We start from the raw sequence: 72,089 nt of genomic DNA on the forward strand, positions 1-72,089 counted from the left end.
AGAAATATTACACTATCAGGAATGGAACCAAGGTAGTGGGAGGAAATATCAATTTTATTTTCCTCCTCTCAGGTTTCAGTTTTCTGTAATGATATTAGCTTTCACAACTGAGATTTAATTGTCCAAACCAAGGGACCAGCATTGGCATATACTATAAACTAACCTAAACTAATTCAGATTTAATTAGTGTTCCTATAAGTTCTTCATTGTTTTTTTCAAACCCAACCCAAATTGCCAGATTACTTTATATCACTCAGAACTTGTGGGAGTGACCAGTCAATGACTGATTTAATTTGAGGCACACACCTCAAGAGGAGCCCAGGCAAGACACTGCCTGGATAACAATAAACTGAAGGATGGATAGCTCTGAGACCTAGAATAGTACCATACGTCACTGTCCCCTCGCCTCACACACACACACACACACACACACACACACACACACACACACACAAAAAAAAAACACCACCAACAAAACCCTCAATGAATTGATTTCTACTGATATTCTTCTACACTCATAGATGAGTGCTTACCCCAGTCATCTTCCTGAGACCCACAGTAAGCATTTGACTGAGAGAGACCAGTTTGGAGGTCTCTGTAGGGTCTCTTCCCTGGGACTCGGGGAACTCCGAGGAAGAGGGTGAGGAGGAACTGTGAGAGCCAGAGAGGCTGAGAACACAAGGAGAGACTAAGCAGTGATCATGGTGGCTCAAGGAGTCTAAAACCGCAATTACAAAGCCTGCAGGGATTTGTGAAAGGTTTCCTGAATATATATATGGTTGTTGGCTTTGTGTTTTGTTGGGATTCCTAACAGTGGAAGTAGGAACATCTCTGACTCTTTTGCCTGCTCTTGGGACCCTTTTCCTCCTACTGGGTTGCCTTGATGTGAGCGTTTGTGCCTAGTTTTATTATATCTTGTGTTGTGTCTGTTTAATATCCCTGAGGTGCCTCTTCTTTTGGGGAACAGGGACAGGGAGTGCATTTTGGAGAACTATGGGAGGGGAAGCTACATTCATAATTTATTGTTTAAGAGATGAATATATAAAATTAAAAAATATTAAAATGAAATATCTTTATCATCATTTTATACAGTGCCATTCACAGTATATCTTTAAATATGAGGATATTTTTAAGTATCTTTAAATATAAGGATACTGCTTTTGGACATCCAGTATTCCACAAAGAAATGTTCCCCTTCCTATTTTTTCCCATAAGGTTATGTAATAAAGCCCAGTTACAATTCAGGAATGGCAGTTAAGCATGTATTTACTCTTCAACTGGAAGCAAGGATACCCAGAAACCAGATGGAAATATTCTTCTGTAGGAATGATGGGTCTTGTCATAGATAACTGACTAACTGATAAAGCTATGCAATTTTGTCTTCTATTTATCTGACATTGATTCACAATGTTTTATATATATATAATATATATATGATTATTTGCTCAAATCAGTTGTTACTTCTATATTCCTACATTTATTTGAATACTTAATACTTGCACTTCTTTTATGTGTATCTTAATTTTATAAAATAATACAATGAAATCGCTTTGCCTTTCTAAAGGTAGGTTTCTCTTTAAATATATTACTTTTTATCATTTAAATTCCCAACATAGTACTTCAGTTTGCTTATTGGAAAGAGGCTATTTATGAATATTTTCCTTATGACCTTTTAGGACAAACATGTAATAAAATTAAATGACGTCATGTTATGACTGGTAGATGGGCTATGGCCTCAACATTTGGTAGCACAGAGTGAAGTGCATTTCTCAACTTTCTGGCAGTGTTCATTATATCTTGGACGATTTCTCTTGCATTTCATATCAGAACTCTGTTACAGGAAGTGAAAAACAATATATGTGTATGATTAATATATTTCAGTTAGAAGAGAGCTAAGCATAAAGCTTCATGCTATACCAATTAGAGAAAACAGCATTTTTGATGAAGGAAGTAGAGTGAAATTCAATATTATGAAACGCAAATTTTGTGAAATAACAAGAATCCTCTGTCAATACTGCTAATTTTCTGATTAAGCAAATATTGTGTTTGCCTTTTAGAAATAGCTATTTCATCATACTCATATTTCTTCATATACATAGAAGTTTTTGTTTCTTTTAATAAATCATCAAGGTAAAGATGTTCTGGTAAATTACATGTAAGTGGCACATAAAATTTACTATTGAAATCTTATTGTAAAGATACTCAAGTTACAATGTTAAAGCAAAATGAAAACACATGAACTACCTCAAACAGTAGGTAATGATGAACTCCATGTTCAATGTATTTCTTCATGGTCCACGCCATATAGTCACAAACAACAAATCAAGCAAGATCCACTGCAAGGGTTTGTTTGTGGCACTTAAAAATAATAGTGAATTTAAATAAATGGGTTATAACTTTGTAGAAACATAAGTGTAGCTCTTCACAATTGTTGGCTTCAGGCAGAAGGGTAGGAATAAACTTAGTTATACTTAAGGGGATGGCCACTGCGAGTTTGACCATGCTCCAGTGAGAATATAAGAAACAAAATTGGATTTGGTGTATTCTTTTTCTTTCTGGTGTATGTCGTGGAGCACAAGGGTTGAAGGGCAGACCCGAGAGTGCGTGTGATTGGAGTGAATTCTATGAAATTCTAAAATAATCATTAAAAACATTATGTTTGAAAAAATTATGTGGAGAAAATATATACTGGAAAAAATACACTCACAAACAATTGTGCAAATAAATAGAGAGGTATGAGAGTATGTGTTTGTTTTTTGTTTCGTTTTGTTTTTAGAGACAGGGTGTCTCTGTAACTTTGGAGTCTGTCCTGGAGCTAGCTCTTGTAGATCAGGCTGGCCTCAAACTCCCGACTGCTGGTATTAAAGGTGTGCGTCACCACCACCCAGCTCTGTATTTGTTTTGTGTTTTGTTTTGTTTTTTAACAAAAAAGTACATTGGCTTCACTTCAGTTGAACTATACCATGATATATACTCTGACTCAGAGATAGTGTGATTTCCTCCTTCTGGATTCCTTGTAGCCAATACCAATAAAAATTGTTTTCTAGCAACCAAAGTGTCATAAGCATGTTTCTTTAAATGAAATTTTAGGAGTATCTGGAATATCCAGTAGAGACAAGTTACGAGAAAAATTGTCATGGTAGGACTCTTTGGTGAACATCTCCCCACAGAAATATTACTATGAACATCTGCACATGGAAACACCTGCCAAGAGCTAAGGGAACTGTAGCATGGCAGCTGATCACAACACGTCAATAAGGAAAGACGCCATATAAATGGTAGGGAAAGCAGCCTTATATTACCTATCGCATAGACAAGTGTCAGACAGAGCAGGTGGGGAAGAGCTATTTTCCAGTCAGAGGAAGGAGAGGGAAATGAACACTAGATTCTGCCTTGAATGACAACTCCTGAGTTAACTCAAAAAATAAACAACATAGAGACAAAAAAAAAAAAAAAAAAAAAAAAAAACAAGGAACTAGCCAAGCTATTATGAAACTAAACTCTCAGAAGAAACTCACAGCTTAAGTCTCTGGCCCCACAGGGATGTCAAAGTTCACTTTGCAAATCCAAGACTTCGGAGTTCAGCTCCAGGTTGTGCTACCGCATAGCTAACAACAGTAGCATCTCCAAGTACCCTGCACTGGGCTGCTTGCAATTTCCTAGGTCTGAATGCTTCCCCAGCACCCAGATGACCACCGAAATCCTAATTATCAGGTTTCTTCCAGCTGACCTCACTTTTAAGTTTTCCCCTTTGTACACAAACCTAAGGCCCACCTAGCACCAGGCCAGGACCAATTGTTCCCTTTTTTTGGCTTGACTCCAAGCTATATAGACCAACATTTCAGACCTGCTTTATCCACAACCCACCTACAGACAGTGTCAGGCAGAATGTCTGGATAAGCTGAAAAACTTAGTTTCTAATAAATTGAATTAGTACTTGTTTATTCAAATATACAAACGAGATAAAATGAAAAGATATGATATGTAATACCAACTATAAAATACAAAAATCTTAAGCAGGTAATTCCAAAGAAGTGGAAATACACAAAGTGAATGATAGAGATTTTTTTAAAAAGTAAAACCACATGATTTAGTGAAGCCACATATGTTGACTGAGGTTTTCTGTCCCACTTGGTCCTGCAGTCGTTAAGTCTCAATTAATCACACAGGTCTACATTAGCTATAAACTGATTTGCCCAGTAGCTCAGGCTTCTTATTAGCTAATTCTTATAACTTATATAGCCATAATTCTTGTCTGAGTTAGCCACGTGAGTTGGTACCTTTTCCATTGAGGCAGTGACATCTTGCTTACTCTGTGTTTGGATCACAACTGCAGATTGCAGAATCCTCTTCCCAGAATTCTCCTGTTTTCACTGCTCCACTTCTACTTCCTGCACCATCTTACTTACTTACTGCCTGGCTACCTACCAATAAGCATTTTATTAAACAAGTACAAGAAAAAATGATTACAGGGTAAAACCATTAACCCACAGCACAAATAAATGTCAAGAGTATATGGAAACAAGTAATTCAATTAAATTGGAAAAATAATCACTTACCAAATGAAAAAAAACTATCAGTTATTAGAAAATGTAATAAAGAAACTTTGTAGCTGTAAGTATTATGAAAAAAATAGAAACTTAAAAAGATATCATCAACAGAGTAGACCAACCAAAAAGGTTCTGTGAATGCAAATCCAGATTATTTAAATACACAGTCAAAGGAGATAAATAATAAAAAGAAATCTAGAAACTCAGAGAATTTATCAGACAACATTCAAAGACTAGGTGCTTGACATTACTGGAGTATAAGGAAAAGAGAACAATTCAAGTGTTCATAGACGTAGTCAGCTTAGCAACGTCATAGCAAGATAAGAACACGGAAACCACAGGACAAAAATCATATCAGTATCAGAAAGCATAAAAAATATGAGCTCTAACTATCAAAAAACTCAGAGAAATAGAGCCACAAAACAATAGTTTTCCTAGGCAAAGGCTTAGCAAGTCAATCATCAACAGGCTTATATTATGAGAAATGCTGAAAGAACTTCCTCAAGCTCAAAAAAAATCGCAAAGCAACATTAGAAAATGATACTAAGTAGTAAGTAATACAAAATGTATGAAAATACAAAACACAGAAAAACTACATAGTTAATACTAGTAATAGTAGTCAAATACTTCATTTTTTTTCTGTTTTTAATTTTTGTACCAAAAACGGCATACATTTAACGTTGACATTTCTTCTTACCTGTGTGCATCAGACCAATAAAGTACTCTGCATTAGAATTTAATACTTCAAAGGTGTAAATACTGAACATCTGCTGTAGGAAGATTAAAAGATAAAACTTGAAAGATAAAAGATTTTTTATTTTAAAAAGACAAAACTGGTAAAATAATAATAGCCTCAGTTTGTTTGCCTATGAATACATAAGGGAAGTACACAAGGAATGCAAATTATGACATTATTATTTAAATTATGGAAGGAATCAAAGTGCGAAATATTAGTGTGATCAAAGATAAATCACCACCTTCAAGAATATTATAACTATAATTGTGATGTGTTGTTGGGAACGGTGAGTCCCCAGATCCTGAATTTCTTGTAATCCCCTGATCTGAGTGCCTACAGCTGCTCTGAGCAGGAGACCTTCAGGAGTTCCTGATGGCAGGAGAGTGGTTTCTGGTGGGTTTGGCTGAGGCGTGGCTATCTCTATATAATCGGCCCCTGAACACATTAAAGGGGGCATTCTTGGGAAATTCAAGGATGACCTATGTCTCTGTCTTTCTGTCTCTGTGTGTGTGTCTGTGTATTTTAACCTCCTATCCCTTGCCTGAATCTCGCGAACTGGGTCCCAGCGCACCGAACGCAGACATGGGGGCTCGGTGCGCGAAAATGTGTAAGCTTCATGATAGCCAGAGACCAAGACTATAGTGGATAACGATTTGAGAAGTAAGACATCAACGCAAATCACAACAGAAAACTTACCAAAGAAAGATAGCAAATGAAGGAAAAAGAAATAAAGGATTTGCTTAGGACAGGCAGACATGGTAAAATGAGACTACTATATTATTTACTATATTATTGTAAAGCAAGTAAGTCATCAAATAGATGTAACAAGTATAAATGTAAGTATGCCAGCATTTAAGCATTTGAATACATAAACTTAATACGATGTACATTAAATTGCAAATGCCTCTATACTTAACCCCAGTCTCCAGAGAATTTGGGAGGAAACTAACATGTATGTTCTCACAACTGCTAGGCTGCTAAAGTGTCCCATATGTTTTATGTTGGTGCTTTATCTGTAAAACAGGTATTTCACAGGTTGCTAAGTGAAAGGTACACTCCTGATGCAGAATCTAAGGATTAACAAACCTGAACAGGACCACACTCTTGGCAAAACTCTTTCCTGCACTTAATTTTCTTTAGGTTGAAAGTCATGATACAGAGGAGTTAGAAGTAAAGAATATATATATATATATATATATATATATATATATATATATGAAGGAAATTATGAATAGCCAAGACATTCTTGATAGTCCATTACCCTTTGGCTATCTGACATATGGAAATTTACTTATACACTTACTTGTGGAAGGTGCATTACTGTAATTTATTTTTAATGTTTATTTTCCTACATACTCAACTGAACTGATAATTATAACCAAAATTTATAGCACATGAAGATAACAAGGTTTCTTCTCAAACATTCCATTACATATATTAGATTATTTCAAATATTTTCTAAAGAACAAGATTCTAATACATGTTGTATAGGATACTTGTCAATGTTTTGAAAAAAATTTTCACTCCCATTCATGGGTGCAACCTTTATCTTTTAGAAATAATGGGTCCAGTTAGTCTCAATCATTCCTAGTAGCACAAGGTCTTCTTGGGTCTAGGACAGAGGAGGTTAAAAGGCATCACTTCAAAACAAATAAAAATAAAACAAAACAGCAACAAAATAGTAGTATTTCAGGGGTGAAGGGTGTTTTTCCAGGTTTGGTCTCAGGCAGAGAAAATACATGTGTGTATTTTAGGAAAATTAGATTTGTGGAACCTATTTTTCCTTTTCCAAGAACATGATGACTCATAGATGTTCCCAGTACATGAGGTGTGGGATTTTCTGTTATGTAAAACAATTGGAATACAGTGGAATTATAAAGAGGGAGATCTATTATTTATATATGGTTTGTAGTCACAAAACACCTGCTGCATTTTGATGATCTGTGTTACAGTATTGAAAAAGGGTTAGGTCATTAAGAAAACCTTTGGTCAAAGACACATTCACCCCAATAAAGGGATGGCTACTCTCACAGTGCTGGGTCAGTTATCACTGTTAAAAATTCAAGTGATTTAGGAAATTATGAGACTGTTGCAAAGCAAACTCGTATCACATGTCCTTATTTTATCACTGACACCTGTTTTCCCTTCTGCTTTCCACAATCCAGCCTTCGTTACATGAAACTTCCTGATCTTGGATTTAGCCTCTACCACAAGCCAAAATAAACCTCATTCCCCCGCTAATTTTTTCCAGTCTCAAGAATTCTGGCATAAGAATGTAATGCAGTCCAAGACAGAAAGAAAGATAGGAAAAACTAATTAGAACTTTCAAAGTAAACCAGACACACTTTCATGACAGGAAAGTTAAGAAACAGAGTCTGAACAAGAAAGACGTCTCAAGTCTTTAAAAAGTAGCTACCGTTTTAGAAGAGGGGAACCAGATTGAACCTAGAGCTCCCTTCAAACTCCAGTTAACCCCAGGGAAGTGGTGGGTGAAGTGAAGTCCCTGGCCTCCTACCAGGATTCTCAATGTAGAGTTTCATTTCCATATGAAAGGATTTTTATAACAACCTTTGTGATCTGACTTCAAGTTTTGGGTGAACACAGTCTTTATGTCATTCTTAATATTAGCTGACATGTTCTTGATGTAACTAGCAGCTGCCGCAGTAGCAGAAACCTTGGATGAACTGTAAGTGATCTTTTGGGGATTTTTTTACTCCAGAAGTTATAACTAACACAGCAACTTTAAGCTTGGAGAGATCTTGATTTCTGAATAGCCCTTTCTTCAGAAAACTCTAGAACAAAATAAAGCCAGGAACAACCTTAGTCTCACACAGAGGTATCACCTAAGCTTAATTGCAGGTTGTAGAGGCTTTTGAGACCAAAGAAGGATAAAGCAAGTTTTCAATCTTGAACAGTATCATAATTAATAGCTATCTTTATCCTGACCTGTGGACCAAGCATTGAAACAATGTTCTAGGGTCATTGAGGTGATTGATTAGGTATTTACACTACTCGTCTGCTAATAGATATTTGATGTAGAGTATGTACATAGGCAACATGCAATAGCGAAGTGAGTCTATGTTTGCTTTTTTGAGACCTCTAAAATTTTTCCCTGATAATAAATTTGGACATTTTTAACAAAATATTCTAAACACCAGTATAGTTAGACAGTGTGTTTTCCTTAACTGTGATTTTGACAGTGTGCAAGATTTTTCTTCAGCGATCCAGTTCAAGATCTCTGACATACACATTTCAAAAAAATTCCGTGGAAACTTCACTGTATTTATTTCCCTTTCATAAACTGAAAGCTTCCTAAATCAAGAATAAGTTGTGGTAAAGGCTTTTATTCAAAGCCAAACGGGTTTGTTTTGTTTTGATTTCTTACTTGTGTGGAGAATTGGGTTCTTACTAAGCAACACACAGAGGGGATTAATGACTGCTCAGTGTTCCACAAAAGCCATCAAAGTGACCAGAAATCAAGAAACAAAAGAAACGATGCAAAGGAAACAGCCAAGGATAATACATGCTTAGACCAATGAGGCTAAAAGTCAGAGCCAGAAAAACAGATGAGTATGCAGAGGGAGAAACAAATGAGCAATAATACAAAGCATGGTTGCCACGGATGCATGCCTGGTATAATGTGGTCCAGCTGTATATTCTGAAGATATGACAAAAGAAGAATATTACACAAAACTTCAAAACAGCCTCTGAATGATTGCTGGACCCATAGAGTTCAGAATAGATCCACTAGCATCATTATTATCACCCATAACAAACACTTATGGCATACTGAAAGCTGTGATAGTCATGATTTTAAAGTGTACTTGTCTCTACCTCACTGAACAACAAAAAAAAATGTGATTCAGTCTAGCAAACCTTAATGAATTGCATACAAATTTAAAATAATTAGCTGGAAGTTCAGAACATCCCCTAACTCAAATGGAAACAACGACAAAACTCAGAATTCACCAGGGGTGTTTATATTTATTTGAAACCATGTTGGGAAAATTCTGGAAAAGGGTCTTTTCTCCACATTTATGAATATACACCTTGAACAACCCTTGGTAAAGGAATAAAGTGATTTCAAAATCACAAAATAATACGCAGTAATGACAAAAATAAGAGCTTCCTCTTCCCAATTACAAGTATTGTGTTTGGAAGAGTTTAACTTGATGTCTAGTAATCTTGAAACTATAACAGTAATGATAGCTTTGTTTAAGGGAAGTATACTTGTTATTGTTTCCCAAATACCAAGTCTCATATCATATAAATTGCTCATATTTTATTATTTAATATTGACAACAGACTTTTTATTTCTATGTAGAATTTTTAAATCTTCATTTCACCAAAGAAAAAGAATAGCATCAAATTATTTGCACAGGGGAACACAAAAATGAATTCTGCAGCCAGATGGCCTCTGATCGTCAATGGCATATTTAGCCCCCAGCACACTGTTATATCTTACATTAATTAGTGTGTGTCATTCAAGCTTTTGTTTACGATTTTCTTTACTATTGAACCTGGAAAATGTAAAGAAACATTTTTAATACCTTCATAATACTGTGCCCTGGGTTCATTGGTTCATCTGAAGTCAGACAACTTGGCTTTACCTGCACAAGTTAACTTGTTAGAAATTCTCCATCACATCATTTAAAACTTTCCACCCCATTCCTTGTACTATTAGTCTCCCAGTAAATTTAATCACATCCTCTTAATCAACTAAGGTCTTCAGGCCATTCAGTCTGATTTTCTGGGAAAGATGGGCTTCTGAAATTACTTTCCTACAGATTGAAAAATTTACTTTTTATAGATCTTGCAATTAACATCTGTACATGAGCATCATTGTTCCATGTTCATTTTATTTTTATTGCTTTAGTATCTCAAAGGGGAAAAGAGATGGAAATATGGTACAAAGCTTGGGAGAAGCATTTGGAGAGTGACTTCAATCACTGCTGTGCACCAGAAATTTCTTTCAAAAGTTTAATGTGATAGCATCAGAGAGAGGGTGCAGGTGAAGTGATTACCCCATTTGGGATTATCTGTGAAGAACCAGAAACTATTTTGTAGCATCCTCTTATTCTCTATTCTTTAATGGCAAAATTCTTGTTTATCAAGAACTTCTTGGTGAGCAGCTGCAAACAATTTGCTTTTATTGATTTTACGGCTGTATCTGAGTGACTACTGGGTTCTTACTGCTTGTTCCAGGCACGCCTCCCCTCTTGCGGCACTTCCATCTACTGAGCAGGAAGTCATTCAGCATGTCTGTCATGTCAGTTTAAAAAAAAAAAAATAGCGGGCATTCAAACTTTCGATACTAAGAAACCTCTTACATTCCATTTACAAAACATCTAAGACAGAATAGAACGTTAACATTAAGAAGTGTTTTGTTTTTAGAAGTCTTAGCTGGGGTTATCCTTGTAGATTCTTGGGAGATTCCCGTGTATTAGGTTTTACCTGTTCTTAACATGTCCAGCCTATCTAGTAGTCTCCTTTCTCTACTCCCATTCTCCATCTCCCCCAACCTGATCACTCAGTCTCATCCCTACCCACCCACAATTCACTAAGGAAATCTGAGCAATAGCAGATATGTAGCCTGAACTGGCCATCTCCTATGATCAGGCAAGACTTATTTATTTATTTGCTCTTTTTGCTTTTCGAGACAGGGTTTCTCTGCAGCTTTGGAGCCTGTCCTGTTCTTGTAAACCAGGCTGGCTTTGAACTCACAGAGATCTGCCAGTCTCTGCCTCCCCAGTGCTGGGATTAAAGGCTTGTGCCACCACCACCTGGACCAGGCAAGACTTAAAGTGGAGACAGTGGGAAAGTAACCCAGCCCCAACATTGGACTTACAGTCTGTCTTGCTTATGGATGTTCTGTGGTAAGGATTGCCCAGAAACTGAAGGAGTGGCCAACCAATGAGTACTCTATCCTAAAACTCATGCCAGGTGAGGAAGTCCATTCCAGACACTAACCTCATAAAGCTTTTAGGCCTTCACAGCAACTGAACCAAGAACCAGGGAACCTGCAAGAAACTAATATAGGCACTCAGCATATATGCTATAGTGTGTAGCTTGGTCCTGTTATGGGACTTTTAATAGTGGGAGCAGGAGCTGTCTCCAACTCTTTTACTGGCTTTTGGGCCCCTATTCCCCATACAAAGTCACCTCACCCAGCCTCAATACATGAAGCCATGCTTAGGCCTACTGCAGCTTGATATGCAATGCTTTGATATTCATGGAAGACCTGCCATTTCCAGAACAGAAGCAAAGTAAGGAATGTAAGAGTGGATTGCGAGATGGAGTGGTAACAGAGGAGGTAGGAAGAAGGTACTGGGAACGTAAGAGGGACAGGCAACTGAGTAGGTTGTAAAACAGACAAACAAACAAATAATAAAGTATTTTATTTAAATAAAAAAGACTCAAATTGTTTCTAAAAAAAGAGACGATAGACTAAAATGGACTATAATATCATATGGGTATTGTTTAGAAATTGATTGACAAAAAATTAAAAAAATTATTCAGGGAAATTTGAACATTGAATAAACATTTAACAATGTTAAGAAATGATATTCTATGGTCAAACTACCAAAAGCAATCTACAGATTCGATGAAATCCTCATCAAATTCCCAACAAAATTCTTTGCATACTTTGGAAGAACAATCCTCAACTTCGTATGGAAAAAAAAAAAAAAAAAAAACAGGAAAGCTAAAACAATCCTACACAATAAAAGCATGTCCAGAGGTATCACTTTCCCTGATTTCAAGTTCTACAGAACTATAGTAATAAAATCCACATGGAGTTGGCATAAAAACAGACATACTCATCAATTGAATCAAACCGAACACCCAGACATAAATCCACACACATACGGGCAACTGATTTTAACAAAGAAGCCAGAAAAAAAGATTCAATGAAAAAAAAAGACAGCATTTTGAATAAATGATGCTGGTCTAACTGGATGTCAGAGTGTAGAGGATTGAAAATAGATTCATATCTATCACCCTGCATAAAAAAGAAGCCCAAGTGGACCAAATACCTCAATATAAAATCAGATACACTGAACCTGATGAAAGAGAAATTTGCTAATAGCCTTGAACTTATTGGTACAGGAGACTTCCTGAATAGACCACCAATAGTACAGGAACAAAGATGAACAACTGATAAATGGGAACCACAAGAAACAGAAAGCTTCTGTAAGGCACAGGACACTGTCAATAGGACAGGAAAATGACAACTTCCACAGTGGCAGAAGATATCCACCAACTCTGCATCTGACAGGGGGTTACTATCAAAATGTATGAAGCATTCAAACAACTAGATATCAACAAACCAAAAAACCCACTTAAAAAATGGGGCAAGATCTCAACAGAGAATTCTCAACCAAAAAATCACAAATGACTAAGAAACACTTAAGGAAATGTTCAGCATCCTTAGCCACCAGAGAAATTCAAATTAAAATGACTTTGAGATTCTGTCTTATATCTGTAAGAATGAGCCAGATGAAAAACCCAAGTGAAAGTTCATTACTGATGAGAACATGGAGCTGATGAGGTAGATAGATCCTCCATTGCTGGTGTGTTAGCAAACTTGAACAGCCACTTTGAAAATCGGTATGATGCTTTCTCAGAAAATTGGGAATTGATTTACTTCATATCTAGCCATATCACACTTGGGCATATACTCAAGAACATCCATCCTACAGCAAGGACACTTGCTCAAATATGTTCATAACAGCTTTTTTCATAATTACCAGAAACTAGAAACAACCTAGATGCCCCTCAAGCATATAATAGATAAAGAAAATGTGCTATATCTATATAATAAAGTATTATTCAGCTGTTAAAAGCAATGGCACCATTAAACTTGCAGGCAAATGGAAAAACTAAGAAAAAAAAACATCTTGAGTGATGTAACCCAGACACAAAAAGACATACATGGTATATATTCACTTATAAGTGCATATTAACTATGAAGTAAAATATAATTTTGTAAGGTCCATAGAAACAGAGTGACTAAGCAAAAAGCAGGGCTTAAGGTGAGGAAACAGGAGTCTGCTGGAATGGAGAAATAGAAGATACTTCATGGGTTGACTGAGGGTTGATGGGGTTAGGAAGGGAAGAGATCAGGTGAGAGTTAAGAGAAGGAGAAAGTATTGAGAGAAAGTACTGGAATTGGGAGACAACTTGAGAAGGAGCTGGAAAACTAGTACAATGGACTCTCCATGAAATCTATGTGAATAACACTTGTAAAGTCTCCTAGTAACAGAGGACACAGAGCCTGAACTGGCCATCTTCTGTAGTCAGACAAGGCCTCAAGTGGAGCAAATGGGACACCAAACAAGTAAAAAAAACCTCCAACCTACAGTTTGTCCTGTCTGCAGATTTTTCTTGGACCAGAACTCAGCAAAATCATCAACACAGGGGAATGTCTTCTTCCAACAACTCATAGGAGTTCATGCAGAGTCCTATAGGCAAACTTTAGACAAAGTTCAAGGAGTCCTGTAAAAGAGGGGAGGTAGAATCAGAGAAACTAGATGGGTCAGAGACATCATAAGAACATGGCCCACAGTATCACATAACAATAACTCATTGGGTTTCACAGATATCAGTTAGCCTGTACAGGCCTGTAAGTAGTTAAAATGTAATTGGCACCCCAATAATCTCATAGGGAGTGGCGCTATTAGGAGGTGTGGCTTTATTGGTACGGGTATGGCCTTAACAGAGGAAGTCTATCATTGTGGGGCCAAGCTTTGATGTTTCCTATACATAGAATACTGCTTGGTGTCTCAATTGAATTTCTGTTCCTTGCAATATATAAGACTCTGAGCTATTTCTCCAGTACCATGCCTATCTGCATGCCACCATGCTACCCATCATGATGATAATGAACTAAACCCCTGAAACTGTAAGGGAGCCATCACATTTAAATATTTTCTTTATGAGAACTTCATACCAGGATTGGGGTATAGCTATGCTAGTCCTAAACATATTTTTGTTTGGAGTAATATGGATTTGGGACTGTGAAATAAAAACAAAACAAAGCAAAATACAGTTGAACACTAATTACTGCTTAATGGAATATCCTAGTAGGACCATGGAAGACAGTGATTCTCAGTGTGATTTGGTGAGCTGTGAAGATTAAGAGATTTCATAGATGAATGATAGTATGAGGCTTAGAGATTGGCCTTGTGATATTTTGATGAAGAAGGTGGTAGATTTTTGCCCTTGTCTGAGCAGTCTGCCTGAGGCTAAAATGGAAAGCTTTATATTAATTACATTGGCAGAGGAAATCTCAAAACAGCCGAGTATAGACACTGTTGTCTCGGTTATTAGTGGTAATTCTAATGAAAATTTATAATGCAAATAAGCAAGCTGAGCAAGGTAAATTACAAAATGTAAATTTTGAGCAGAAAAAGAGGACCAGGAAGTGGAATGGAGCGAAGTACTGTGTTTAAGGAAATAAATGGATTGAAATAATGAATAAAGGAAGTGGTGACCTTAGAGCAATATTCTACCTACCTAAGTTTCCAACTTGTGAAAAGGAAATATAGAAAAGTTTAGAGCAGGTTGCAGTGGGACACATCTTTAGTCCCAGCACTGGGAAGGTGGATCCTGGAAGATTTCTCGGTTTGTGGTCAACCTGGTCTACTTTCAGGACAACCAAGCTTTGTCAGTAAAGGACAGATAGTTAGTGAAGATGTAATTGAATAAGTGGGCCTTATTCCAGTCAGAGTAATCAGCAGAACTTGATAGGTTTAGCCATGTGGTTCTGGCTTTAGTGTTAATGGCAGAAGATATGGGTTATGGAATTTGAATCCATGCCTAAAGAAAGTCAGTGAGGCCAGACATTTAAAGGGTATCCCTGAATTAAGGCCTTATAAGAAAGGCCATTTCATGAAGCTGTGAAATTGAAACCTGGATTGTCTTGGAGTCCATAAGACTTTAGAGAAGCAAGAGTCTTTGGATACCTGGATACCTTGGATACCAAAGAGAACTGGAAACAGGGAGTGAAGCCATCACAAAAGAAAGAAGTGTGTTGCAGTAAACAAAGTTGAATGGAGTTGGAGATCTAAAGAGTATTTTGACATGGAGATGCAGAGTTTGGAGTCTGGTCAGCTGGTTTTCACTTTTGGTTTGGTCCAGTGTTTCCTTGATAGGCTCCTTTCACTGCATTTGGAAATGGTAATGTTTACCTGTATATGCTACAAGTATGTAATCTAGTTTTTTGTTTGTTTGTTTGTTTAAGTTTATTTCATAGGTGATTACCAGTTAGGAGACCACTTGAATCTCAGAAGAGTTCCTGAACTTTGGACTTTAAAACATTGTTGAAGCTCTGATACTACTAGGTCTTGTGTGATGTTTTAGTCTTTTGGCTTGTTGAGGGACCAGCCTCCCAACTCCCAAATAAATCACTAATGGAGGCTTATTCTTAGTTATGAATGCCTGTCATTTGTTTGGCTTGTTTCTTGCCAGCTTTTTGTAACTTAAATTATCCCAACTTCCTCTTGCCTCTGGGCTTTTTTTTTCTTTCTATTTTTCTATACCTTTCTCTACTTTTTTTTCTCTGTGGCTTGTTGTGGAGCTAGGTGTTTGTTTTCTTGTTTCTCTTTTCCCTTCTCTCTCTTTTTTGTACTCTCTGCTTGCTAGCCCCACCTATCCTTACTCCTGTCTTGTTACTGGCCATTTAACTCTTTATTAGATCATCAGGTGTTGTAGATAGGCAAAGAATCACAGCTTCACTTAGTTAAACAAATGCAGCATAAGCAAAAGATACATTACTTAAAATAATATTCCCTAACAATGGGGACTTTTGAAGTTGGACTAAATGCATTTTGCATTATGATATTGTTGCAAGTTTTTTGGGAGCTAATGAGTGAAATGTGGTACTTTGTACATCACTGGCTTCCATAATCTCATAAAGAGTAGCACTATTTGAAGGTGTGGCTTTTTTGGAGTGGGTATGGCCTTGTTGGAGGAAGTGTTTCACTGTGGAGTGGACTTTGAGGTGTCTTATGTTCAAGATACTGCCCAGTGTCTAAATCAACTTCCTGTTGCCTGCAGGATGTAGGACTTTCAGCTGCTGTTTCAGTACCACATCTGCCTGCTTGCTGCCTGCTACCCATTATGATGTCATTGCACTGAACCTCTGTAACTATAAGGAAGCCACCCCAATTACATGTTTTCTTTATGAGTTGCTGTAGTAATGCTGTCTTTTCACAGCAAGAGAGACCCCTAAATATGACAGGGTCTGACCTGGGTTGTCTAGATAGATGTTGTGACTAATTAGCTTGTGTTCTTGTGAGTTTCCTACCAGAGGAGTTGGGGGCTGTCTATGACGATTTTTCGCCTACTCATGAGATCCTTTTCCCCCTACTAGTTTCTCTTGTCCATCCCTGATGTGATGATATGTGCCTGGTCTTATTATAGCTTGTGATGCCATATTTGGTTGATGTTCCTAAGAGCTCTGCTCTTTTCTGAATAAGGGCATAGGGGGATTGGCTTTAGGGGAGAGGAGAGATGGAGTAGAGAAACTGGAAAAAAGGAAAGGAAGGAAAACTGATGCAATATACAAGAGAATATTTTTTAAGGGATGCTATTTTATCTAAAAGAATAGTAGTAAAGCCGGGCGGTGGTGGCGCATGCCTTTAATCCCAGCACTCGGGAGGCAGAGGCAGGCGGATCTCTGTGAGTTCGAGGCCAGCCTGGTCTACCAGAGCTAGTTCCAGGACAGGCTCTAAAAAAAAAAAAAAAAAAAAAAAAAAAAAAAAAAAAAAAAAGATGCAGAGAAACCCTGTCTCGAAAAACCTAAAAAAAAAAAAAAAGAATAGTAGTAAGAATGTAATATTTTTAAAAGATCCTCATTGTAAAGACATAAATGTTGAAATATTTCTGATTTACGTGATAAGAGGATAGAAATTGGTTTTATGGAAACTTCTTGAAGAGATAAAGACAGCAGTCCTTTAAAAAATTGCAAAATCATTTTTTAACAATATTGTCTCTGCTGAAACTGGAGTATATGAGAAATCATTAAACAAGAAATGGGCCACTGGGATTGGATAATTTAGGGAAGGTTAGATACTAAAATATGAATAAAATGGAGGTGGAAATAGAATATTGGGAGAAGAAAGGTTCAAGAATTAGGGGTGGTGGTTATCAAAACAGTTCAAGAATGGAGTCATGTGAGATTTCTGAGTGCTTAGGAATAAATTTCAAGAAAAAGGGATGAGGGTCATGTGACCTCAGTTTCTTCAAAAATCACAGAATTGTTCTTGTTATGTGTGTTTGTGTCCACCAAAGTTGTAGCAAATAAGAAGGAGTATACTTCAGCTGTTGTTATTTATATGTCTCCATGAAAAATTAGATTTTGCCATGTGTGGTTTTCCTTGTGATTTTTATACAGTTTAAACTCAAAGGAGCTTTATTCATGTGATTTTTCTTAGCCATCAGAGTGTAAACTGCCTTGATCTCTGAATAAAGTTGGCTACTGCATGAGTCTTTAGTCTACCTCTTTTTTAGGTCCTACTCTCCCAGGTTCATACTGCCAACTAGAGCAGTAAAGGATTGTGAATGGGACTGAAGGGTGTCAAAGGGCCTAAACAAAATAGGTGTACAAAAAGCTATTTGGAAGTCTATAATCTTACAACCCAAGGAATATATTTAATTAGAAAAGATAATAAACAGCCACAATGACAGGTGTGGTTGATAATTGGGGATAAAGGTTTAGTCGGGATAGGAGACTACAGGATAGAGGTGGTTTAGACAAATCTAAGATTATATGAAATAGCCTTATGAAAGTACACTTATTTGTAGAATATTCATCACAGGACAAATGCCCATCAAGATAAACTCTCAATTCTGAAAATTATGCCCCAAATACAAGTACACCCACATTTGTAAAAGAAACATTGCTGAAGTTTAAATCACACATGAGACTCCATACACTAATCGTGGAAGACTTCAACATCTCAGTCTCACTGATGGGCAGGTCTGCCAGGCAAGAACTTAACCAAAAAATAAGGCAACCAGCAGACGTTATGACTCAAATGGACTTAACAGACATCTATAGAACATGCCAAATACAAAAGAATATACCTTCTTCTCAGCACCTCATCAAGCCTATCTTAAATGAGGTAACCCAGATCTAGAAAGACAAACTTGATATGTACTCACTTTTAAGTAAATATTAGATGCAAAGCAAAGGATAACCAGGCTACCATCCACTACCCCAGAGAAGTTAGGTAAAAAGGAAGACCCTAAGAGAGATGCATGACTCATTCTGGAAAGGTGAAATAGATGAGATCTTCTGGGTAAACTGAGGTGGTGGGGGGGGTAGAGGGAAGGGACTGGGGAATGGGAATGTGAGGAACGGTTGAGTTGGGGGAGGGATGGACAGGGAGAGCAATGAAAGATTTATCTTGATAGAGGGGCCCATTATGGGGTTAGTGAGTAACCTGTTGCCAGGAAACCTCCCAGGAATTGAGAAGGATAACCCGTACTAAGACTCCCAGCAACAGTGGAGACAGTGTTTAACTGGCCTTCTCCTGTAATCAGGTTGGTGACTACCGTAATTGTCATCAAAGAACCTTCATCGTTTAACTTATGGGATCAGAAACAGAGATCCACTGCCAAAACAATGTTCCAAGTTCCTGGAGTCCAGTCAAAGAAAGGGAAGAGGGATTATGGGAGAAAGGGGTGACAAGACCATAAGGTGAAGCCCACAGATAGATTGTGGGAGCTCAAGGACTCTAGATTGACAGCTAGGGAGCCTTCAAGGGACCAACCTTGGCCCTCTGCATGCAGCTAACAGTTATGAAGCATCGTTTGTTTGTGGTACCCCTGGCAGTAGGACCAGGATTTGTCCCTGGTGCTTGATCTGGTCTTTGGAACCCATTCCTTACAGTATAAAGCCTTACTCAACCTTGATGCAGGTGGGAGGAGCTTTTTCCTGTGTCAATTTGAGGTACCAGGCTTTGTTGACTCCCAATGCAGAGGCCTTATCCTTTCTGAGGAGTGGATGGGGAGATAGAAAGGAGGTGCATGACAGAGAAAACAGGATCAGAGGAGGGAGGAGAGACTGTTGTTGGTATGTAAAATACATAAAAAGTTAACAAAATCAGAATTCCCTAATGCTGACCAGATTCACAGTCCCATCCTCCCAAAGTTGCATAACCAGTTGGAACTTCCGAAGAAACAAAGACTGCCTGGGCTGCCAGGAAGAGAGGCCTGAAAGATGCAAGAGACCAAACAAGCTTCCTGGAAGACATTCCAGAAGAGGGGCAGCTGCCAGGAACTCATGCACAAAGCCAGGTTTTGAGGTTCAGAAGTCATCACTCCAGGTGGCGTGAACTTCCAGCTGCTTTTGTGCTTAAACAACCCTCATCCTAACTTCTAGAAGCAACCTCAGCAGTTACTGCTTCCTCTAAAAAAAAAAGAATATATATCCATATATATATTTTATATATTTTATATGTACACATACATACTTACATACATACATACACACTAGGGAAATTCTAAGGAATCCACAAAGATGACCCCCGGCTAAGACTCTAAGCAATTTTGGAAAGGGTTTGTGAACTGACCTTCCCCGGTAATCTGATTGATGACTAACCTCATTGTCATCATAGAACCTTCATCCAGTAACTGATGGAGGCAGATGCACAGATCCACAGCTAAGCCCTGTGCTGAGCTCCTGGAGTCTTGTCAAAGAGAAGGAAGAGTGATAATATGGGCCTGTCAAGATGATTCTAGTTGACAATTTTTGTCTGTTTTTCTTCCTTCCTTCCTCCTTCCCTGCCTCTTTTCCTCCCTCCCTCCCTTCTTTCGTTTTTGGTCCTTCCTTCCTTTCTTTTGATTTTTTTTTTTTTTTTGAGAAATAGTTTCTTTCTGTAGCCGTTACTGTCCTAGAACTAGCTCTGTAACCAAGGCTGGCCTCAAACTCAGAAATCTGCCTTCTTCTGCATCCTAAATGCTGAGATTAAAGGCGCGTACTATGGCTTAGTTGACAAGTTCTTAGCAGAAATAACATATGACATTAATTATTAAAGTCACTTAATGTTAAAAAATATACTTTTATTCTACATGAAGCAACAAATTACCGTGTGCCTCAGTTTCCTACTCTGAAAAAGACAGAGTGAGACTTGTAATGAGTTCACGCATAATGGTGTTTTGTGGAAATCATCGACTCCTTTGTCTTTTTCAGGCTTTCTGTAGAAGTGACATCATTTAGTATTTTATTCTTGTCAGTAAGATTCACATATTGTGCAACTGATGCCCATGTCTCTGTTTTCATTTATGTTTCTGTTCAGATATCCCTTTGTCAGAAAGTATTTGTCTTGCCTATCATCTCAAAAGGAACACATATTTTCTCTGAGTCCTCATGTTGCTTTAGTTATCATTGTCTCTGTTTATTTTCAAGTACTTTTTGTGGAAACGAAACTGTATGGAGAAAGTTTCATAGACCAGAAAAGCATTTTTTTTATGACTGTTGTCATTAAGAAGGAGAAACTGTATTCCTCTGAATTGAATTCTGTTGAAACTTTGAAACAAGAAGAAGGAGTTATCCCATGCTGGGGTTAAAATGGGGACTTGCCTCCTGATGTTTATTCATTAGTTTTACTTCAATTGCAATCATTTTTTTAAATATTTTCATGGCAAGGGATGACTTTCTTTTTCTGAGCAAGGAAGCCTATTGATGAGGTGGGAGCTTCAAGGTTAGGGTTCTATCCCTACAGATAAACTGGGAGGTCAGGCTGTTCTCGCCTTGGTGTGCACATTTCATATGTTCCTCTCTATTCCCGGAAAAAGGACATGCCTTGGCTGTGAAATTGCAAGATGTTTAAAAAATGTTTGAGTTTCAAAAGGGCAGGAAGGTAATTTAAAACTGCAAATTTTATAAAGTAAATGGCTGAAGAAAAAGGAGGTCAGAAGTCTGGAGTCAGGGAGAAATCTATGTGACTTTCATCAAATTGAGAGGAAGTTCTTGATCAAAATTCATATTCCACAATCAGATAGAGGAATCTTCAACTATGCTCACTTATTGAAAACATTAACTATGTCAACCCAACTGATTTTTTCTATTCATAACCATCAACAAAATAGAAAAATTTCTCAGAATTCACATCTATCTAACTGCTTAGTAGATGCTTAAGTCACATGGTTTTTAAAAGTAAGTAAAACAAGAAGACTTCATATATTCATAATATTTCTTATATCCTGCAAAGGGTGTTATTTTTACTTTTATTATATTTATTTTAGCATTAATATTTATAATAATGTTTTCTACAATATATCACAGGTATTTATGATATATCACAGAGTCATTGGCCAGGCGCTGCTACTCTTGTGTTGTCTCCTTTCTGCAAAAAATTTCAAATATCAAATATCCTCTTAAAATCTTATTGTCAAACTCTTGTGACACTAAAGCTGAAAAGAATTCTAGAGAACCCCCTCTATTTGTGAAGTATTTGAAATAGAATCCCAACTGATGGTGAGAAAGGACACTTTTGGCTTCTCTTAAGAAATTCATAGCTGGGGCTGGAGAGATGGCTCAGTGGTTAAGAGCATTGCCTGCTCTTCCAAAGGTCCTGAGTTCAATTCCCAGCAACCACATGGTGGCTCACAACCATCTGTAATGAGGTCTGGTGCCCTCTTCTGGCCTGCAGACATACACACAGACAGAATATTGTACACATAATAAGTAAATAAATATTTTTTAAAAAAGAAATCCATAGCTATTTTATATTATATCTGAGGTAAATTTTACCTAAAACCAATCCTTGCTACAAGATATGATTCATATTTTATCTTGGTACTTCTGTCATTTCTCAAATTGTCCTTAATCCCTTTGGATTATAGGTTTTATAGTTTTATTCACATTGAGGTAATTGCTTACTCTAAGAAACTATTTTATCACTATTTAAAAGTATGTATTTCTTCATTTTTATAAAAATTTTTATTTCAATATTGTAACTGCTATATGTTTGGAAGTTTTATTTTCCTATCCTTTAGAAAATGAAGGTTTAAATAATTTTGGTATCATATTGATAAAAGAAGTAAATGCATTGACTATTTCTATAAAACACGTGATTTAATAGGAGAAAATGCTAATCAGTTATGTGATATATGAAATAAGAACTAGAAAACGTTTTGTACATAGTAAAGGTTTCTCTGTGGGAAGTATGATTTGCTATGAAAAAAAGAACACATGGAAGTGTGAAAAAACACGGATGGAAATAATAAGAATTTTTAATTTCCATAAACAACGATAATCATTGTCTTGTTGTAAACCTGTTTGTGACTATCTTAAAGTAAGAATTTAGATTCAGCAAGACTTAATAATACCATGACAAATTTAAGAAAAGTAAAAACACATAATGTTAAGTATGGTATGGATCTAAAACTGACCTCTAACAATTTGGTTCAGTTGCTTTGTATAGCTGTCAGTCACTAGCTACAAGGTTATAAGTAGCTAAGATAGCCAAGAATTCAAAAACCCTGTTACAGTTACTAAGAGTTGATAATGGAATTAGCACACACCTAACTATTGCCAATGGTTCATGGACACAAGACAGGATTTTAATAGTGTCTCCCTTTGAAAAGCATCATTTTAACCATTTATCAACTATATTATTTTCCACAGCTTATGCAACGTGTTTTGTAAGACACCTCGAAAAAAATTCCTATCATTTAGACAACCTGACATTTACCTTCCCAAATATTAGTTGAAAGCACACACATAATATTCGAGACCTGAAACCTACTTAGAGAAAACCTAGAGATATAACTGATAAGATTTGGCAATATCTGGGTCTATATGATAGTCTTAGACTGGGGCAGGGAGTACCAGCCTAGAGAATGTGACTTACACATTTTCCACATCAGAGTCCTACACATCAATAATCCACTGTGAACATCATATGTGACTAACTTATGAATGAGATCAGAACTTACATTGAAGTGAGAATTTATTTTCTAAATATTTTGATCTTACAAATTCTTTTTTTTTCAAAAATGTATAAATAGATGTGTGTCTGTTCTGAAATGTGTGTGTTCAGGTACCACTGCCTCAAGACCAGAATAGTTTGTTAGATGCTATAGAGCTAGTATTACAGTCAGTTGTGGGTCACCTGACACATATGTTTGTAGCAAACTGTGTCCTCTGGCACCTGACATTCATGTTCTTAACCACTAAGGCATCTAGTTTCTGAGGTCAAAATCTTAAAAGAGTTGTAGTCTGAGTCAGTTGAAGTAGTCACAGTGGTTCTTCTAGAATGATCAGGTAACCATACTGGGTGTGCTTAATCAAGGTTATTGGTACAACAAAATAAGCCAGTTTATGTTATATAATGGAGGATAAAGTTCACATACATGGGCAAAAATATAAAATTGCCATTGCTGAAAATTCCTAGTAAATAAGAGCCAATGTGAGTGGTAGTATATTAAGTAGACCACAGGAGTAGGTACTTGACTTAGAGCCATGAGAAATGAAGCAGGGCTGACAAAGCCACCACGCTATCATTTCCAATATAGACTTGTGAGGTCTGTCTTCGCTTTCCTTAAAAGGTTTTTAGTACCTTACCCATAGTACAAAATTAAATGTTGTCAACAATCAACAGTTATCTGATTAATGCTAGTGTTGGAAGAAATTACTGGTCCCAGGTAGCCTTTGGTCAAATGTCCAGTCTCAAGTAATAGAAAGTAGATAAATATAACTTTTTCACAAATATTTCTCATTCTATAGCATGTCTACAAATACTGACATTTTTTGTCTCTGTACTATAAAAAGAGGAAGAAACCATCATCAATATATCCTGGGTGGAAAGAGATAGGTAAGGTATGACTATGATGATGGTGTCCTAATCAAACAAAGCTAAAGCGAGGTAATCTGATTGCTAATACTGAAACAAACAAACAAAAAAAGAGAAAAACCATACTCAGAAATAAAAGAAGCAGTAGACAACACTCCATTTGTTAAAAGTCAACAGGCAAGTTCAAATCAAAGAAATGCGAAAAAGGAGATAGAGCCCAGTAGTTAAGGGCACCAGTTGCCAAGAGTAATAATCTGATTTCAATCCCAGTGCCACAAACCCTAGAACTAGTCATCTCCTGGAAGCTTCCTCTGATCGCTAGATATGGGTTATGGCATACACATTCCCATACATACATATATCCCACAAAAATGCACATATACATATATGCACACTAATTAATTAATTAGATTAAATTAAAAAAAGAGTTGCTTGCAGTAAACATATGATCTTACAAAAGGCACAATCTGCTCATACATAACATATGGACATTGATACTCAGAAAATATACTAGTAGTCTGTACTGGAACTTACTCTGTAGATGAGGCTGGCCTTGAACTCACAGAGATCCACCTGCTTCTGCCTTGCCACCACTGCTTGGCTAGTTCTCACTTTTCTAATGATGCATTAACTTCCTCTTTCTCTTCCTTTTCTTCTTCCTTTTCTTCTTCTTCTTCTTCTTCTTCTTCTTCTTCTTCTTCTTCTTCTTCTTCTTCTTCTTCTTCTTCTTCTTCTTCTTCTTCTTCTTCTTCTTCTTCTTCTTCTTCTTCTTCTTCTTTTCTTTGAGACAGGGTTTCTCTGTATAGCTTTGGCACCTATCCAGGAACTTGCTCTGTAGACCAGGTTGGGTTGAACTCACAGAGATCCACCTGCCTCTGCCTCCCAAGTGCTGGGATTAAAGGCCTGTGCCTCCAGTGTCTGGCTAGTTCTCACTTTTCTAATGATGCAATAATGATTCAAATGATACATTTTTAATGACTTAATAATGAATGGGTGTGGTGATTTGAATGAGAAAGGCCACTATAGATTTGTGTATATCTGAATGTTTCATGTCCAGTTGTTGGAACTTTTTGAGAAAGGAGGTGTGTCACTGGGGTAGACTTTGAGATTTCAAAATCTAGCACCATTCCCAGTGTTACTGTCCCTGCCTCCTGCTTGTTTGTGGATCTGGACATAAGCTCTCAGCTACTGACCCAGTGCCATGCCTGGCCTGCCCATATGCCTGATGATATGCTCCCCACAGTGATGGCTATGGACTAATCCTCTGAAACTGTAAACATCCCAAGACTCATCCCTCTACAATGTGCCTTTGTTATTGTATCTCTACACAACAATAGAAAGGTAGCTAAGACAATGACTAACCTATGTCCAATTACTAATTTATATAACCTTTATATAACCTTATCCAATTTCTGTTCATTAAAATGTGAGAAATTATTCTTAATGTTGCTAAAATTTAATTAGTCATAATAGTAAAAGATAGGTGACAAATAATTAGATGAACGTAACATTATATGATCATACTCGATCATAAAACTTGTAGCTATTTCTCCTGAGAAATATGTTCATGCAGTTATATATTTTGAATAACTTTTAAGGTTTTTATTTATGTATTTATGTATTTTAATCTTTTTAGCCATTATATACTGCTATAAAAGTTATTAGCTCTTTTTATTGCTTTATCTTCATTCCTGTTTTTCAACAGAATTTTTTTAAATTTATTCTTCTCTCATATATGCATTGGACCACAGTATCCTTTCCTCATTTCCTCCCAGTCCCCCCACCCACATCCCCTCTTAGCCAGATCCACTCTCCCTTTCCCTTCAGAATAGGGCAGGCTTCTTAGGGATATAAACCAATCAGGCAAATGAAGTTATAATACAACATGAAACATCCCCTCCTATTAAGGCAACCTAGTAGGAGGAAAAGGATACCAAAAGCAGGCAAAAGTGTAAGACACAATCCCCACTCATTTAGCAGTTCCACAACACCATAGGCTACACAACCATAACATATACAGAACCCATACAGGCTCCCTGGTTGTCAGTGCAGTCTAGGTGAGCCCTTATGAGTCCTGCTTAGTTGATTGTATGGCCTATTTTCTTGTGATGTCCTTTAGCCCTCTGGCTGCTACAATCCTTCCTTTCTCTTTTCCACAAAATACTCCAACCTCCCCTAATGTTTGACTGTGGGTCTATGCATCTGCTCCCATCAGCTGCTGGATGAAGCCTCTCTGATGATGATTATGCTACGCTCTGTTCTACAAGTAGAGCAGAGCATCATTAAGAATCAGATCATTAGCCTGGCGGTGGTGGCACACGCCTTTAATCCCAGCACTAGGGAGGCAGAGGCAGGCGGATCTCTGTGAGTTCGAGGCCAGCTAGTTCCAGGACAGGCTTTTAAAAAGCTACAGAGAAACCCTGTCTCGAAAAACCAAAAAAAAAAAAAAAAAAAGAATCAGATCATTGGCTTTTTTTCAGTCATGTATGTTTAGATCATAGGTCTCTGGGTTATCCAGACTCTGTATCCTGCTTATCCAAGAAGTATCAGGCACAGACTCGCTCTTGAGGCATGGGTCTGAAGTTGGACCAGTCATTGGTTGACCACTCCAATAGATTTTTGTCAGTTTTACCCCAGCACGTCTTGCAGGTAGGACACAGTGTAAGTTGAAGGTTTTGTGGCTGTGTTGGTGTCCCAGTCTCTCCACTGGAAGACTTGCCTGGTTACAGAAGATGGGTACTTTAGGCTCCCTATCTCCCATTACTATTCATCCTCACTGAAGTCAGCCTCTTTGCTTCCTGGGAGATTCCATTGAACTAGGTTTCTACTTAGTCCTGAATTTTCCTCCAATTCCACTTCTCTCTTGTGTTACTCTGTCCCTCCACCTCCTACATAATCTGCCCTATCCCAACCTACCCATCCCATGTCCACCCAGGACTTCTGAGAGAGATCCAAGCTTCACCCCTTGAGCCTCCCTTGTTATTTAGCCTCACTGGCTCTGTAGGTTGTAGCATGATGAACCTTTACTTTACAGCTAATGTATATTTATAAGAGAGTACATACCATGTTTGTCTTTCGGTGTCTACATTACCTCATTCAGGATGATATTTTTTCAAACTATCATCGTATGTAATCTGCTTTTTTATTTTGATTTTATAAGTTATTACAGTTAAGAGATTGTAGCAATCTCAAAAAGGACTGAATTTTGGAGTTGTAAATAAATTTGGGACTCTTACAGACTATGGGAATTTTTTAAGTTGGACTGTATGCATTTTGCATTATGATATTTTTATAAGCTTATGGGGACAGAGATTGGAATGGGGTAGTTTGAATATAATTGGCCCTAGTGAGAATGTAATAAACTCATAGGGAGTGACAGTATTAGCAGGTGTCACATTGTTGGAGTATTATGGTTTTGTTGGAGGACATGTGTCAGTGGGCGAGTGGACTTTGAGGTTTTATATATACACAAGCCATACTCAGTACTTCGGTCCACTTTCTCTTGCCTGCAAGATGTAGGACTCTCAGCTAAAAATCCGTGACAATATCATGCAAGTGAGAAGGGAAGAAAATAGTCATTCTATTATTGTTAATGGGAATGGAAATGTGTAGTAGAAGACTGTTCATTCATTTCCCAACGGCTCAGACTCAAATAATCACACAGAAACTGTATTAATTCCAACTCTTACATTTTAAATTAACCCATTTCTATTAATCTGTGTATAACCATAAAGCTGTGTCTTACCTGTAAAGGCTCTGGGCATCTGTCTCCTTTGGCAGCTACATGGCATCTTTTTGACTTTGCCTACTTTCTCTCTATATCTCTGTTCAGATTTCCTGCCTGACTCCATCTACTAAGCTATTGGTTGAAACAGCTTTATTCATCAATAAATAAAAGCAACACATATACAGAAGGACATCCCTTATCAGAAATGAGTCAATAATCTTGAAGAGCAACATAGGTAACAAACATGCCCATGCACAGCTTCCACCCTTTTTTCCTTTTTTAGTTACTAAGTACTAACCTAATACCTGGCTAATTAATGCATATTTCTCAGTCACTTGCTGTCGCAGTTGATGTATTAATTTACATATGCTTACATGGGTTTTATGTATTCATATCTAAAATTATATTCTTATATAATTTTAAGTCCTGTGTTTAGCTTTCTTATTTCTGTTTTGGAAAAATAATAATGTAGTATTTCTCTGACCTATTTAATAATTCTATGTTTTTAAAACCTAATTGTTACTGAAAGAGCATTCTTATTTTTACCAAACAAAATCAGAGGCAGATAATGAGATACAAATACAGAATGTATACATGTGATCTTCAAAAGCTACTTTAAGCTATTAGAGGCTATCTAAAACAGAAGTCATAAGCCTATATTTTTTATAGGAAGAGTCTGTGTAACAATAAAATTTTACATCTACATCTGTGAAATGAAACTGGTCGTCTCTGAGAATGAAAGTTAAGAAGCTAATGTAGAAGTGGATCATGTGTTGAGTTATGAAAAATATCAGTTTTTAATTGTATGTCATGTTTTCCATATACTTCATCATTGTTACAATGAAGAGATACAATAAATAAAAAGAACAATGAACAAGTCCGAGCTGAAATTAAATAATGGAAGACATACCACAATTTAAAATTTGAGACTATTCTATTTGGTTGAGAACATTAAAACCTTCTCCATAGCTTTAAATATTCCTTTTCCATCTTTTGATCTTCATGGAAATACAGTGTTTTGAACCAAGAGATTTTGGCTTTGAAGCTCCACATGCAGTATACATATGAGAGATTTGTTGAAGCTATATGAACTCTGCAAAAATTATTTAATTCCTACCCTCACTGTATCCTCTTTAGTTATCTAAAATTTTAAAGAACTATATACATGAAACGAGATGAATTGAACTGTGTAAGGTTCTTAACAGCCTGTGAAATTTTGTACAATTCACTGTGGTTCTTGGGTAGGAAACTTTTTGACTCACATGACAATCCCTTTGATTTCCTATTCACATTTTTCTCTTTGTCTACGTGGTTCTCGGGAGTACAGATGGTTTAGCCTTGTAGCTGTGTTCCATCAACTCACAAAAATCACAGCCTCTAATCAAAATGGTTTCCCTTCCTATATATATGAAGAAGGAAAGTTAAAAGCACACATCTAGCAACAAAAAAAAAAAAAACAATTATAGGTTGCATGATGTATCAAACAACTTCCTTATTTTCACACAAAAATCAAACATGCTTTATCTTGCTTATAATGCCATTCTCAACAATTTATCATTTTAAAATAATGTATGTTATTTTACTTTTCTCAAAAATTTCTGTTTAGAACTTTGCATACAGGTGTATGTCTGTTATTTAGAAACTGATTCCACAATATGTAACTATGTTTTGACAGGATACTTTAACTTTGGAAAAGTAGTAAAGGCACAGCTTAGCAGAGTTAGATAAAATAAGTCATACAGCTCAGAATTTTATTTTTAAAATTTCATATCATTACACTTTTTAAAACTAAATATATGTCTTAGCTTTTAGTTTTACAATAAATGAGATAACAACCTTTAGCAAATGATTCCACATACACAAGTGTATGATAGAATTCTGCATATGGAAGGACAGTGATTTATATATTTACTTATTTTATCGGAAACAGATCGTCTCTTATAAACATGCCAACTACAGATTCCTTACCTTTACTCTTCGCAGCTCCACCCCAGCTCTACTCTCCTCCAGATCCAGTTCCCTGCCATTGGAAAGATCAGACCAATGGCCCCACAAACTGCCCAAGCCACACAACTGTCACCTACATTCAGAGGGACTAGTTCAGGCCTATGCAGGTTCCCCAGTGTAGCACAAGTTCTGATATGTCTTAATAATAAAGTCCCAGAGTCAGATATAGTGGAAAATGCTGAGAGATCAGAGAGCTGAAGGAACAAAACCATGGTCACCTTAGCTCTCAACTCTCCAGCCAGAAAGAGACTGAGATTTTGTTTCCTCCCATTATATCACTTCTTATCTCCACCCAGTCGTATCACTTCCACTGTCCGTAGAGACTTCCAGACTTCTATTGTTAGCTAGTGGTTAGCTCTGCCCTCTGATCTTCAGGTAAGCTTTATTTGTAAAAACAAGATATCACCATATTTCCTCTTTTTGTTTAAACAGTTAAAAAAGGAAGGTTATAACTAATATAAGAAGAACTATATACAATAACTACAATAACTATGTACAATATATATAGGCAATGAATACATCAACAATGTCTAGTCCATTAACAATTGAAAAATTCAGAGAAAACACTTCATATCTATCGTGTCTTGATGAGTCCGAAAGATTGTACCTAATTCACTTTCTATTCTAACTTGCATTGCCAAAACTATATTTTAATGTCTCTCAACTTTATACACTTTATACTTGTTTAGTGAATTTCTTTTCTGAATCTGGTAATTAGAAAAACTATCGCTTATTGCTAGAAATATGAAGTCTTCAACTTCATCAGAGACCTGAGAAGGAAACAGTATTACCCGAGTAAGCAGGAAGTGCAAGCAAGTGACTTCCAAAAAATGTGAGAAATGACAGAAACAGCTGGCTGCCTGGACAGTCACCCAAAGTTCCTCTGAAGCACTGGAGCATCCATCTTCGGCCTAAAGGCTGAGCATATCTGAAAGACTTTTTTTGTGAATCTGGATATTCTGAGGGGATGTTCTACCTTGTCTTAGCAACGTTTTTCAGTTCTTTCTTTTGTGTCCTGCCTGTCCAGTTTGTACAGCACACTGTCAGCAATTGAGGCAAGAACACTTTCTTATCAAGTGGTTAAACTTCATTACAAAGAAAGTAAACTCCCTGGGAGTTTCTTTTATGCCCATCATCTTCTTTGAAGAAGATTGGTACTGCCAGGAGCAGATAGTTCTCATTGTCATTAGAAAAAGAGATTAAACTTTGGTTTTATAACATGTTAAATGTCATATTCTGTAACTCTGAAGTGTTTTAATATGACCCGTCTATCTATAATATATCTTGGTTTGACGTTGGAAACATACCTAATATGACTACAAGTTCAAATGTAGGTGACTCTTTGCTCACCTGCCTTCCTTCTTATCTTAAATAGTTGGTAATAATAACTTCTAAGGGTTAGAAGTTTGCATGACATTGTCAAATGAACTCTACAGATACAATAGGTTGAACAAGAATTTAATGTATGTACAGCATGTTCTAACAAAATTAGTCTCAAATTTGTATCAATATATAAAATCTCTATACAATATACAAAAATCCAATCAAATGTAAATTACTTAAAGCTAGTAGTTACTTTTATTTTTATTTTTATTTATTTATTTTTTTTTTTTTTTGGTTTTTTGAGACAGGGTTTCCCTGTAGTTTCTAGAGCCTGTCCTGGAACTAGCTCTTGTAGACCAGGCTGGTCTCGAACTCACAGAGATCCGCCTGCCTCTGCCTCCCGAGTGCTGGGATTAAAGGCGTGCGCCACCACCGCCCGGCTAGTAGTTACTTTTAAAAAGTAGATTCAATAATCTACTTTTTTATATTATCATAATTATAACCCCCTTTTTTTCTTTTCAGAGTAGATTCAATAATCTACCCTTTTATCCTAACATATATTTCTTTTCAAAACTAGAATCCTGAATCTAATCTCCTTTGTTTAGCTTTTTCCAGAACATTACCAAGAACAACTTTTAAACAGTTCCCCTAAACAATGACAAATGTCCATGACCCAGTGAATGAACAAAACCCACCATGAATGTGGGAGTCATGTTCTTAAATGTACTTCCTGCTGTCTGGAGGTGATGGCATCTTTAAGGAATCCTGAAAAGAAAAATGTGGGTTAATTGTCACGTCCTAGAAGAGGTATCATTTTATTATCAGTCTCTACTTATGGGAAAGTGCAGGGCTCATTTTAAGTCCTGGCTAGAGTTGTCTATTGGATATAGTGTTGATAGTTTTTTTTTTTTTCATTCTCTATGCTTTTACTTTGTACTATTGACGGAGTCCTTTGATTTACAAAAGCTTTAAAGTTTCATGGTGTTCCATATATTAATTGTTGATGTTAGTGTCTGCACTATAGGTGTTCTGTTCAGAAACTTGTCTCCTGTGCCAACACATTCAAGGGTATTTTCCATTTTCTTTTCTATGAGGTTCAGTGTGTCTAGTTATATGTTGAGGACAGCAATTTATAAAATATAGAAATGATTTAAATGCTCACATTTTACTGTGTTGTTTCCACTGATAGCTTTAAGAAGATACTTTAGCAAGACCTGAAGACCATAAGCTGAGCTAAGACCGTGATTGACACTGAGGGCTGAGTATTCCCGTAAGAATAATGTGGAGTGGACAGAGGTTTAGAAAAGTATTTCAAAAGGGATTTTAGCAGGCTTGAGAAATCTTGAGCTTTAGAGACATCTATTTATATCCTACAGAATACCCAACAACAGTCCCCAAATTCTGCCTACTCCTAATGCTGTCAATTTGTGAATATGACAAAAAGGATTTAGCAATTCTAAATTCAAAGTGGACTATTAGCCTGGATTATTTTAGTCAACCCAATCCAATAACACTGAATCTTTCAAAATTAAATTTCCTCTGTCTTGAGTGAATGACAATGGCTGCAGAAGATATAGGCAAGCAATAAACTGACAAATCGGTGAGTATAGGACTGAGAAGGAGTTACTTGTCATTTCTAGCTCTGAGATATAAAAGGCCATGTGTATCACATAGTGTGTGAAGCAACCCTATCTCCCAGGAAGTTAAGGTACAAGAGGCTTCCTGTAGTATCGCGAATGACACTGAGAATATGTTCTGAGCCTCCACGAAGTGCATGGAGAGAGCAGATACCTTGATTATAATTTTGTGCCCCTTAGAGACCTAGGAAGCTTCACTGTGTCCAGATTCCTGGCCTACAGAAACTGGACACAGAAAATTGGTGTTATTTTAAATTACCAAATTTGTGGCTTTTGTTACAGAAACTCTGAAATACTAAAACAATCATCTGACATAGATTTTTCTCATCCCTGGATACTAAAGTAATAAGAGATTTAGCAGGAAGTTTGGAGGGTATAGAGAAAAGGAAGGACAAGTAACATAATCTAAATGTGGAAGATGAAACCTGTATACAGTTTGAATGGCTATGGATTGCGCATCCTCGTTCTCATGCTCATGGTATTGTATACATCTTCATGAACTCAAATATTACAGAGCACGGTCACACAAACTCAAATTTCTAAGGGTCAGGTAGAGAAATTTACATTCAAAAAGCAAAGCCTTGTTTTCCTTCTAGTATGAATTCAGTCTTCTTCCAAATCACATTTCAAGGAATGATTTCTAAGTATTTATGCTCTCAGAATTGCCTGGTATTCCTTTATGTTACCCAGTGTCTATGTCTTTCATCTCTATGTATGTATGCAGCTGTTATTATCAAACAAGAAATAGAGACAAAGACAGAGACAGACATAAAGAGAGATAGAGATGAGAGAGACATAGATATCAGAGAAACAATGCATAACACTGGAGGATGTCAATTGTAGGAAATTTTACAGGTGAAGTATGTTGAACTACTGTTTAGTTTCATAATTACAGCAGGGTGGAGACTTGGAGATTATCCAATAACAAAAGCAGGCAAACTGCTGTAGAAAGAGATTAGCTGTGCTTGCTGACATGGTTGGAGCTCCTTCAGATTCATTGCCTGCTCTGAGTCCTGTGGAGGAATCTTAAAAATTTCTACCTCTTCCCCTCCCCCTACTTCCCTTCCCTCCCCCTACTCCCCCTCCCTCTTCTTCTCCAGTCCAAAGAGCCATCAGGGTTCCCTACCCTATGGGAAGTCCAAGGTCCTCCCCCTTCCACCCAGTTCCAGGAAGGTGAGCATTCAAACAGACTAGGCTCCCACAGAGCCCGTCCATGCAATAGAATCAAAACCCATCGCCACTGTCCTTGGCTTCTCAGTCAGCCTCCACCAATAGCCACATTCAGAGAGTCTGGTTTGATCACATGCTCCATCAGTCCCAGTCCAACTGGCCTTGGTAAAAAGGTCAAGTAACATATAAAGGGAAACCTATCAGAATTACACCTGACATCTCCTGTGAAGGAAATTTGCATATGAGAAAAAGCTCTGCTAGTAATACAGAGCTTTCATTTAAAAATTTACTCTACTGAAGTTGTAAGATTTTTTTAACTTCTTTTTTTTTCCAGGTCAGAGATCCCCTGCTTTCACTTCTATGCTTCTTGAGCATACTTAATATTTATTCTTCATACTTATGTTCCTACTAAGTACCAATGAGTATTTGTTCTTGTTCTGTTATTAAATTCTAATGTGAGTGTTACATTAGTTACTTTGAAGCCAGGTAAAGACTCACCTGGAATAGAGGCTTGGAAACATGATCTGGAAGGCTCTGACTTCTCTACAGAATTTGACCTAATTATTTTAAACACAGGCAATGAGTCTGCAGGATTCTGAGTGTGATTGTATACATGTGTAAAATATAGTAGAAAATGTATTTTCATTTGTATTTAATTAATCTATATAGCCCTTTTCATTTGTGCTTTGTTCTCTGTGTCGATAGAAATCAATTTATTATTACTTCCTAACTTATTTCTTTTATCTAAGTCAGACTTATTGGAAATAAGAAATGATGTTACTTCTCACCATTCTATCCAGTCTATACTTCAATTATATGGGCAGGCACTCACTGCTCTTATCCTTTCAGGACATTGTATATGCCATGCCGTAGGGAAATAGAATAATTTCTTTAAACGTATCAACAAGGATACAAAGGTTTTCACTACATTCTTTTGCAAGGACCTACATATGTGTTTGTATTCTGAATATTCTCCATATTTTGAGTATGGATAAGAAGTTATTTTTTCTTTTACATCTCTAAAATCAAGAACTTTCTGCATACACAAGCTATAAATGTTAAAATAAGTATGAAATTTCATAGATTGGATTGTACTCATTCTTAAAACATCAGTTAATGCTCATATTATAAATTCAAAGACTTACAGAACATCAATGGGTTGTACAAAACCAAACTAAAAAGCATAATTTTTGCTTCCTATAACTTATCTAAAGGTGTGAAATTAGGAAATAATAAGTAGATAAAAACATAGTAATTTATAAGCCCTTTTATGCAAGAAACAAAACTATATTCATAAATTCATAATGTGAAATGAATATAAATTTCTTCACATTTGTAATTTCCTCTTTATCTGAAACTTAACTTTCTTTGAGAGGGAAATAAGATGTTACTTCACATAATTTACTCTTGTGTTCCACTAAGATGTTTACATTTTTAATGATACATTACATTTTTAATGATAAAATCCTATTTTTGCATAGTACTTCACTAGGTAGCCCTAATAGAGATTTCAGTTTTTAGTGTCTGCGTACTACTTTGTAAATAAATGGTACTGAGTGTCAATATTAAATTTGTAAGTAATCATAACACCCTTTGTGTAAAAAACCATTTTATTTGGGTATACTTAGGTAATTTCATCATTTCTAACAGCATAATGAGAGTCAACTCCATTTTAGGAGTCCCATTATCTTAAAGTTTGCCTTTTTCTTCCTGCAACTTCATATTTTTACTTGATCACATCTTCAGTATTTAGTATTTTAGATGTCTACATGAAGTTAGACATGAGATAATACCCTGCTAGAATGGTAAAATTTTATTAGAATTGTAAATTCTTTATTTTTATTTCAGTGTAAAACTGCACATCACTGTAAATGTCCTTTTGATCCACTAATTAATATAGAGATTTATGCTTATGTAGGTATCATAGTATTTCATACCTACATTTTTGTATTTGAAAAATTATCATCAAAATAATTAAGCAATAGACATGTTTTATATGCTGCTTCTCTGAAAAGTGTAGTCTGCTGGTTCTAATTGGGTGAATTTATAAAGCGCCACAGTCTGTAAATTCAATTGTTCTAGTCTTGCTTTTTAAAATTATAAAGACTGTCATTATTCACAGACATGATTTCTTTAAGCTTAGTATTCTTTCCTTCTCTTTTGTCAGTTCAAATAATTTAAAATTTCAACCTATCCTTTGTCATTTCACACACACACACACACACACACACACACACACGATTTAGAAAAAAAGTTCTGAAGTGTATAGAGTCTTTTTTTGCATCCCTTGTCTCTTGTGAATGAAGTTCTGAAAGTGCACCACTGGGCATATAAAATTCTAAATGAGATTTGCTGTGTTGTACTTTATAGAAGTAGAAAGTCATTTCTCATTTCAGAAAAAAACATGAGACTTAATCAATGTGATTAAAATAGTCCTCAGTTCAATGCACAAATATTTATATCGCAAATATATCTACTGAGAATCGAGAACAAGAGATACAATTTCTAATACTTCACAGAAAGTTTGAAGCCTACATTCAGAAGATACACAATGATGGAAGATAGTCAAGCTCTGCCTTGACTTTGTAGCCCAGAGCAGTAGCCATGGGCACCTAAACAAGGAATATGTGATGAAGAGTTGGGAAAGACAAAAATACATAGTAATGTGTTTGCTATGAAGAGAAGCAGAACTGGAGATATGATGTGGGTGTCAGATAAGAGAGAGGGCTGAGACTGACATACTGTGATTGCCCAGTAGGGTCAATGAGAAGTCATTCAACAGCCTGGAGCTCAAGCAAACACAGACTCAACTCGTGAACCTGATCATCCATTCTTCCCCACTTATCATAGCAATAGAAAACATAATAGGATACTCCAAAACTTCATGTCCTCTTTTATTTTATTTATTTACTTTTAATAACTCATGAAGTCCCATCTGTGCTACCCATATACTCCTGATTGTGGGGCCATCCACTAGCATGTAGTTGAGTTATCAGGAGTCATCCTCAAAATAAAGTAGAATCTCCCTGTCGTAGCAACCGTCAATTATTAATTTGCCTCAGCTACCTTTTGATGTGATTATTTATATTGTTCTATTATTAAATAAAACTTGGGAGTCGGATATCAGAGTTAAAAACATGATAGATAAGAGAATGGGCAGAGGTGTGATCAGTGATCAATCTCTCCTCTCTCTCCTTCCTCTATCCAAAAAGGCCCATGAATCTTTCTAAACTCCCCCCTATTACTTTCTGTGTCTCTCTATATGTTCTGGGAACTCCAAAACCTCTATGGCTAATTCTGGTCAGCTTGTAGCTAGCGCTGTCCTCTGAATCAGGATAAACTTTATTGACATTCTTAAGAGTGTGTCACAGTATGATCAAAATATCCCACAACAACCTTCCTTCTCCGTGCTGGGATTTTGTCTGGCTTAATCTTCAATAGGTGTGCTACATCCTGTTATAGCATAAGCAGTAAGTGATGTGGGGCTTGGGAGGGCAGAATAAAGGAAGGAATATAGAGGTGGATAGCTAAAACTACAGCCCTTTGAAAGAAGTCAGATGGAAATTTACTATTGCAGAAACTTCCTAAATTTTATGCATATGTACAAATATTTTGAATGGAGTTACACTCTGATTTTATTGGCATCCATTGCAGATAGAAAGAAAATCAAATAAAAAGCCGGGTCCAGGAGTGGGTTACATATTTTCCAGTTGTCAATCAGTAATGGCCCATTGACTCAAAAACAGTACAAATGATTGCCTTTGATTTTGGTTACTCTCTACAACTTGGTGTTAAGATCCTATTGCTGATGTCATCATGTACTTAATTCATAGAATGTGGCGAAATGAAGCTGGTAACAACTGGGAAGTTCCATTTCTCCTGACTAAGGTGTTATGCATGTTACTAGAGGAGAAATGTAATCATAATTCTTACACAACTGTAAACGCTGAGAGTTACAATAACAACTTGCCTAGAAAGAAATGCCTCACTGGTGAAAAATGGCTGAAATGTTATGGGGTAACCAATCAATTTCTAATTGTGTTTAGGCCACCTCCATAAGGCAGAATCCATATATTTTATAGTTATCAGTGCCAAGACTTTCTGGTGAGAGAGGTCCTAGGTCCTAGGGAGGAACCTAAATATTGATATTCTAATAAGTGAGCATAACATTAAAGGAACTTCTCAATTTTATACCATATGTCAGTGTACCTCTCAACCCTCATCAGAGAAACTTCTTTTTGTAGTAGATTAAGATTAACACAAAAGCTGACAACTGGTCAACATAAAGGACCAAAGACTGTGGAATGCTAAGTCCTAAGAGGTCATTCAATTCAAGCCCTCCTGCCCAGGCTCGGAGATCATTGTTGAAAAGAAGAAAGACGTCAGAAAAGATTGTAGGAAACAGAGCTGATGACAACCGCATCCAAACTGCTTTCTTTTTGTTTATTTGTTTTTGACACAACAGGGTAGTTGTTCATATGAAATTTTTCTTGGAGTTTTTTTGTTTTGTTTTGTTTCCTTCTGTTTTCATTGCAAGAACAATTTTGTATGTGTGTGTGCGTGTGTGTCCAAAAAGAAAAGTATATAGTGGAGAGAAGATTCCTCTTGATATCAAGTTGTTCCTTCTAAAAACAGAGCTGGTGACAAAGCAGAGACAATGTGGACTTTGAATTAAGTTTGCTCTGAGTGTTTGGCATATTCTTTTGCTGATTTAGAAACCATGTAGCAACTAATTAAAGACGTGTGCAAAACATGGCCCAAAGACAAATTGCCCATCTCAGGTGGCACACAGCTTGCTTAGACCGTATTATTAGGAAAGAGAAACCCAAGAGAAATAGAGACCAAGGGTGAACTACTCAGTAGTCTTGTCATGCACCCTCAGCCACACATTCATTAGAACACCAGAGTTTTTAAAGCTGAGCACGTAGATTGCTACTTGCTGAAAGATATTGGTTGGTGAATGAGAATTGTTGCAGCCCCTTACTGAACTGGTTTAAACAATGAAAGGCTTGACTGGGCTAAAGACCTATTGCAGATAAAGCAGAAGTTGGTAGATTTGGCTGCATACCCTAGATCATTTGTATCTTTTTCAGTTTACAGTCTCAGAGCTTTTGAAATAATTTCTGCTCATATTTCTTAAGGCTGCTGATTCTCCAGAGAAGATAGGATGACTTCTGTGACTGGAAACGACTGTGCAATGCTTTCTGCAATATTTAAGGCAAATTTATGTTTAGTGTGTTAATTGTGAAATATTTTTGTTATTTTTAATCTCTCAAACTCCTATAGTAAAAGGTAATAACATCTTAGCAACGGCGTGCCAATATTTTCTCGTTTGTTTCCTGTAACTCTGGATTGCTTAAAATTAGGGAATAAAAAAGAGCTTTCTTTCTACGATTCAAAAGGTTTTCCAGCTTGCAGCAGACCTCGGGCTTTTCATTTCACTGCTCTGGTTCCTTTTTAGATTTTCAGATAAGAAAAATGTTGAAATCATATTAAGTACATAAAGTTATCATGTACACTTTATTTTACATACACTGATCTCAATGCACACAATTGAGATGATGCAATCTTTGTATTGCTAATCTCTAACTGAATAAGCCATTCAACTAACTGTTATTGTGTATGAACTGAGAATGTTATTCAAATATTTAATAGTCGATGGGGCAAAGAAATCTCAGCGGTTATCTACACTTGAGCTTTGCTTGGAGGCTGGCAAGGGACAAAATATAATGCACAAACAATAAACAGTGTATCTTCCTTGGTGTGTTTGAATTCTCCCTTTCAGATGAAGACAGGAGCAAGATAATTACTTAAGTACTTCTTAAAGAACAACTATAGTAAAAATCAATAAGTTTGCAATTTCATTTAATCTCTTATTAAACTTAGAATACATATAATATTTGAAAACATTAATAACATTAATACAGTGATTGTGAAGGGATAAAGGTTTTGCTGTAGGAGATTTAGACTAACACCTACAATCTGAGTTCTAGTACCTTCCCTGCCATCTTCCCATCATGAGACCATATATAATTTATCCAATATGGATTTTGTAATTTTTTTACTGAACATGAAACAATACAGGTATAAATGTTGAACTTTTCAAAATATTAATCCTTTTTCAGTACCTGAAAATAAATTACTTCCATAAAAGGAAAAATGAAAAATCAGTTTTTTATTGAAGAATGAGACACAAGCCATGCATAAATATTAACATAGGAGAAATAACTTTTTCAGTCTTTGAAATTGCCTAGAAACCTGTGGAACCTGTGCATTGAGCAAAAACAAATGCCGGGGAATTGTGTCTGGATGCACTGAGAAATCAGATGTTACCAGTCTAGATGGCAGCACGAACCTGGGAGAGAGGAGTTTAAAAATTAAGGGAACTAAAATCTTATGCAATAGCCAAGTTTATTCAGAGGATCAGATATTTTATATTCTGAGGGCAATCTGAGTGTTAGGGAATGTCATTATGGACAAAATTCACTTGCGTTTAGGTTGAATACAGTTACAAGGACAAAGAATGCTTGGAGACATCATTCTGAATAAAAGTGGGTAATGTGATGTGTAATCTAAAGTAATCCCACCTCTGTTTACCACATCTGGGATGGGCATGAAAGTACATTCCAAGAACATCCCTTACAAGATTTTTGTCCTGTTACTTGGAGTTTTCTCACAAGCTCTTAGAAATCGCCACACATCTTCATTCACCAGTTGTGTTCTGACAGTCAAACAGTTGCAGATGCCAGAAAGTCCACAAAAACAACCACTAAAATATCAGAAGCCCACTCTGGATTACAAATTTTGCAGGGCTGAGATTTAACAGACCACAATAGCTGTGCATGTGTTCAGGAAATAAAATGAATGGGGAGGGGGCAACTAATGTTTCTGACGTGGTTTCAGTGATAAACACTAGGTAGAATCCTGAGCACAGAATCAGAATTTCTACCAAAATTTCATGCCATTTCTTAAAATTAGTGGTGTGTATGTGTGTGTGTGTGGTGTGTGTGTGTGTGTGTGTGTGTGTGTGTGATATTTGTGTGTGGATTTCTGAGAATACCAGAAGAAGGTATTTGAGTCTCTGGAGATAAATACAGGTCTTTATGTGCCACATAACATGAGTGCTAGGGATGGAACTTGGGTCTTCTGGAAAAGCAGCAAACACTCCTAACTTCAATTTAAAAAAAATTATTTACCTTGGAATCTAGGGAATGATAGTTCCTGGTTGTCATAGTCAATTGGGATCATGACAAAGTGGGTGTTGGGTAAGAATATAGGGTGTCTTTAACCTAATTCTCTTAAAGTAACCAATGTGAGTCTGTAAATAATACCTTAATAAAATATGAAGGCAGCATTTGGGTAACACTTTATGTCTGTGTTACAAAAGAAATCTTTGAATTAGGGAACATGGTGGGCACTATTGTATGTCATCCCTCTCAATGATGCGAAAAAAACCACAGCAGTTCCAGAAATACCCAACCCTTTGCAGGATTAGCACTAAACTGCTTCCAGTACACACCACTATATACAAAATATAGAAACCTTTAAAAAAAAACCTTACAATGAGAAAAATGTTTAATGCTAAGAACATTTTCAATATTTAGAACACAGGTTCAATGATGCATGGTGAATTCTCTATGTGGAAGAAGAGTACAGAATAAAAATGCAAGTACTCAAGCAAAGTATGGCATAAAAATAAAGGAGAATATGCAAATCCCCAAATTTGAAATAGTAAACCCATAATAGAAAGTAGAGGGAAAATATTAGATTGAAAAATGAATTGAATGAAGGAGAAAAGAAAACGCCATGCAGCAATACAGTAAGAGAATTGAAAGATAGACATCAAGGACAATATGAAATCACACTCATGCATACAAAGACTCAAGGAGGGTGTGAAAGAAAGGGATGTGCCTTGGCTGTAACCTATAGAAGCTGTCCAATAGCAATGCAACAGAATGTGTTACTGGAAATATAACCGGGCTGGATGGTACATGTCAAAGTCATCATAATATTCCAAGAACCTAAAAATGAAAGAATATGATAATTACACTCAAAATGCTCTCATAAATTTATTGAAATTTAAGAACAAGTTGTTGAGAGCCAGGCGGTGGTGGCGCACGCCTTTAATCCCAGCACTCAGGAGGCAGAGGCAGGCGGATCTCTGTGAGTTTGAGACCAGCCTGGTCTACAAGAGCTAGCTCCAGGACAGGTTCTAAAGCTGCAGAGAAATCCTGTCTCGAAAAAAACAAAAACAAAAACAAAAGAACAAGTTGTTGAATCTTATGACAGCACAACAAAGATCAGTCTTTATCTTTTCTTATTTTAGATGTTCTGGTGTTTCTGTGTGTGTGTGAATATGTGTGGTGACATTTTGTTTGTGCTTTAACACATAAAGCTTGCCCAATGATCAGAGTGCGGGGCTCACCACTAGCTATCCATAGACACCAGGTGATAGTGGTGCGGGCCTTTAATCCTGGCACGAAGAAGGCAGAGGCAGATGGACCTCTGGGAGGTCAAGGCCATCCTGTTGAGTTTGAGGCCATCCTGGGCCACACGAGGCTGAAGAGGTATAAAAGAGAAACATACCCAAGCAGTGATGGCTCATACCATTAATCCCAGAACTCGGGGGGGGGGGGGTGGAGATGGAAGGTGATATGGCTGGGTGGAGAGAGGAATATCAAGTGGGAGGAGACAGGAGCTCAGAATTCAGTTTGAGGTTTTATGGATACAGCATTCAGTCTGAGGATTTGTAAAGATAGTGTACCCCTTTTTGGTCTGAGGATTTTGTAGACGTAAGCTACAAAGAAGCTGCTATGCTTCTCTTATCTTTCAGTTTCACCCCCTAATATCTGACTGTGGGTTTTTATTTTAAGATCAATTAGAATTCTTACCACAAGTGTGCCCAAGCGTACAGGTGACTGTGAAGGCCAGAAGAGGGAGTCAGATGCACTGGGACTAGAAGTAGAGAAGATTCTGAGCCATAGGATTTGGGTGTTAGGAATCAGTTTAGTGATATCTGCAAGAGCAATAAGGGCTCCTAACCACTGAGTCATCTCCAGCCCTCCTTTACCACTCCAATATTAGATTTTTGATGGCACTCACAACATCAATGTATTTCCTACTCTTTATTCCATTGTACTTCCAACTTACACATGACTACATCATTGCCTACGAAACAGCCTCCTGTGTAACCAGGTGTCCTAGATGACTAAGTTCTGTCAGTGGCTTTGAAGGATATATGACTTTCCAAGTCTTCATATTTCAGAACATGCAGATTCTGCTAAGACTCATGTCTGTTCCAGTTTCCTTAGACTTCATGGCAGAAATGATCGACACTCAGAACACACCACTGCAGAAGGAATTACAGTATGTCAATGAGATAGATAAATAAAATAGTGAACTTGGGCCTAGGAAGCCCAGGCATCTGCACTATCCTGTTTCCATGAAGTAATCAGACTCCTATGGCAAATGCAAGTAAAGTTCTCTGACATATAAGCTTTGTTTGCAGGCTGTTAGTTATATTAGTACAATCTAAAAAAAAAAAGACAGTATTCTACAGGACGACTTTCATTTTACTAAAAACAAGGCTGTGATGCGTGGACATGCAAGAAGATTTCTTTCTGTTGTTTGGAAATTTTAGGCTATTAATTTTCAGTTCACATTATAGGAAAAGGTTGTGACAATCTATATTGACATTCTCTGTGTGGGTTAATACTGGTATCATTAAAGCTTAATTTCTTGTGACCCAACACAGATCAAAGATAACTTCTCCTTTATGTTCAATAAGACTTTTTACATTTTCTTTATTCAGCCCATTGCTAAGCCAATGCCTCCCTTAAATCTTAGAATTACTCAAAGATAGGAAATAGAACTAAAGTTGAAAGGGTTGGAAAAGAAAACTGCAGTTGATTTTCCTTTGGGAATTAAAGAAAGAAAATAACCATTTTAATTGCATGGTACTTTTCATCTTTAACCTGACTTTCAATAATTAAACCTCTAATTACATTAATTAAAAGAATACGTTCATATTAATGATATTGAGGGAGACTATTAAGAGAATTTTCTTTTGAATTTTTGCTTTGACTTCACATGTGACTTACTCTCCAGTCTGTTCAAATTGCTTTCTCATGCGATGCTCTGATTACGCCGAATTCACTCCGCTTCAGATGAAGGCAAGCTGAAAGCCCATTTGAAGCTTTTATCTTCCGACCCTCTGTCCACCCCCTCACCCTTTTGTTGCTTTGACATACAGTCAATTGGACAATCACTTCTTTGCAAATACCCTGCTGATAAGACAGAATTTAACCCTGTTTTATTTTGTTTACATGAATATTTTCCACAAGATTGTTGAGAGTCCTTTGCAGACCAATTTACCAGTGACTGCGGTAAAGAGGATTGTGGAGCAGGCTCTGATGAGGGCACCTCGTTCCTCTGCCAGCTTGGGGAACTCCGGACCCGCTTTCCCTTGGCCGGTGTAGCTCTCTGAGTAGGAGCACAGCAGGTTCCCTGCCATTTGCTCATGCCCAAACTGTCATGACAGAGGCAATTAATGTGGTAATGAGAGTTTGGCATTCAAGGCATTATTTCCTGCAGGGCTTGTCAAATTTTTCAGAGAACATTAGGAGCAGACACAAATCTGCTTTCTCCCTTCCCATTCCCAAACACTTGCACCTTGAAAGTCTTGTAGGTTAGTTGCATCCAAGGGAAACAGACTGATAAAGCAGGGGCAGAAAGGAAGACTGGAGAATCCCCACCTTGAAGGCCAGCTGATAACAGCTACAGTGATTGGGGTGGGGGCAAAACCCAACCCAAACCAAAACAACGGAAACAAGTTCAGCATGTGCCTAATGGGTTATGCATTGGCATTTATGTTTCTTTAACACAGAATTAACCACTTGTGTCCCACCAGGGACTGGCATCCATTTTGAGTTTCAGAAGGTCTCACCTCTTTTCTAACACTGCACTCGCCTTGGGAAATAGTGCAGAGGCTTGTGGATCTATCTGGACCTTAAATTCTGCTGCAAGACACAAATGTGTAAGTAGAGAATGAGTATCTAACTGAACTTGATTTGGTATGTGGAAGTGTTTAACTTAAATTATGAGGTGAGAAAAAGCTATGAAAAGTTCTCTCACCTGATAGTTCCTGAAGAAAAACTGCAAAGTAAGCGCTGTCCTTTAACACAGTCTCGCTGCACTCTTAAACAGCGTCTTTGTGAAAGGAACACTGCAGACAAGTTGTACCTCTTGTCCCCAAGAGCCTGCGACCTAATGGTTTAACATTTTTTCCTTTTTTTCCTCCTTTTTTTTTTATTAAAAATTTCCATCTCCTCCCCTTCTCATCCTTCCCTCCCCTCCCCTCCACCCATACTCCCACTCCCTCCCTCTCCAGGCCAAAGAGCCATCAGGGTTCCCTACACTATGTTAAGTCCAAGGTCCTCCCAACTCCCCCCAGGTCCAGGAAGGTGAGCAACCAAACTGACAAGGCTCACACAGAGCCCGTCCATGCCGCAGAATCAAAGCCTATCGCCATTGTCCTTGGCTTCTCAGTCCTCCTCCACCATCAGCCACATTCAGAGAGTCCGGTTTGATTGCATGTTCCATCAGTCCCATTCCAACTGGTCTTGGTGGTCTCCTGTTAGTTCTGTCCCACCGTCTCAGTGGGTGAACGCACCCCTCTTTCTCATGTTCTCCCTCCTTCTGCTCCTCATCAGGACCTTGGGAGCTCAGTCCGGTGCACCAATGTGTGGCTCTGTCTCTATCTCCTTCCATCGCCAGGTGAAGGTTCTATGATGATATGCAAGATATTCATCAGTATGGCTATACGATCTGGCCTTTTCCAGCTCCCTCTCCTCAGCTGCCCAAGGAAGTAGCTGGGGGCATCTCCCTGGATACCTGGGAACCCCTCTAGAGTAACGTCTCTTGACAACCCTAAAATGGCTCCCTTAATTAAGATATATGCTTCCCTATTCCCATATCCACCTTTCCTTTATCCCAACCATCCCATTCCCCCAAGCTCTCTTTCCCCATCCTCCCCTTCACACTTTTCTCTCCCCATCTCCCCTTGCCCCCATCCCACCCTACCCCCAAGTTCCCAATTTTTGCCCGGCAATCTTGTCTACTTCCAATATCCAGGAGGATAACTATGAATAGACAATTGTTTGAAAGTGTTATCGCCATATAAATGACGCCCCGTGGATGCTGGAATAGCAATATCCACACTCCTGGCACACTTTGTGGGTGTGGCAGTTTAATACCTTTTTAACCTTTTGATTTTCTCTCATGGATGTTTCGCCTATATGTATGTCTGTGCATCATGTGAATGCAGTGTCCCCAAAGGGCAGAAGTTATTAAGTATTCTGGGACTGTAGTTACAGATAGGTTTTAGTTGTCACATGGATGTTGGGAATTAAATCAAGAACCTCTGGGAAACAATTGCTCCTACCTGCTGAGCCATCTTACGAGCCCCGCTGATGTAGTGCTTTTGCAGTGGTTCACAATTGTGAAGCAATGGCTGTGAAGATGGTCAAAGAGTGTTTAAGTTGACATCATTTTAGTAGATTTGTAACCTAAGAAAAAAGATATACTGCAACTGTCCAGCATCTCCCGGTGTACCCATTGACGTAACGTTGCTTTCTTTTATCCTACTTTACAATATCAACACCTATGGACTGTTGACAAGTCTTCTGTTTTCATCGTGCTCACTAGACCATAGTATCTTAATAAAATACCCACACCAAATGCAATACTCCATGTAAAGATAAATATTTCTACCGTGTTCACAGAAAGAAAGGATTGCTGTGATGCTGAGAGAGAGCACCTAAACGGTGAAAAGACAGAATGCAATATAACAATATTCATACTGCTTTAGATTTGCAGATGCGTGGGCATCACAAAGAGAGAGTTTGAAGGGAATTAAAAGAGACACAACTCATGAGACCCTCAAAAGGCACACAGCACCTGCTACCACATTCTATTATTAGAAACCCACGAGTGAGATTCCCATAGTTAATGAGAGGAATAAGCACCACATGATAGAGCAAGTGTCAAATAACTAATTGACATGTTTTAAATCTACCGCAGGTTAAGCTTAAATTACGTTCAATTAGTTCTAATATTAATAATCCCAGTATCGTATACAATGGAATCTGTAATTTTCAGCTGCTAAATATTTTCCAGGCATACTGAGTTTTTCATATTTAACACAGTTTCTGAAAGAGTTACCTCTGTTATCCTATGCTTAAAGATGAATACTGAGTTCTAGAGCTTTTACTTTGTGCTGCGGTCTTACCACCAACAGGAACCAGCTATATCTACCAGGATGCTTGTTCCCTAAAAGACTCCCTTCAGCAACTCCGTTTACCTTGAATGCTTGTGTGATATTAATGCTTGGGACCAAGTATCTCCCTTTCTTTTTTTTTTTAAGGGTCATTTTATGTCTTGTTGACTTACAAAACAAACAAGTTAAATAAAAGTGCTATTATAGATGTGAGAGATGTGTCACTTCTGTACACAAATTCATGGCATGTTCTTAGAGAAACACTGAGTAGTAAAGGAAATTAACATGTAAAACCACTATTAATTTACATTGACACAAAGTAAAACTGAAAATAAGGAGGTATTTATAGTTGAGAGGTAACACCTAGAAAAACTGCTGAGTGGTTTTCTCTTAATGGGAACATTGTGAAGCATTGCATGACAGATGACAGTATTGTCCAGTATTATCACCTCTTCTTCAGCAGGAATTATTAAAAGAGCCTATGAGACAAGTTGCTTAAATCATCGCTAACGTTCATGTAAACATCTACCGTGGTACAACCAGATACAATACACTGTAGAACTGTGACAAACAAGTTGAGGCATAGAGTGTATTAAAACTGGCCATTAATATATTCCACATAGTAATAATATGAGAGACAAGATATAGCAAACATTCTCAGAGGTTTCGGTTACTATATATGTAAAAATTGTCTCATGCCGTTTCAATTACTCATACGCTAATAAAGGATAATAAAGACAGTCACATCTGTAACCAATTTCTAAGTATTATTAATGTATAGATTTTGTTATTTTAACTTTATTTAATTCAGATAGTGAAGTTTTAAATCTAGCAATAGGCAATTTTTCACCTATGGTAATTACACTTGGCAACACCACATACATACAGAAACATACAATATAGTAGAGAAACATTACATATTTTAGTTTCCATTACTGTTATTGTACAAAATACTCTGATTTACAGAAGGCTTATTTATTTTAAAATTCCAAGTTAAAGTCTAACACTGCAAGAAAGTCAAGTTGGGCCGGGCGGTGGTGGCACACGCCTTTAATCCCAGCACTCGGGAGGCAGAGGCAGCGGATCTCTGTGAGTTCGAGACCAGCCTGGTCTACAAGAGCTAGTTCCAGGACAGGCTCCAAAGCCACAGAGAAACCCTGTCTCAAAAAAAACCAAAAAAAAAAAAAAAAAAAAAAGAAAGTCAAGTTGACCTGAAGTAATAATTCATCCACAGTTGAGAGCTGAATGAATGAATGAGTGAACAGTCACGCTCAGTTTGCTCTCTCCCATCTCATACAGTTCATGATCCCTGGCCAGAGGACAGTGCCATCCACAGTCTTTCCCAGCTCATCTGAAATAATACAGATGATCCTCCACAGCCTTGCCCACAGATCACATGGCAGAGATAATCCTACATTAATACTCTCTTCCCCAAAGATTCTAGACCTTCATCAAGTTGACAATTAAAACTCTCCATCACACCACACCCTATATTTTAACCCCTGGAAATTTAAAGTTAAAATTCAAAGGAATTACTCACGCCCATCTTAAATGTACTAAACGAATTTGAGGAGATGAATGAAATCATATTCATGTTGGTTTCATTTGGTATTAACATCATTGTAATTCCCAAATATTTTAGTCTTTAAAGATGTTCACATTCTCTCTTAAATATAAAAAGTTACTCATTGATATTTATTTATTTATTTATTTATTTATTTATTTATTTATTTATTTATTTATTTTGGTTTTTCAAGACAGGGTTTCTCTGCAGCTTTTTTAGAGCCTGTCCTGGACCTAGCTCTTGTAGACCAGGCTGGCCTCGAACTCACAGAGATCCGCCTGCCTCTGCCTCCCGAGTGCTGGGATTAAAGGCGTGCGCCACCACCGCCCGGCACTCATTGATATTTAAAGACAGAGCGTGACGATCTAGCTATTAAAACATGAGTTCGTCTGCTAGTATAAATGAGGAATTTTACTTAAGTCCCCAATATATAAATTTGGTTTATGTTCCTTGGCTCCTCAGCCTGTGCCACATTTAGGACAAATCTCTAAATCACTTAGCAGTTCTATTTCATATCTAAAGATTGGAATATTTGGAATTGTATTTCCAATGTACTTTTCTCTGCAATGGCTTATACATGATATGCATGATTATCTTTGAATCATGGGTGATGAAGGAACATTATTACTTTGCAAATTGGGAAATGAGATGTAGTGTATAGGGCCAATCATACAGCTACTTAATGAAACTTTTCTCCCATGTTATATAACTATTACAGCTGAAATATGTCTACTTACTTACATTCTGGATTTCTCTTCATAAAATCATTTTCATTAAATAAAATAGGAAATACAAAAGTAGCAATTTACTCTAAAATCACTCCTACACAAACTTTTCCTATTCTAAAGGAAAGTAGTGTTTTGTTTTACTCCTGACTAATACCACTTCTAATAAGACATGCAAGTTTATATCCATCATGTGTCCTTATTTAATCACAAATAAGATAAAAGTGAACTTTGTCTTTTAGTGAGAGCAAGGTTAGACGAAGAAAACAGGTTCTAAAATTACATGCCAAAAATACCCAATAAAAACCTTATTAGTGAATAACCATTAAAATAAAATTTTGTAACTGTTGAGCTCCTTCAAAATCCAAAGCTAAAATAAACTGTTTCAATCTGCTTTTTATAATGTTTGTACACAGGCTTATTACCAAAAAAAATATTTTTGAAAGCATGACTGCCCATTAAAAACTCTTTCTGATTCATAAGCCTGCTTGTTTTAACTAAGGTGTGCTTGTTTTAACTAAGGTGTGCCAAAGCCCAATCCTCTCTTTCTAAGGTTGCCTCTGTGTCCTAAGCTGCCATCAGTTTTCTCTTAAAATAGCATCCTGAATTGTTACTCTAAAGTCCTTAGTTGGTTCAATACCAGGTATCCAGTTTGACAGTCATGATGTAGAAACGAGCTCAGATATTCCCCTTTGTAAAAATCTCTCTCATGCCTTTCAACTTTGCATAAAGGTACAGAAATATACCTCCCTGCAAAAGTCCTTTACCGTTCTTCAGACACACTATGTTTTAACAATAAGGGCTTTTTTTTTTCTTTCTTGATAAGCCTTGCTTTTTTAATACCTTTGGAACTTCTAAACTATGAGCTTTTTTTTTTTCACCCTAAACCCTGAGACCTTAGAATGCTAAGTGTGTCTCTATTGTATCATCCCACATGGAAAGTGCGCAGCCTTCTTCCGTCATTAAAAACCACTCTCCACTTTACCAACTAATTTCTTTCTCCTTCTGCAAGACGGATTTTGAACTGTTAAAATTTGGAAAAATATCCGAACAGTTTGGATCTTGATGAGTGTTTGACAAATTATTCTAAATATATATATATATATATATATATATATATATATATGATAAATGTTAATAATAGAGGCCATATTAAAAATGCGTAGTTTCAATAAAAGTTTCAAAATGTAAAGCAAGATAATCCTGATTGGGGCAAATAGCCAGCAAAACTTAATATGCTCTAGGAATAGCTGAGATGTTGATCAGATTGGACAAATAATCTGAATAATTTGGATCTCCAGTGCTGGCCGGTTATTTAAAACCATGGAGAGATGGTGCTGACTGGTCATCTAGGACCAGGTGATGTGGCCGAGGTTGGATATGAACAGTGACAGTGTATCTGACTACTTTTCATTGTGCATCCTCTCTAAATACAGCTTTGCTGCAAAGGTTGGCTTTGGCAAGCACTGTCAAGCATAGTATTGCTTCACCCTACTCACACTTTTGAGCATTCCCTGGGTCTGAGCGAGCATGTTACTTAAGAGGAGACATTTGATTTTTCTGTCTTTTTTTTCCGTTAGATATGGATGAATTCTTCTGATCCTCTTTCAGCTCCTCCACATCTCAGCAAGCAATCTCCACTTGACTTTCTGGTTGTTCTCTCCTTTTCCTGGTGCATACAGTTCTGAGCACTAACAAACAATAAACAGTAGTAATAACAATAAGTATCAAGATGAGGACTGATGCTGAATGCTTAATAACTGTCAAATAAACATTATAAAATGGGTGACATTATTGTCCCAGCTTGATAGGACAAACTGCTCTTGTTTTGTTTATGAATTTTCTTTTAAAATTATATCCTACCATAATCTCAATTTTGCCTAAATATAAATAACTCATGTTTTCTGTCAGCTTTAGGCTAAGTAACAAACCGCTATTTTGAAAGCACATATTTAATGCTGCAAAGCAATATCTTCCAGTTTTCTCCTTTAAGCAAATACATCCTCCACTTGTCTAGTAATCTTGAAAATTGTACCCTAGTCCATTATATTTTTCATCCATTACATTCCTGCATCCTTCTGAATTTGTTCCCTTGTATCCATCTTGTTTAACATAGCAAATATTTTCATCATCTATATCACCTAATTCTCCGCTCTCCTACATTTCGCAGTTTCTACTCCATCAGGTTTCTGCGTGATAGCCAAAGAGATGTTTAATGCACATCATTGTGCCATTTTTCTAGTTTAGAAATCATACAAATCATACATATTCATTTTTTCCAATAAAGGTGCTTACTTAACACAGTCCCAAAGGCTCTGTGGATGTTGTTCTTGCTTCATCTCAAGCAGTTTTCTGACTCTCTTCTCACCCACACTGGCCTCCTTTATATTTAGTGTGCTTTTTCCTAGCCAAAGAAACTACCTTCATACAGCTTTTACTCTTGGGGTCATTTTCCTTGCTCTTTTCTAATATTACAATTGTCATTTGATTCTATTCCATTATTATTTGTATATATGATTGCAATAGCTACAATTAGTATATTTACATGATTTAAAAACATGCCAAAGACTTCTACCCATGATCTTGTATTACCACTACCCTTTGGTTCAGTTATGACAGAATTAATACTCTCATTTTCTGAGTCTATGTTGCAAGAAAATCCAGAAATAGTCACTCTTATGTTATTAGGGCAGCCATTCTCCACACAAGAGTCCCTACTATTATGTGATTACCAATATGAACATGCAGTGTGGCAACGTGGAAGGTTAAGTGGACAAAAGACAAGTTCTTGACAAGAGAATTTAAGCTGTGTGCCTGTCATCCAGTCAAACCTGACAGATACATCAGTGAGGTAATTTGACAAGCACTTCTTCCTGTTGCATATGAGTTTCCTTTGCTGGTGCTATTTGGAACACAGTCTCTTCCAAGCATACCCTAAAGTGTATTGTGTATAGAACTTTATTGTAAATAAATATTTGTTATTGAAAGAAAGTAAGGTTAATATTGTTTTCTATACAATACCATGCTCACTACTCCTAGAGACTGTAGTACTGAAATCTTGTTGTAATCTGGTAGATCACATGTTTTTGTGCATGCTTTAAAGGATATCCTTTACATATTTAGTCTCTCAGAATTTCTACTCAGGAAAAAGAAAATTGCAAATTCTTAAAACAAAAAAATAGTTCTTAGAAAATACAAGGAAGTGCAAAACTAAACAAAAATACAAAAATAAAACAAATAACTTGGCAATGTATCTCTAAACTACTATATCCTTGCATTTTATATATTATTACATACACTTCCAATACATATTAATTATGATAGAGTTTTAGTGTGCTTTCTCAGTTAACTTTGTCTTTGGCACAGGCTATAAATCATAAAGAATACTAGTAAGCCTGACTGTAATCCCAAAATGGAAACATTTAATAAAGGTATTATGGTTGTTTGAATGAGAACACCTCCCATTAGTTAATATATTTCGATGTTTGATTTGCAGTTGCTAGATCTGTTTGAAGAGATTAAAAGGCCTTGTAGGATGAGGAATATCACTGTGGGTAGGCTTTAAGGTTTCAAAAGCCAGTGCTAGGCCCACTAGCACTCTCTGTCTCCTTGTTTCTGACTTTGACTCTCTCTACCCAGTTAAAGTTTAATAGCCTTGGTCATAATGTCTCTTCATGGCAATAAAACAATAATTAAGATCACTAAATATAAATTATTCCTAGCAAGGAATTACTTTTTTCCCAGGCAGATGGAATGGTCTTCAGATCCATAGTCTTCAGCTTCATTAACTCTTCTTATCTGAGCACATTCGGGAAATGTTGGGCTTAGTAACTTATTAGCCAACAAGGAAAACTAACAATATTACCCTCTTTTTAGTGCTGTTTATATAATTTTTTAAAAAAATACACGACTGACAAATTCAAGATTAACACATTGTCTTGGTTGCTATTCATTGTCAACCTAAAACAGTTTTGAATTTCAAAGAAAAAAGTCTCCGGGAGCTGTAGATTAGACTGCTTGAGGTTGGAAGACCTACCTAAATGTGGGTGGCATCATTCAAGAGGCTGAAGTCCTGTACTGAATACAAAGGAGAATCAAACTGGGCACCAGCACTCACCTCTGCCAGCTTCCTGATGGTAGATACAATGTACCATGCTGTGTCTTTCTCCTGTAGCCACTCTCACCCTTGCCTACCCTCGGAACTGCAAACCCCAGCAAACCTTTATTTTCCTTAGTTGATTTGACCAGATATGTTGTTGCAGAAAGAAGATTAACTAAAACACACATGAATATAAATATCCAGCTGTTATTAACTAACTGCTTTCCATTTTGCAGGTAGGAAAATGAAGAAACCTCAAGAAGAGTTTTCCTGTATAAGGTGTTTTATTCTACTTCCCCCTCAGTTCTGCATTTGAAATCATAGAGACCGCTGTACAACAAGTTCAAAAGTAGTCAGTTACAAGAGGAACTCTAGTATAGTTTCTATTTTTCATATCTTTCTGGCTTTAAAAATTGTTTCAAATTAAACATACCAATAATATTATAAACTAAGAATAATCACCATCATAAAAATGCATCAAGAAACTTAAAAAGTAGTAAAAATCTAAGAAGGAATGCTACAGTACATTAATTTAATTTATTTAAAAAGAAACTTAAAAAGTAATGCATAGCTATTACATGTTATATTGGCCATAATTCTTCTCATACTTCAAGAATATTCAATAAGCAACTTGAATGTAGTTTTTGCTTGTGATTTAGGGACATAGCCCATCAAGCCGGAGAAGGCACAGAAGTGTTTGTGACTGTAGCACCTTCCATTTACCTGAACCAGGAAACAGAAAGATGGAGCGTAAGCAGGGCCAGGCTCTAATCCCCAAGATCTTCTGTCTAATAATTCACTTCCTTCTGATAGCCCCTGGCAACTAATAGTCACACAACCACTCAAATATGTGGCACACTCTGGGACCACATGTTCAAGCAAAAGAGTTTATGGGAGACTCTTCATAATAAAAACAACCAACCAACCAACCAACCAAACAAACAAACAAACAAAAACTCCCAAATTTTTCACATCTATCATCTTTGTGGTCATCTCACAACACAAAAGGCGTCTAGTCCAACTTCAAAAGTTTTCATTTTATTTATCAGACAAATATTATTGAAAATTCTAAAGCCCTCTTTGGGACTTAAAATAATCTCTTAACTGTTGAGTCCTGTGAAATAAAAAAAAGTTACTTCCTTTATAGAATGACATAAATAGTATACTTCCATCCCAAAACGGAGGGCAAATCAAGGGAAGACTGGCTTAAGCAAGACTGAAGTTCCCTAGATCAAGCATTAAACCACGCAGCTCTGTGTCCAACACTGGGGCATTCATGGGCTTGAAAACTGACCCCCGTAGACCTAGTTCACAGACCTACTTTATACAAAGATTCCCTCTTGAGAAGGTTCCAATCAGGACCTCTGCTTTTGGATAATGTTTTTGTACAGTGTAAAGATTTGCCACTCATTTAGTTTAATAAAAGAACTTATTGGCCAGTAGCCCGGTAGTAAGGATAAGAGAATTTTGGGAAGATGAAAGGAAGAGAATCAGTCACAAGCAAGACACAAAGGAAGCAAGATGAAAATGCCTTAGTGAGAAAAGTTACCAAGCCACGTGGCTAAACATTGATAAGAATTTGGGGTTAATTTAAGTTGTAAGAGTTAGTTAATAACAAGCCTGAGCTAATAGGCCAAACAGTTTATAATTAATATAAGCCTCTTTGTGCCTCTTTGAGACTGAACAGCTAGAGAACCGGCTGGGACAGAAACTTCCATCTACAGACCTCCAGGACCTCCTTTGAAGTTATTCAACGTTTTTTTTTTTTTTTTTAAATTCCCACCTTACTGAGTTTTCTATTACAATTTAGATTTATTCCTTACAGTTTTATCCTTCGCTCATTCTGAAGTCCCATGCAGGGAATGACCCTGCTACATTTTGTTCCTCGTCTTTGTGGCTTGCTGAAACTTGCTCAATCAACCCTGAACACTCATTATTTTGCAGTCAGACTCATTCAAATACTCCAGACATAGCCAGAGGCTGTGAGATGGGAGAAGCTAGAAGGGCACAGAGATGAGCCCGCACCAAAGCAGTTCACAGCAGATGTGAAGAACCTGTACCCGTCATCATCTCATTATACCAGGAACTGGGATAAACTGGTGGATGAGATCAAAGAGGAAGAGAAGAACGAGAAGCTGGAGGGCGATGCAGCTTTAAACAAGTTGTTTCAGCAGATCTATTCAGATGGTTCTGATGAAGTGAAACGCGCCATGAACAAATCATTTATGGAGTCTGGTGGTACATTCTTGAGCACCAACTGGTCTGATGTAGGTAAAAGAAAAGTTGAAATCAACCCCCCGATGATATGGAATGGAAACAATACTAAATAAATGAGTTTGCTATCACAGCAAAAAAAAAAAAAAAAAAAAAAAAAAAAAAAAAAGTGGTAGAAGCATCCAGGTACCTTAGAACAGTGAACTTTGATGTAGAGCGAAAGCACAGGATGTGCCTTCTGGCTCTTGGTCTTACTCCCGCAGATTTCTTATGGATATTTCCTCCTGTTTATTACTTGAGCAACATTCTTGTCTTTGGGTTTTCTTTTCTTCTCTCGCTAAATGGGGGAATGACTATTACCCTTCTTTGAGGCTGAGGCAATACTTAAGGAGATGAGTACATAAAATGTGCCATCAAGTAGACTCTTGTTAAATGTCAGTTTTTCAGAGTGACACAGATGTCACACATGGGCTTGATGTATCATTTCTTTTCTTTTTTTAAATTGTTTTGATTGAGCCATATATTTTTCTTTGCTCCCCTCCCCTTCTACCCTCTCCTATGGTCCCCTTGCTTCCAATTTACTCAGGAGATCTTGTCTTTTGCTACTTTCCATGTAGATTAGATCCATGAATGTCTCTATTTGGGTCACCTTTGTTGTCTAACCTTACTTTTCTAAGCATGTTGGTATTACTAAAATTCTACATAATCACTAAACATTGCTAATATTAAGTATTTTATATGGAATCATTTTTGCAATATAAATATTTAGACATCAGGAAAGAGTATCAAGTTAATAAATTGACTTTTTTACTTTTTTTAGGCTGAAAATGATTTCCTAACCTCTGTATTGTGCATAAGAATCCAATTTAAAGAATTATAAATAGTCTTTGAACCATGATGAGTGGATAATTAGACATTCACGTTTTATAAGACAGAGCAGAAATGGTTTTGCATAAGGAAATTAAACAATCACGTTATCTTTGAGAAGGACAGCAGGTTGTTTTTAAAAGGACTGTTGTCATTCTCAGTTACACTTGCACCAATTCACAAAAGAACCTCCTGATATTAAGAAACAAAAATCTAAAATGGGACTTATTTTCACAACTGTACCAACAAACACATGCACGACTGGTCAATTACAATGCAAGAATATTTGTATATCTCAATCAGTAGTTTAAATACCCTGCCATTACCCATTTTAATTAGCCCTTTCCTTCTTTATTGTCTTGTGTCTGTTTCTTTGACTAAAATAAGGAAATAAAGTTCCCTGCTTTTCTTGAAACAACTGAAATGCAAAATGATGTGCCCTGAACTGTTAAATAAAATCTTGATTTCCTTTGCCATTTATTTACCAAAGCAGGGATGTGATGAACTTTATTTATCAATGTTTCTGTCTATTTGGGCTGATCTAGCAAGATATACTAAATTGAAAAGCTTTGAAGGAACATAAATTTGCTTTTCACTGTTCTAGGGGCTGTGAGTTCAAATTCATTACATCACTCTGAGCAGATTCTGGTAATATCTATTTTCTCTTAGACAGATGGTGTCCACTTAGTGTGATTTTACATGGTAGAAACAATCCAAACCCCTGTGGATTTCTTTTATTGAAGCCCTGGTTGTGTTGCTCAGGGAGCATTGCTTCATGTTCTAATCACTTCATAAAGCCCTCAAGAATTAGTGTAGTATTTGGCCAGGCATTAGGGTCTGGCATGTGAGTCTATTAGGAAGAGAGGGCTACATTCATAATACAGAAGTTAGAAATTAGAAGAAAAAAGGTTAAGATATTATCCATGCAATTCACTAACATGAAAGATCACATCAAATACCTGGGAGTCAGCAGTTCATTTTGACAGTTTAAAATCTTAAACCAACCACCCCTGGGCCGTGGCATTTAGGAGGCACGTTCAGTGGACATTATAAGCTCCTTTCAGGTGGCCCACTGCTATAGATGACAGACATCAAGTATTTATTATAAATGGAATTCACTTGAATAAAATATGCCGTAGCCTCTTCAAGAGTAATTTCACATAGAAAATGTACTTTATAAAACAAAAACAGATGTTGCCCTTGGGGCCTGTCACACATTGCTATATTCTTATTCATTATATAACCAGTATTTCATATTGCTATCCTTAACCAATATTTTAGTGTGATAAACAGTTAACCTTTCACATGGAGTTTCTAGAAAAATCTTTAAAACATGAATTTATTTTGCAGAAAAAATGTGATTCATAAAAATTAAGTTCAAGTTGTGATCTGATTCTTTTTATTTTCATTTTTATAACGTTTATTAAATTTTTCTTTGACAACTTCATACATGCATATAATACATTATGATGACTCTCACTCCCATGGTCTTTTATCTCCCTCCCACTCCTGCCAACTCTCAAGTTTCCCTTCAATTCCTTTGTCTTATTTTATATCCTTTTACCCTACCCCATTTATATATTTGAATTTAACCAGATCCTTCCATAATCTTAGATTTGGAGCCATCCATTTTTGTCTAGTTGGCATATTACTGAGTACAAAACTAAAGAAAATAACCACTGCTCCTAAGGAATCTGCCAATAGTAATAGTTCAACAACAAAGGGTAAGTTGAAGGCTCTCCTTCAACCATTACTAAATGTTGACCAAATCAGTGTGTGTAGGCCAAGTACAGTTAGCCACAAACACCACGGGTGCATAACAAAGTATGAAAAAAAGGTATGAAAACCTACAACTTCGTGAATCATTTAAGAGTATACAAGTGCAAAATCAAGAGTTGAAAAGACGATATCAAGTATGACTGAACCATACCTCTCTTAAAAGTTACAAGCTAATAGACAAATTTAAAAATACATTGAAAACTTAAATACACATATTTACAAGGAGGACAAATAAATGATCAAAGGGTGTATGAAAAGATCCTTGATGCCACTGATATAAGAAGAGAAGATGAAAAACAGCGAGAACACTTCACAACAATAGTGCAAAAAAATGTGTGTTACAAAGTCGGAAGTTCCTATAATGTTACTAAGACGCAAAACAGTTCAGCTAATACGAAAAAAGGAAATTTCTTAAAATAAATAAATCAATAAATGTGAACATAGTATTAAATCATGTAATTCTGTTGAGTGATTATGTAGAAGAAACTGAATGCAACCCCAGGGATATGTCAGTGTTTCTTCTGCCAGAGCCAAGGGAAATGATTCCTGTAGATGGACAAAAACCTACTCCACAAGTTTCTAGGAAATTGTTGGCTTTTATCTAATCAGATAATTCTTCTACAATCCATTTTGAGCTCACTTCTATATGTATATACTTCCAGAGTCATAAGAGTACCCAAACTATTTCACTATGAAAACCAGATCCCTTAAGTTGAATCTCTATTATCATGCCTCCTTTACACACACACACACACACACACACACACACACACACACACACACACACACACACACACACCATAATTTGAAAAGAAAACTCTATCCTGTGGTACTCCCTTGTCCTGAACTCTCTTAGTTTTCTCCTAATTGAAAGAGAAAATCACAGAAAATGCTTGGGGCCTCTGAAAATCTTCACTCAGGAGGCCTGCTACTTTCCATCATTGAATTCTGCTCAGTTGTTTTGTTTTAAATTGAGTGTTGTGACTAATTAGCCAATTTTGCCCACCTTATTGCAATTCTTGTAATAAGAGGCCAAGGATTTGGAAACACCCATCCCAGACACTGCCCACCTGTAATAATCAGGAAGCCTCTGGGTATGCTTATCTTTTCCATGGTTTTAGCTGAGAGAAAAAGGAAAGAATATTTTTGGCAAGCATGAATAAAGGCACTTGCTTACCTTTCTTGTCAGCTAACAAAAAGAAAACATAAGCTATGGAAGAGTTGTAGCCGTTTCTACCAGTGCACACTCTTTCGTGTCTATCTGTTTCAGCACAAATCATTATCAAAGCCAGGAGGAAAAGTACCTGATGCATGCAACATCAGAAAGTCTTCCCCAGGAAAAGAGGAAATATTAGATTGAACTTTTCCCTGCATGCCAGTTGTCTGGCATTTAGTATTTTGAGGTAGCAAAGCTACTTAATGTGAGAACTTTACATTTTTTGTTTGCTTCTCTGTGTGTTTTCAGTTATCTTTCCACAGACAGCACCAAGGAAGAAACATACAGTCAGCCTAAGTATGTTTTATATAAAGATTTCTTAAAGTTCCTTCTTAAATAGTATGTGGAAAGATAATGTTCATCTGCAAGATTGGAAGAAAGTTCTCAGCAAGACTTTCACCATGTTGGTACTCTGATCTCATATTTCATACTCTCCATATTTGTCAGAAATGAAAACAAGTTAATACGATATATATATATATATATATATATATCCATTTTGTCTGTATAATATAATGTTACTTGTATGTATGTTTTCAGGGATAACCATTAGGTATTGGGTAACCAATTGCTGTGCTCTTCCCTGGGGAAGACTATATCTCTATCAGCATTTCTTAGTAGGCAAAAATTCTTTGCTGAGCCTTCATAGTCTTTCCCTCTCACATGTAACAGTTAAGAGAGAGAGAGAGAGAGAGAGAGAGAGAGAGAGGGGATGATGAATTTGAAAGAGACTAAGAGCCGGGCGGCGGTGGCGCACGCCTTTAATCCCAGCACTCGGGAGGCAGAGGCAGGCGGATCTCTGTGAGTTTGAGACCAGCCTGGTCTACAAGAGCTAGTTCCAGGACATGCTCCAAAGCTGCAGAGAAACCCTGTCTCGAAAAACCAAAAAAAAAAAAAAAAAAAAAAAAAGAGAGAGAGACCAAGGAGGGATATGCGGGAGAGTTTGGAAGGAAGGGAAAATGATATAATTATATTATAATCTCAAAAATAGAAATAATTTTAACAGGAAAAGAGAAATATCTGTCTCACCGAGCCATTCTGCCCGTGAAGTGACAACGCATCAAAGCTTGAAGTGACGTGGAAGAGATAAGGGAACTACCCTGAAAATGGACATTTTTGTGCTTGAAGTGACGTGGAAGAGATAAGGGAACTACCCTGAAAATGGACATTTTTGTCTCCTTACATAACTATCACCATCATTTAAAAATGGATATATCAGAATTAATCAAGTTTGTACTTCTAAAATGTTAAATGCCCAAAACTTCTAACTTTTCATTAGATATAAAATATTAAGGTTGTAAGATGGTTCAGCAGTAGAGTCCCTGGCCATTTAGCTTGACCACCTGGGTTAGAACCAACTCCTAAAAATTATGTTTGATCCTCCTTCACACCTGCACTCACAAACACACATAAACAAACACACATGCGCAAACCACAACCAAAACCAACAACAAAATAATGGGAATTGTCTTAGCATGGGCTTTATTGCTGAGAAGAGACACCATAACCATTAAAACTCTAGTGAGTAAAATGTTTAATTGGGGTGGCTTTGTTAACCGTTTCGGAGGTTCAGTCCTTTATCACCGTGACAGGGAGCATGGTGGCATGCAGGCAGATGTGGTATGGGAGCATGGTGGCATGCAGGCAGATGTGGTATGGGAGCTGAGAGTGCTACATCTCGCAGGCAACAAGAAGTCAACTGAAAGTTACACTGAGGGAAGCTTGAACAAAAGAGACCCCAAAGCCCACCCCAGGGTGACGTACTTTCTCCAACAAAGACACATGTCCTAAGAGTGTCACTCGTTTGGGTGCCATTTTTTTTATAAACCACCTGAGAAATTAGAAATCATTGGTTATTAATATCTCTCGATGTCAATGGATTCGATTCACCAATAAAAAAAATATAGGCTAACAAAATGGATACGAAAACATAACTCATTTTTCTGTTGCATACAAGCAATGCACCTCAACACCAAAGATATATATTACTTCAGCATAAAAGACTGGAAAAAAGATTTTCCAAGCAAATACATCTAAAAAGCAAGCTCATATAGATATTCTTAAACCTATAAATAGACTTCCAACCAAAATAATCAAAAGAAATGGTAAAGGGCATTTCATACATATTAAAAGAAAAATTCACTAAGAGGATATTATAATTCTTGACATCTATGCCCCAAACACAAGGTTATCTACATTTGAAAAGAAACATTACTAAAGCTTAACTTATACATTGAAGCTCACACATTAACTTTAAAAGATTTCGATACTCCATTCTCACCAATGGACAAGTCATCCAGGCAAAATTAAACAGAGAAATAATAGGAACCAAATTATGAACAAAATAGGCCTAACAGATATCTACAGAACCTTTCACCCAAACACAAAAGAATATTCGTCTTGGCACCTCATAAAACATTCTCCGAAACTGACCATATACTCAGTAACAAAGCAAGCCTCAAGAGACAAAAGAAAATTGGAATAACCCTATATCCCTTATCAGCCCACCAAGGATTAGAGCTGCATTACAACAATAGAAACAATTGAAAGCCTACAAACTCATGGAAACTGAAAATTGCTCTGTTGAATGACTACTGGGTCAAGGAAAAAATAAAAAAAAAATGAAAGACTTCCTAGAATTCAATGAAAATGAGTGGAGAACATAACCAAATTTATGGGATACATTGAAGCAGCATTAAAAGGAACAATTCATATCACTAATTGCCTTTATAAAGAATTTGAAAAAAAATTCTTGACTAGTGACTTAACAGCACACCTGAAGGCTCTAAAACAAAAAGAAGAAAACACACCTAAGGGGGTAGATGGCCATAAATAATCAATCTGAGGGGTAAATCATTAAAACAGAACAGAACAACATGGATAATCAATGAAACAAAGAGTCAGTTATTTGAGGAAATCAACAAGATAGATAAAACCTTATATAAACTAACTAAAAGGCAAAGAAGGAATATCTAAATTAAAAGATCAGAAACATAAAGGAGCATATAACATCAGAGATGGAGGAAATCTAAGAATCAATAGTTTATACTTTAAAAATTGTACTTTAAAAATGAAAATCTGAAAGGAATAAAAGAAAGGAACAAATTTTTGATAGATACCACATGCCAAAATTAAACCAAGAATAAATAAACAATTTAAACAACCTATTACCCCTAAGGAAATAGAAAAGTCATTAAAAGTCTCCCTTCCAAGAAAAGCCCAGGGCCAGGTAGTGTCAGTGCAAAATTTCACCAGATTGTCAAAGAGGAAATAATACAGTACTTTTCAAATTATTCCACAAAATAGAAACAGAAGGAAAATTGCCAAATACATTTTATGAGGCCACAGTCACCCTGATATTCAAATCAAAGACTCAACAAAGAAAGAAAATTACAGACCAATTTATCTTATGAACAATGATGAATATCGCCATGAAAAGAAAGTATAATAGATATCACAGGTAGATGGGAGGTAGAGTAGGGCGTGGAAACAGAAGGCTAGGGGAGGATCAAAGGACAGAGTACTGGGAAAAACAACTAGAATCAGGGGCATGAGCTAGAGACCTAGTGTAATCTAAACTTTAGGAATATATGAGGGTTGACCTAAGACTCATAGTAATGAGAAATATAGAGCCTGAACTAACCATCTACAATAACTAGACAAGACTTCGAGTGCAAGGACTGGGACCCCAACCCAGTCACTTAAACTTTAACTTACAATCTGTCCTGCCTACAAGATATACTGAGATAAAGGTGATACAGAAAATATGTGAGTGTCAAAACAATGACTAATTCAGTTGAGACAAATATCATGAGAAGAGGTACACCCCTGTCACTGCCTGGATTGTCAGGTCCCAGAGTCTGGACTATTCAGACACCAAGGATATAATCAAACATGACTGGATGAAAGAAAAAAAAAGTCAATAAAATAGTTACTAATGATATTCTGCTATACCTATAGTTCATAGTCTAGTCCAATTGTCTTCAGAGAAACCTCACCAAGCAACTGATTGAAACAGATTCAGTGACACACAACCAAACAATAGCTGGACCTTGGGAAACCTGAAGATTCCTTCTAAACTAATGTGGCTTGATGGACGAAGACCCCTGTGAAAAGTTGCCATAAACACCCCCCAAAATTACTTCACCCAACAAAAGCCAAGAAGCAGTTTGGAAAGAACTATGTCCAAATTCCTAAATCTTTTTTATAAATGTAAGTTTTAATTTAAAGGAGGATATTCTATAGATATTTGAATTGGTATAGATTTGGTTTATTGATACAAATTTAAGATAATTGCTCTTGATTAAAATATTGTGTTTGCATAGCTCATTTAAAAATTTAATGCTTAATTAAGAAATATAGGTTAATAGAGAGTCATCTATAATAGTAAAGTTTGCAGTCATGTTTGTTAGGTTTTTCTAGATGTACAGAGATGTATTTCAGATGGATAGGCATTCTCCAAACCTCTCAAAGACTAACAGAATATGGCATTTAAAATGTTTTAAGAACTTAGGACTTTTCATGAAAGTGAGTCACAGCTTCTCCTGGCAGCACCAATCTACTTCAAGAGGATGATGGGCATCAAAGTGGCTTCTCTTGGTATTTGTTAGCCATTTGGGAAGAAACTGTTCTTGCCTGAACTGCTTAACTGAACTTGCAGGACCCACAGAAAAATGACTGCTGAAGTTACCTAAAAATAGGTGAGACAGTCCTTTGAGGTTTATGTTTCATAAAAGAATCTGCCAGATATTCTGTAGGACACAGAAGAAAGTGACTGACAAACTATTGATATAGGTAGAACTGTCTTTGAATTTTCCTGCTTCATGGAAAAGTCTGCTGGATATTATGTGCCAGTAGGCTGAAGAGGTGTGCCTGCAACATTACAGAACTATGAGTGACTGTCCAGGCAGTGAGATGTCTCTGTCAATTCTAGAAGTTTGGAAGTTGCTTACAATGCACTTGTTTACATAGGTATTATATCCTTCTGGAGTCTTTGGTGGAGTTAAAGAATAGGTAGTTATAGTTTTCCTTAGTTATGATAAAAGATAAAATAGATATAAATATTATAACTGTAATTCTTACTTCATGTCTGTTTTGCTATATATAATTTTTTTATAATATCGTTAGAACCTCCCTTCTTATTTAGACAGAAAGGGTGAAGTGGTGTGAAAAGTCCTTCTATATATGTGTTGCTTTTATTGGTTAATAAAAAAAGCTGTTTTGGCCAATAGATTGGCATAAAAAGCTAGGCAGGAAAACTGAACTGAATGCTGGGAAAAAGAAGGCAGAGTCAATGAGAAGCCATGTAGCTTCCTGCAGAAGATAGACGCCTCCACTGAACCTCACTGGAACCTTGCCAGTAAGCCAGAGCCATGAGGCAACACATAGATTAATAGAAATGGGTTAATTTAAGATATAAGAGTGAGGCAGAAATACACTTAAGCTATTAGCCAAACAGTACTGCAATTAATACAGATTTCTGTGTGGTTATTTAAGGAGTCTGTGCAGCTGGGACACGAATATGCAGCCCCAACACACAGCCCCACAAATACTCCCATTTCCAGCTGTCTCTCCCTGCATTCTCTCTCTCCATTCCTCTCCCCAACACCTGAAGCCTGTTTCTGTCCCCACCCACCCCCAGACCACCCTCAGAATCTATTCTAGGATCACAAGTTGTATTTTATTATAGAATAATTAACAGATCCATTTAATGGTTTGGATATTGTTAGAAAATAAGCATTGTCAAATAACTTTTAGTGTTTTGAAAATGTTAGCCTGCTGCTTGACTATGTCCGGCTTTTTCTCTTTTGCTAAGATGAAACACCTTAAGCAAAAGAAGTTGGATTGTTGTTTCACATGCTGGTGAGAAGAGTCACACTTCTAGTATGCAGTAAGACATAATGGTCACTTCCTTGGTCCCCCTTTGAAGATAAGCAATTAGAAATGGATACAAAAGCAACCTTTTCAGTCTTATCCCTCTTGCCGAATATTAAGGAAGTTATTGTTACTAACTGGGAGAGGGCTTGGAATATGATTCAATGTGAAAATGAGCTTTACTTTTGTCTATAGAATTCTGAAAGTTGAAGCATAATTTGTAGCATACAGTAAAAATAATCAGTCAACAACAACAACAACAAAATTTACCAATGAACACCAAGTAAAAACAGATCACAGATAATTCAGATTCCAAAAATATCAGACATACACTCTGGTAATTAATATACCAAATAAAATCTGCTTAATATACCAAATAAAATAGCCAATGGAAGTATTAAATGTACCATGGGCTAGTTAGTCATAGAGAACCATGAGATAGCAGTTTAAGATTATATAATATAAGAATAGTTAGGGCTACAGTAAATGGTTAACATGAAATTTGACGCAATAGTTCAGAGGTTGAGTAAAACAGAAGATATCAGTGAAAAATTGGGAGCCTAAAACCATAAAAACACGCATAGCTACAAAACAGAAAAATTAGACAGAAGACAAAAACCTGGACAAAATCTACACCTGAAACAAGTGGAGCTCTTCTCTGAGTCTTTCTGAGGGAGAAGGGAATCTCAACAGAAGTTCCAGCAGCCAAGAGGCAGTATGCATAGTGATGCTTCTAAAGGTTAGGGAGTTTCTGAGCAAGGAAATCACAGCTTGAGCTAATGAGTAAATCTTTCAGGTGACAATGTGGACTGTGTGAAATCCAGAGTGATTAAACTGCCAGGAGGTAGGTATGTTATGGCATGCCAAACTAACATAAAACATTGCTTCTCTAATATAAATATTAGCATCAATTCCAAAAGCTAAATCCCTGACATTTCCTACCTTCCCCCACTCCATCCCAGCATAAGAGGGTTTCCTTACCTTAGGGAAATTATATCCTTCTTTTCCCAGGAGTGCTGAGGGGTAGCTAGAAGAATGTTTATGCTCTCCTAGATTTCAAATTTCTGTTTCTCCTGTTTGATTAAAAAAAAAAATCCATTTTGTATCCCAAGTGAGCCTACCTATATGAACCACTGGCATTGCTGCTAAAAGGGTCAAGGGCAGTCACTTGATTATAGACACAGCTATCTTCATAAATAACAATAACCTACCATGCCTGCAGAAAACTCACCGTTAATATTTAGAATAATGTGAATAAAAACAAAAATTAAAAGCCTCCCTAAATCTGTGTCTAAAAATCTGTTTGTTCAATAATATTATTTTTCAATAAACATGTGGACATGTTCTCAACATGCCTATTCATGGGCAAGCACAGTTAAAACTACAAAAAAAGATTATTGTTCAACCACCAAGAGGGTTAAAATACAAAAGACTGATGAGAAGTTAAATACTGAGTTTACAGAATAATTTAAATACTGAGAAGCTGATGGTCAATTTGTAACTTAGAATTAACACTGCAAAAAACTCTTTTCTGTTACTTGAAAAGATGGATATAGGTCCTGGGCATAATATTCCAAATATTTCTAACATAAAATCAAATTACAAAAAAATATGATCATTATAAAATTACTTTAATACCCCCAACAGCCTGTTTACAACAATTAAATCTGCAAAATCTACATATATGGAAAAATATAGCAAAAGGCATGCACTGAAATGCATGATAACAGTGATAATTGACACATTATTTATAATGATTCCCAATGAAAACAACACAAATGGAAATCCCTAAGAAATGCATTGAAAATGTATCCTTAATTATGGATATCATATTTATTAGTAAATGAATTAGTGAACAAACTGACTTCATTTTAAATTAAGATTAGAATATTAAAATTTGCCAGAGAACAAATTCAGAATAAACCAGCAAGAATGATAGACTATACATTCGAAAAACTTGGAAGTTTACACATAACACTAAAAAATCGGGGCAAATGGAGAACAAATGAACCAGGACAATACTATGAGAATAACTATTACAAGGAATCCATCACCAGGCAGTGGTTCACCCTTTAATCCTAACACTTGGGAGGCAGAGGCAGGTACATAGGAATGACATGTTTTAAATTTAAAAGTCACTTGCAACAGACAGACTGAAATGCAAAGTGAATGTCCTCTGTGCTGTAAAAATAAATACACTTAAAAATTGAATTTATATATAAAGATAAAGGGTGATATAGGTATATTTAAGTACACATATGAAGGTATATTTAGCTTCAACATTTCAAAAGAATTTTTTTAATTGAAAGATAATACTTTCTCTGTTGCCAAAATAACATTTTAACCCGGGAAAGATAAACCTGCTAAAAAAAAGGACCCCTGTTTCCATGGTCTCTTAATGTCTGCATAACACTTGACCACAACCTTCTGGCTTTCATTGTCTCCAATGAGAGGTCAGGTGTAATTCTGATAGGTCTGTCTTTAAATGTTACTTGGCCTTTTTCCTTTGCAGCTCTTAATATCCTTTCTTTATTCTGTATTTTTAGTGTTTGATTATTATGTGATGAGGGGACTTTTTTTCTAGTCTATTTGGTGTTCTGTAAGCTTCTTATATCTTCATACACATATCTTTCTTTAGGTTGGCAAAGTTTTCTTCTATCATTTTGTTTAATATATTTTTGTGCTTTTGAGCTGAACTTCTCTTTCTTCTATACCTATTATTCTTAGGTTTGGTCTTTTCATGGTGTTCCATATTTCCTGAATATTTTGTGTTAAGCTTTTGTTAGACTTTATATTTTCTTTGACTGATGAGTCTATTTCTTTTATTGTACCTTCAATGCTCGAGTTTCTCCCTTTCATCTCTTGTATTCTGCTGTTTAGGTTTGCATTTGTGGTTCCTGATAGTTTTCTCATGAGTTCTTTTTATACAATTCCCTTGGCTTGTGTTTTCTTTATTGTCTCTATTTCAGTTTTCAAGTCTTGAATAGTTTCTTTCATATGTTTGATTGTTTTTTTCTGGGTTTTCTTTTATTTGTCATATCCAGAACCTGGAAACAACCTAAATGCCCCTCTACTGAAGAATGGATGAGGAAAATGTGGTACATTTTTACAATGAAGTACTAAACAGCAGAAAAAAATAATGACATCTTTAAATTTTCAGGCTAATGGGTGGAGCTAGAAAAAATCATTTTGAGTGAGGTAACCCAGACCCAAAACGACAATTATCATATGTACTCACTCATAAGTGTTTTTTAAACATAAAACAATGAAAACTAGCCTACAAAACACAATCCCAGTGAATCTAGACAACAATGGGGGCTCTAAGAGAGATACACACAGATCTAATCTACATGGGAAGTAGAAAAAGACAAGATCTCCTGAATAAATTGGGAGCATGGGGACCTTTGGAGAGGGTTGAAGAGCAGGGGAGAGGCAGAGAGGAGAGCAGTGAAAAATATAGAGCTCAATAAAAATCAATAAAAACCCACAAAAGTATGAAAAACTAATGAAATTTATGCAATTTCTTTAACTATAACCTGCTTCTAAATTGGTAAATAGTCTACCTTAATATGAATTAAAAATAAAAAAGTAATAAGCAAAGTGTGATTAAGTCCACTCAAGGATGATACTACCATATGTTTTGGGTTTCAAACATCTTATACAGTATGATAGCAAGAAAAGATGATGGATTTTTATATTGTTCTCCAATCAAGAAATCCAGTGAAGAGAGAGAAAGAAAGAAGACTAGAAACCTTCTGTGGTACTAAAACAATAAGACCTAACACAGCGCGGTCCTTACTCTAGAAATTAAATGTAAAGAGTTGAATTATCTTCCTGAAAGCTGTTTCTAAGTAGCGACTCTGACACATATAGGTCCGTATTCTAATATGCATCACCTGAAACTCAGGACTTTGTAAACTTGTTGAAATGAGGCTATTGTCAATGAGGAAGTGCTTGGACCCATTGGGACAAATGTCTTCTCAAGAAGAAACAGCATAACCATATCGGTGGTTATACAAAGTGATTCCAAGGAAGTAAAAGTGATACAGTCAACCAACCTGATAGACTAGTGTATTCTCCAAGAGTAAGCGTGAGCAAAAGAATGTATCCATTAATGAAAGGGCATGGACTTCTTGATACCTTAATTGGGGCATTTATAAACCTCTAGAACAGGGAGAGAATGAACTTCTGTTACTCAGGAACCTGAGTTTGTGTCATTTTTGTTAGGGCAACCATAGAAAACTTATATACTAAACAAGGCAGGATATTATGAAGGAAGGTTTTGTATAAGAAATATATCACATGAGGTAAGGTTTAGAAAGCACATTTTAATACCATTTGCTTAAATCATTAAAAGAAACGAAGGGGGAAAATGTATACACAATAAGTCTTCATTACAAATAAGGCTCTTTTCATGTATTTCAGATATATAAAATCATAAAGATAAGCATAATCTAGAGAAGAGATATTTAACTGATTTAAAAGTAATTATGCAACTGCCATTTGGCAACATTGCTTATAGTTTTTTTCCTATAGTATTTTCAAAATTAGTTTTCATTAATTTCATATGTGTTTATCTAATAGATTTTGATCATACACCCTATTACCCTATTGTACTGAACTTAAACACACAACCTATGTGCATGGCAAAATATATATCATTATTTCAGTATTTCATTCTAGTCACTTTCTTTTTATTTTTTATTTATTTATTTATTTATTTATTTATTTATTTATTTATTTATTTATTTATTTTGGTTTTTTTCGAGACAGGGTTTCTCTGCAGCTTTAGGGCCTGTCCTGGAACTAGCTCTTGTAGACCAGGCTGTCCAGTCACTTTCAAAGTGAAGAAATAAACATGGTACAGCTACATCATAGTATTCTGAGAGTTAATACTTTCCAGTTATTAGAAAGCATAAATCCTGCAGAGAGGCTAGCCAATTTGCCTACTGCCAAGATTGTGGGCCACAATATGGATCAACTGAGGAGCTAACAGATTGTGGAGAATATTTCTTGGCAACAATAATTTTGTTTGCCTTCTAATACTCCACATCATATCATAGACAAGGTCCGATTCCACTGCATTGAATTCCAGATTTATGAACATAAAATGTGTAAAATATAATCACGAGAATTCCATAGATTAAATACAATTTTGTGTATTATTCTGTTTATCTGGTTAAAACTAAGTTTCAGTAAATATTAACAATTTAAATAAATTTTCATGCTTTTAAAGGCTCCTGTTTTTCTACTTGAACATGGCATTAAACACTCATTAAAATGACATATTACTCATATACTCATCAGCGTAGTTAATTACACCCCATCTACAAATAGGTTGCTAGTAGGTGTGATGCCTGATCAGGCACCAAATGTCAGCTACAGAGAAGTAAATGAAGTAATAGTTTTTTTCTTCCTTCGTGATATATATTTGGTTTAGAAAATACTGGAATTTCTTACAAAGCTATAAAATATAACATAGTCTTCATGGAATCATTTCAAATTTCAAATAAAGCACAGTTGAAAATCTAGAAAATAATCTAGCAATTTTACATATTTTGTGAATTTTAATCATTTCATATATCTTTACATTTGAAGTTAGAGTCATATTTGTATTAAAATTATATATATTCTTCATATTTTATCACTTTAAAAATGGCTAGTATTAATAATAATCTATATGTCAGATATAACTGTAAACATAAAAAGATATATAGCTATCCATATATTTATGTGTGCATTTATTCAAATAGAGAACCTTAAAAATTTATCCTATAATATATTTCTTAGGTCAAGAATAAGACCTGTTAAGGAGGGTTGTCATTATGTATTATGCATATATATAATATTCATAATATGAATATATAAATATAAAAATCTTAATTTTACCAAATTTTTTATGTTGTATATTTTGTAGAAGCAGATGTTCTCGTCTCTTTTGTAGATAACCTGATATGAATGAAATGTGCAAGATGGTATCATTTATGTTCCTAATTACTTCTTATGGATCACTCAGACACAAATTCCTAATTAAAGAACTGTTGAGCATTCCATAGGCCTTGACAATATACTAGGTACTTAAAAACTGAAAACTATAAAGAATGTGTTTAATTATTGCTGAATTGAAATTCTAAGTGGTCCAGGAGGCAGAAAGGAGCGATTGTTCATTAGTGGTATCCATGTTAGGTGATCATTCTGAAAGTCCATGTGTTTAGTTTGAGTATATTCACATGAATATGTACATTAGGTGATGGCCTACTAACTTTGTAACATTACAAATGTCTGTTCTTCAATAAAGATCTAAGACACTATTTTAAATTGCCTGCCATGGTATATATAGCAGAAGACATAAATTATTCTGACCAACCCATTATATCAGTAGAATGATGATCAAGTGATTGATCCCTATGACTTTTTATACAGGGACAAAGTGATCTCATAGTCAGTTCATCCCTATATAACAAGTAGGTGACCTGAAATTTAAATTGAGAAATTACTGGAAAGAATTATAATAAAATT

The sequence above is a fragment of the Arvicola amphibius genome, chromosome 13 (genome assembly GCF_903992535.2).
Source record: "Arvicola amphibius chromosome 13, mArvAmp1.2, whole genome shotgun sequence".
In the NCBI taxonomy this organism is placed as follows: Eukaryota; Metazoa; Chordata; class Mammalia; order Rodentia; family Cricetidae; genus Arvicola; species Arvicola amphibius.